Below are 69,584 nucleotides of genomic sequence, written 5' to 3' on the forward strand. Positions count from 1 at the left end.
CTGAAGGGGCCCCAGGGGGCCCCCAAGCAGCCCCTCTCCATTTGGGTCTGGGGGCTTTCCTTGGGGCGGGAACCTGGGAGGTACCTGCCAGTTTGGAGTCCGCGGCCCGAGAAGCACTCTCCGGCCAACATGCCAAACGTCCAGGGAGAGCTCCCACAGCGAAGGAGCCAGGACGCAAAGACCCAGCTGGCCTGAAGGGGCCCCAGGGGGCCCCCAAGCAGCCCCTCTCCATTTGGGTCTGGGGGCTTTCGTTGGGCCGGGAACCTGGGAAGTACCTGCCAGGTTGCAGGTCGCAGCCCGAGAAGCACTCTCCGGCCAACATGCCCAACGTCCAGCGACTGCTCCCAAAGCGAAGGAGCCAGGACCCAAAGACCTAGCTGGCCTGAAGGGGCCCCAGGGGGCCCCCAAGCAGCCCCTCTCCATTTGGGTCTGGGGGCTTTCGTTGGGCCGGGAACCTGGGAGGTACCTGCCAGGTTGCAGGCCGCGGCCCGAGAAGCAATCTCCGGCCAACATGCCCAACGTCCAGCGACTGCTCCCAAAGCGAAGGAGCCAGGACCCAAAGACCTAGCTGGCCTGAAGGGGCCCCAGGGGGCCCCCAAGCAGCCCCTCTCCATTTGGGTCTGGGGGTTTTCTTTGGGACGGGAACCTGGGAGGTACCTGCCAGGTTGAAGGCCGCGGCCCGAGAAGCACTCTCCGGCCAACGTCCCAAACGTCCAGCGACTGCTCCCAAAGCGAAGGAGCCAGGACCCAAAGACCTAGCTGGCCTGAAGGGGCCCCAGGGGGCCCCCAAGCAGCCCCTCTCCATTTGGGTCTGGGGGCCTTCGTTGGGCCGGGAACCTGGGAGGTACCTGCCAGGTTGCAGGTCGCGGCCCGTGAAGCACTCTCTGGCCAACATGCCCAACGTCCATCGACTGCTCCCAAAGCGAAGGAGCCAGGACCCAAAGACCTAGCTGGCCTGAAGGGGCCCCAGGGGGCCCCCAAGCAGCCCCTCTCCATTTGGGTCTGGGGGCTTTCGTTGGGCCGGGAACCTGGGAGGTACCTGCCAGGTGGCAGGCCGCGGCCCGAGAAGCACTCTCCGGCCAACATGCCCAACGTCCAGCGACTGCTCCCAAAGAGAAGGAGCCAGGACCCAAAGACCTAGCTGGCCTGAAGGGGCCCCAGGGGGCCCCCAAGCAGCCCCTCTCCATTTGGGTCTGGGGGCTTTCGTTGGGCCGGGAACCTGGGAGGTACCTGCCAGGTTGCAGGTCGCGGCCCGAGAAGCATTCTCCGGCCAATGTGCCAAACGTACAGCAACTGCTCCCAAAGCGAAGGAGCCAGGACCCAAAGACCTTGCTGGCCTGAAGGGGCCCCAGGGGGCCCCCAAGCAGCCCCTCTCCATTTGGGTCTGGGGGCTTTCGTTGGGCCGGGAACCTGGGAGGTACCTGCCAGCTTGCAGGTCGCGGCCCGAGAAGCACTCTCCGGCCAACATGCCCAACGTCCAGCGACTGCTCCCAAAGCGAAGGAGCCAGGACCCAAAGACCTAGCTGGCCTGAAGGGGCCCCAGGGGGCTCCCAAGCAGCCCCTCTCCATTTGGGTCTGGGGGCTTTCGTTGGGCCGGGAACCTGGGAGGTACCTGCCAGGTGGCAGGTTGCGGCCCGAGAAGCACTCTCCGGCCAACATGCCCAACGTCCAGCGACTGCTCCCAAAGCGAAGGAGCCAGGACCCAAAGACCTAGCTGGCCTGAAGGGGCCCCAGGGGGCCCCCAAGCAGCCCCTCTCCATTTGGGTCTGGGGGTTTTCTTTGGGACAGGAACCTGGGAGGTACCTGCCAGGTTGAAGGCCGCGGCCCGAGAAGCACTCTCCGGCCAACGTCCCAAACGTCCAGCGACTGCTCCCAAAGCGAAGGAGCCAGGACCCAAAGACCTAGCTGGCCTGAAGGGGCCCCAGGGGGCCCCCAAGCAGCCCCTCTCCATTTGGGTCTGGGGGCCTTCGTTGGGCCGGGAACCTGGGAGGTACCTGCCAGGTTGCAGGTCGCGGCCCGTGAAGCACTCTCTGGCCAACATGCCCAACGTCCATCGACTGCTCCCAAAGCGAAGGAGCCAGGACCCAAAGACCTAGCTGGCCTGAAGGGGCCCCAGGGGGCCCCCAAGCAGCCCCTCTCCATTTGGGTGTGGGGGCTTTCGTTGGGCCGGGAACCTGGGAGGTACCTGCCAGGTGGCAGGCCGCGGCCCGAGAAGCACTCTCCGGCCAACATGCCCAACGTCCAGCGACTGCTCCCAAAGAGAAGGAGCCAGGACCCAAAGACCTAGCTGGCCTGAAGGGGCCCCAGGGGGCCCCCAAGCAGCCCCTCTCCATTTGGGTCTGGGGGCTTTCGTTGGGCCGGGAACCTGGGAGGTACCTGCCAGGTTGCAGGCCGCGGCCCGAGAAGCATTCTCCGGCCAATGTGCCAAACGTACAGCAACTGCTCCCAAAGCGAAGGAGCCAGGACCCAAAGACCTTGCTGGCCTGAAGGGGCCCCAGGGGGCCCCCAAGCAGCCCCTCTCCATTTGGGTCTGGGGGCTTTCGTTGGGCCGGGAACCTGGGAGGTACCTGCCAGCTTGCAGGTCGCGGCCCGAGAAGCACTCTCCGGCCAACATGCCCAACGTCCAGCGACTGCTCCCAAAGCGAAGGAGCCAGGACCCAAAGACCTAGCTGGCCTGAAGGGGCCCCAGGGGGCTCCCAAGCAGCCCCTCTCCATTTGGGTCTGGGGGCTTTCGTTGGGCCGGGAACCTGGGAGGTACCTGCCAGGTGGCAGGTTGCGGCCCGAGAAGCACTCTCCGGCCAACATGCCCAACGTCCAGCGACTGCTCCCAAAGCGAAGGAGCCAGGACCCAAAGACCTAGCTGGCCTGAAGGGGCCCCAGGGGGCCCCCAAGCAGCCCCTCTCCATTTGGGTCTGGGGGCTTTCCTTGGGGCGGGAACCTGGGAGGTACCTGCCAGTTTGGAGTCCGCGGCCCGAGAAGCACTCTCCGGCCAACATGCCAAACGTCCAGGGAGAGCTCCCACAGCGAAGGAGCCAGGACGCAAAGACCCAGCTGGCCTGAAGGGGCCCCAGGGGGCCCCCAAGCAGCCCCTCTCCATTTGGGTCTGGGGGCTTTCGTTGGGCCGGGAACCTGGGAAGTACCTGCCAGGTTGCAGGTCGCAGCCCGAGAAGCACTCTCCGGCCAACATGCCCAACGTCCAGCGACTGCTCCCAAAGCGAAGGAGCCAGGACCCAAAGACCTAGCTGGCCTGAAGGGGCCCCAGGGGGCCCCCAAGCAGCCCCTCTCCATTTGGGTCTGGGGGCTTTCGTTGGGCCGGGAACCTGGGAGGTACCTGCCAGGTTGCAGGCCGCGGCCCGAGAAGCAATCTCCGGCCAACATGCCCAACGTCCAGCGACTGCTCCCAAAGCGAAGGAGCCAGGACCCAAAGACCTAGCTGGCCTGAAGGGGCCCCAGGGGGCCCCCAAGCAGCCCCTCTCCATTTGGGTCAGGGGGCTTTCGTTGGGCCGGGAACCTGGGAGGTACCTGCCAGTTTGCAGTCCGCGGCCTGAGAAGCACTCTCCGGCCAACATGCCAAACGTCCAGCGACTGCTCCCAAAGCGAAGGAGCCAGGACCCAAAGACCTAGCTGGCCTGAAGGGGCCCCAGGGGGCCCCCAAGCAGCCCCTCTCCATTTGGGTCTGGGGGCTTTGGTTGGGCCGGGAACCTGGGAGGTACCTGCCAGGTGGCAGGCCGCGGCCCGAGAAGCACTCTCCGGCCAACATGCCCAACGTACAGCGACTGCTCCCAAAGCGAAGGAGCCAGGACCCAAAGACCTAGCTGGCCTGAAGGGGCCCCAGGGGGCCACCAAGCAGCCCCTCTCCATTTGGGTCTGGGGGCTTTCGTTGGGCCGGGAACCTGGGAGGTACCTGCCAGGTTGCAGGTCGCGGCCCGAGAAGCACTCTCCGGCCAACGTGCCAAAGGTCCAGCAACTGCTCCCAAAGCGAAGGAGCCAGGACCCAAAGACCTAGCTGGCCTGAAGGGGCCCCAGGGGGCCCCCAAGCAGCCCCTCTCCATTTGGTTCTGGGGGCTTTCGTTGGGCCGGGAACCTGGGAGGTACCTGCCAGGTTGCAGGTCACGGCCCGAGAAGCACTCTCTGGCCAACATGCCCAACGTCCAGCGACTGCTCCCAAAGCGAAGGAGCCAGGACCCAAAGACCTAGCTGGCCTGAAGGGGCCCCAGGGGGCCCCCAAGCAGCCCCTCTCCATTTGGGTCTGGGGGCTTTCGTTGGGCCGGAAACCTGGGAGGTACCTGCCAGGTGGCAGGCCGCGGCCCGAGAAGCACTCTCCGGCCAACATGCCCAACGTCCAGCGACTGCTCCCAAAGCGAAGGAGCCAGGACCCAAAGACCTAGCTGGCCTGAAGGGGCCCCAGGGGGCCCCCAAGCAGCCCCTCTCTATTTGGGTCTGGGGGCTTTCGTTGGGCCGGGAACCTGGGAGGTACCTGCCAGGTGGCAGGCCGCGGCCCATGAAGCACTCTCCGGCCAACATGCCAAACGTCCAGTGACTGCTCCCAAAGCAAAGGAGCCAGGACCCAAAGACCTAGCTGGCCTGAAGGGGCCCCAGGGGGCCCCCAAGCAGCCCCTCTCCATTTGGGTCTGGGGGCTTTCGTTGGGCCGGCAACCTGGGAGGTACCTGCCAGGTGGCAGGCCGCGGACCGAGAAGCACTCTCCGGCCAACATTCCCAACGTCCAGCGACTGCTCCCAAAGCGAAGGAGCCAGGACCCAAAGACCTAGCTGGCCTGAAGGGGCCCCAGGGTGCCCCCAAGCAGCCCCTCTCTATTTGGGTCTGGGGGCTTTCGTTGGGCCGGGAACCTGGGAGGTACCTGCCAGGTGGCAGGTCGCGGCCTGAGAAGCACTCTCCGGCCAACATGCCCAACGTCCAGCGACTGCTCCCAAAGCGAAGGAGCCAGGACCCAAAGACCTAGCTGGCCTGAAGGGGCCCGAGGGAGCCCCCAAGCAGCCCCTCTCCATTTGGGTCTGGGGGCTTTCGTTGGGCCGGGAACCTGGGAGGTACCTGCCAGGTTGCAAGTCGCGGCCCGAGAAGCACTCTCCGGCCAACATGCCCAACGTCCAGCGACTGCTCCCAAAGCGAAGGAGCCAGGACCCAAAGACCTAGCTTGCATGAAGGGGCCCGAGGGAGCCCCCAAGCAGCCCCTCTCCATTTGGGTCTGGGGGCTTTCGTTGGGCCGGGAACCTGGGAGGTACCTGCCAGGTTGCAGCTCGCGGCCCGAGAAGCACTCTCTGGCCAACATGCGCAACGTCCAGCGACTGCTCCCAAAGCGAAGGAGCCAGGACCCAAAGACCTAGCTGGCCTGAAGGGGCCCCAGGGGGCCCCCAAGCAGCCCCTCTCCATTTGGGTCTGGGGGCTTTCGTTGGGCCGGAAACCTGGGAGGTACCTGACATGTTGCAGGTCGCGGCCCGAGAAGCACTCTCCGGCCAACATGCCCAACGTCCAGCGACTGCTCCCAAAGCGAAGGAGCCAGGACCCAAAGACCTAGCTGGCCTGAAGGGGCCCCAGGGGGCCCCCAAGCAGCCCCTCTCCATTTGGGTCTGGGGTCTTTCGTTGGGCCGGGAACCTGGGAGGTACCTGCCAGGATGCAGGTCGCGGCCCGAGAAGCACTCTCTGGCCAACATGCCCAACGTCCAGCGACTGCTCCCAAAGCGAAGGAGCCAGGACCCAAAGACCTAGCTGGCCTGAAGGGGCCCCAGGGGGCCCCCAAGCAGCCCCTCTCCATTTGGGTCTGGGGGCTTTCGTTGGGCCGGCAACCTGGGAGGTACCTGCCAGGTGGCAGGCCGCGGACCGAGAAGCACTCTCCGGCCAACATTCCCAACGTCCAGCGACTGCTCCCAAAGCGAAGGAGCCAGGACCCAAAGACCTAGCTGGCCTGAAGGGGCCCCAGGGGGCCCCCAAGCAGCCCCTCTCTATTTGGGTCTGGGGGCTTTCGTTGGGCCGGGAACCTGGGAGGTACCTGCCAGGTGGCAGGTCGCGGCCCGAGAAGCACTCTCCGGCCAACATGCCCAACGTCCAGCGACTGCTCCCAAAGCGAAGGAGCCAGGACCCAAAGACCTAGCTGGCCTGAAGGGGCCCGAGGGAGCCCCCAAGCAGCCCCTCTCCATTTGGGTCTGGGGGCTTTCGTTGGGCCGGGAACCTGGGAGGTACCTGCCAGGTTGCAAGTCGCGGCCTGAGAAGCACTCTCCGGCCAACATGCCCAACGTCCAGCGACTGCTCCCAAAGCGAAGGAGCCAGGACCCAAAGACCTAGCTTGCATGAAAGGGCCCGAGGGAGCCCCCAAGCAGCCCCTCTCCATTTGGGTCTGGGGGCTTTCGTTGGGCCGGGAACCTGGGAGGTACCTGCCAGGTTGCAGGTCGCGGCCCGAGAAGCACTCTCTGGCCAACATGCCCAACGTCCAGCGACTGCTCCCAAAGCGAAAGAGCCAGGACCCAAAGACCTAGCTGGCCTGAAGGGGCCCCAGGGGGCCCCCAAGCAGCCCCTCTCCATTTGGGTCTGGGGGCTTTCGTTGGGCCGGAAACCTGGGAGGTACCTGCCATGTTGCAGGTCGCGGCCCGAGAAGCACTCTCCGGCCAACATGCCCAACGTCCAGCGACTGCTCCCAAAGCGAAGGAGCCAGGACCCAAAGACCTAGCTGGCCTGAAGGGGCCCCAGGGGGCCCCCAAGCAGCCCCTCTCCATTTGGGTCTGGGGGCTTTCGTTGGGCCGGGAACCTGGGAGGTACCTGCCAGGTGGCAGGTCGCGGCCCGAGAAGCACTCTCCGGCCAACATGCCCAACGTCCAGCGACTGCTCCCAAAGCGAAGGAGCCAGGACCCAAAGACCTAGCTGGCCTGAAGGGGCCCGAGGGAGCCCCCAAGCAGCCCCTCTCCATTTGGGTCTGGGGGCTTTCGTTGGGCCGGGAACCAGGGAGGTACCTGCCAGGTGGCAAGTCGCGGCCCGAGAAGCACTCTCCGGCCAACATGCCCAACGTCCAGCGACTGCTCCCAAAGAGAAGGAGCCAGGACCCAAAGACCTAGCTGGCCTGAAGGGGCCCCAGGGGGCCCCCAAGCAGCCCCTCTCCATTTGGGTCTGGGGGCTTTCGTTGGGCCGGGAACCTGGGAGGTACCTGCCAGGTTGCAAGTCGCGGCCCGAGAAGCACTCTCCGGCCAACATGCCCAACGTCCAGCGACTGCTCCCAAAGCGAAGGAGCCAGGACCCAAAGACCTAGCAGGCCTGAAGGGGCCCCAGGGGGCCCCCAAGCAGCCCCTCTCCATTTGGGTCTGGGGGCTTTCGTTGGGCCGGGAACCTGGGAGGAACCTGCCAGGTGGCAGGCCGCGGCCCGAGAAGCACTCTCCGGCCAACATGCCCAACGTCCAGCGACTGCTCCCAAAGCGAAGGAGTCAGGACCCAAAGACCTAGCTGGCCTGAAGGGGCCCCAGGGGGCCCCCAAGCAGCCCCTCTCCATTTGGGTCTGGGGGCTTTTGTTGGGCCGGGAACCTGGGAGGTACCTGCCAGGTGGCAGGCCGCGGCCCGAGAAGCACTCTCCGGCCAACATGCCCAACGTCCATCGACTGCTCCAAAGCGAAGGAGCCAGGACCCAAAGACCTAGCTGGCCTGAAGGGGCCCCAGGGGGCCCCCAAGCAGCCCCTCTCCATTTGGGTCTGGGGGCTTTGGTTGGGCCGGGAACCTGGGAGGTACCTGTCAGGTGGCAGGCCGCGGCCCGAGAAGCACTCTCCGGCACACATGCCCAACGTCCAGTGACTGCTCCCAAAGCGAAGGAGCCAGGACCCAAAGACCTAGCTGGCCTGAAGGAGCCCCAGGGGGCCCCCAAGCAGCCCCTCTCCATTTGGGTCTGGGGGCTTTCGTTGGGCCGGGAACCTGGGAGGTACCTGCCAGGTGGCAGGCCGCGGCCCGAGAAGCACTCTCCAGCCAACATGCCCAACGTCCAGTGACTGCTCCCAAAGAGAAGGAGCCAGGACCGAAAGACCTAGCTGGCCTGAAGGGGCCCTAGGGTGCCCCCAATCAGCCCCTCTCCATTTGGGTCTGGGGGCTTTCGTTGGGCCGGGAACCTGGGAGGTACCTGCCAGGTTGCAGGTCGCGGCCCGAGAAGAACTCTCTGGCCAACATGCCCAACGTCCAGCGACTGCTCCCAAAGCGAAGGAGCCAGGACCCAAAGACCTAGGTGGCCTGAAGGGGCCCCAGGGGGCTCCCAAGCAGCCCCTCTCCATTTGGGTCTGGGGGCTTTCGTTGGGCCGGGAACCTGGGAGGTACCTGCCAGGTGGCAGTCCGCTGCCCGAGAAGCACTCTCCGGCCAACATGCCCAACGTCCAGCGACTGCTCCCAAAGCGAAGGAGCCAGGACCCAAAGACCTAGCTGGCCTGAAGGGGCCCCAGGGGGCCCCCAAGCAGCCCCTCTCCATTTGGGTCTGGGGGCTTTCGTTGGGCCGGGAACCTGGGAGGTACCTGCCAGGTTGCAGGCCGCGGCCCGAGAAGCACTCTCCGGCCAACATGCCCAACGTCCAGCGACTGCTCCCAAAGCCAAGGAGCCAGGACCCAAAGACCTAGCTGGCCTGAAGGGGCCCCAGGGGGCCCCCAAGCAGCCCCTCTCCATTTGGGTCTGGGGGCTTTCGTTGGGCCGGGAACCTGGGAGGTACCTGCCAGGTGGCAGGCCGCGGCCCGAGAAGCACTCTCCAGCCAACATATCCAACGTCCAGCGACTGCTCCCAAAGCGAAGGAGCCAGGACCCAAAGACCTAGCTGGCCTGAAGGGGCCCCAGGGGGCCCCCAAGCAGCCCCTCTCTATTTGGGTCTGGGGGCTTTCGTTGGGCCGGGAACCTGGGAGGTACCTGCCAGGTGGCAGGCCGCGGCCCGAGAAGCACTCTCCGGCCAACATGCCCAACGTCCAGCGACTGCTCCCAAAGCGAAGGAGCCAGGACCCAAAGACCTAGCTGGCCTGAAGGGGCCCCAGGGGGCCCCCAAGCAGCCCCTCTCCATTTGGGTCTGGGGGCTTTCGTTGGGCCGGGAACCTGGGAGGTACCTGCCAGGTTGCAGGTCGCGGCCCGAGAAGCACTCTCCGGCCAACATGCCCAACACCCAGCGACTGCTCCCAAAGCGAAGGAGCCAGGACCCAAAGACCTAGCTGGCCTGAAGGGGCCCCAGGGGGCCCCCAAGCAGCCCCTCTCCATTTGGGTCTGGGGGCTTTCGTTGGGCCGGGAACCTGGGAGGTACCTGCCAGGTGGCAAGCCGCGGCCCGAAAAGCACTCTCCGGCCAACATGCCCAACGTCCAGCGACTGCTCCCAAAGCGAAGGAGCCAGGACCCAAAGACCTAGCTGGCCTGAAGGGGCCCTAGGGTGCCCCCAATCAGCCCCTCTCCATTTGGGTCTGGGGGCTTTCGTTGGGCCGGGAACCTGGGAGGTACCTACCAGGTGGCAGGCCGCGGCAGGAGAAGCACTCTCCGGCCAACATGCCCAACGTCCAGCGACTGCTCCCAAAGCGAAGGAGCCAGGACCCAAAGACCTAGCTGGCCTGAAGGGGCCCCAGGGGGCCCCCAAGCAGCCCCTCTCCATTTGGGTCTGGGGGCTTTCGTTGGGTCGGGAACCTGGGAGGTACCTGCCAGGTGGCCTGCCGCTGCCCGAGAAGCACTCTCCGGCCAACATGCCCAACGTCCAGCGACTGCTCCCAAAGTGAATGAGCCAGGACCCAAAGACCTAGCTGGCCTGAAGGGGCCCCAGGGGGCCCCCAAGCAGCCCCTCTCCATTTGGGTCTGGGGGCTTTCGTTGGGCCGGGAACCTGGGAGGTACCTGCCAGGTGGCAGGCCGCGGCCCGAGAAGCACTCTCCGGCCAACATGCCCAACGTCCAGCGACTGCTCCCAAAGCGAAGGAGCCAGGACCCAAAGACCTAGCTGGCCTGAAGGGGCCCCAGGGGGCCCCCAAGCAGCCCCTCTCCATTTGGGTCTGGGGGCTTTCGTTGGTCCGGGAACCTGGGAGGTACCTGCCAGGTTGCACGTCGCGGCCCGAGAAGCACTCTCCAGTCAACATGCCCAACGTCCAGCGACTGCTCCCAAAGCGAAGGAGCCAGGACCCAAAGACCTAGCTGGCCTGAAGGGGCCCCAGGGGGCCCCCAAGCAGCCCCTCTCCATTTGGGTCTGGGGGCTTTTGTTGGGCCGGGAACCTGGGAGGAACCTGCCAGGTGGCAGGCCGCTGCCCGAGAAGCACTCTCCGGCCAACATGCCCAACGTCCAGCGACTGCTCCCAAAGTGAATGAGCCAGGACCCAAAGACCTAGCTGGCCTGAAGGGGCCCCAGGGGGCCCCCAAGCAGCCCCTCTCCATTTGGGTCTGGGGGCTTTGGTTGGGCCGGGAACCTGGGAGGTACCTGCCAGGTGGCAGGCCGCGGCCCGAGAAGCACTCTCCGGCCAACATGCCCAACGTCCAGCGACTGCTCCCAAAGCGAAGGAGCCAGGACCCAAAGACCTAGCTGGCCTGAAGGGGCCCCAGGGGGCCCCCAAGCAGCCCCTCTCCATTTGGGTCTGGGGGCTTTCGTTGGGCCGGGAACCTGGGAGGTACCTGCCAGCTTGCAGGCCGCGGCCTGAGAAGCACTCTCCGGCCAACATGCCCAACGTCCAGCGACTGCTCCCAAAGCGAAGGACCCAGGATCCAAAGACCTAGCTGGCCTGAAGGGGCCCCAGGGGGCCCCCAAGCAGCCCCTCTCCATTTGGGTCTGGGGGCTTTCGTTGGGCCGGGAACCTGGGAGGTACCTGCCAGGTGGCAGGCCGTGGCCCTAGAAGCACTCTCCGGCCAACATGCCCAACGTCCAGCGACTGCTCCCAAAGCGAAGGAGCCATGACCCAAAGACCTAGCTGGCCTGAAGGGGCCCCAGGGGGCCCCCAAGCAGCCCCTCTCCATTTGGGTCTGGGGGCTTTCGTTGGGCCGGGAACCTGGGAGGTACTTGCCAGGTTGCAGGTCGCGGCCCGAGAAGCACTCTCTGGCCAACATGCCCAACGTCCATCGACTGCTCCCAAAGCGAAGAAGCCAGGACCCAAAGACCTAGCCGGCCTGAAGGGGCCCCAGGGGGCCCCCAAGCAGCCCCTCTCCATTTGGCTCTGGGGGCTTTCGTTGGGCCGGGAACCTGGGAGGTACCTGCCAGGTTGCAGGCCGCGGCCCGAGAAGCACTCTCCGGCCAACATGCCCAACGTCCAGCGACTGCTCCCAAAGCGAAGGAGCCAGGACCCAAAGACATAGCCGGCCTGAAGGGGCCCCAGGGGGCCCCCAAGCAGCCCCTCTCCATTTGGGTCTGGGGGTTTTCGTTGGGCCGGGAACCTGGGAGGTACCTGCCAGGTGGCAGGCCACGGCCCGAGAAGCACTCTCCGGCCAACATTCCCAACGTCCAGCGACTGCTCCCAAAGCGAAGGAGCCAGGACCCAAAGACCTAGCTGGCCTGAAGGGGCCCCAGGGGGCCCCCAAGCAGCCCCTCTCCATTTGGGTCTGGGGGCTTTCGTTGGGCTGGGAACCTGGGAGGTACCTGCCAGGTTGCAGGCCGCGGCCCGAGAAGCACTCTCCGGCCAACATGCCCAACGTCCAGCGACTGCTCCCAAAGCGAAGGAGCCAGGACCCAAAGACCTAGCTGGCCTGAAGGGGCCCCAGGGGGCCCCCAAGCAGCCCCTCTCCATTTGGGTCTGGGGGCTTTCGTTGGGCCGGGAACCTGGGAGGTACCTGCCAGGTTGCAGGCCGCGGCCCGAGAAGCACTCTCCGGCCAACATGCCCAACGTCCAGCGACTGCTCCCAAAGCGAAGGAGCCAGGACCCAAAGACATAGCCGGCCTGAAGGGGCCCCAGGGGGCCCCCAAGCAGCCCCTCTCCATTTGGGTCTGGGGGCTTTCGTTGGGCCGGGAACCTGGGAGGTACCTGCCAGGTGGCAGGCCACGGCCCGAGAAGCACTCTCCGGCCAACATTCCAAACGTCCAGCGACTGCTCCCAAAGCGAAGGAGCCAGGACCCAAAGACCTAGCTGGCCTGAAGGGGCCCCAGGGGGCCCCCAAGCAGCCCCTCTCCATTCGGGTCTGGGGGCTTTCGTTGGGCCGGGAACCTGGGAGGTACCTGCCAGGTGGCAGGCCGCGGCCCGAGAAGCACTCTCCGGCCAACATGCCCAACGTCCAGCGACTGCTCCCAAAGCGAAGGAGCCAGGACCCAAAGACCTAGCTGGCCTGAAGGGGCCCCAGGGGGCCCCCAAGCAGCCCCTCTCCATTTGGGTCTGGGGGCTTTCGTTGGGCCGGGAACCTGGGAGGTACCTGCCAGGTTGCACGTCGCGGCCCGAGAAGCACTCTCCGGCCAACATGCCCAACGTCCAGCGACTGCTCCCAAAGCGAAGGAGCCAGGACCCAAAGACCTAGCTGGCCTGAAGGGGCCCCAGGGGGCCCCCAAGCAGCCCCTCTCCATTTGGCTCTGGGGGCTTTGGTTGGGCCGGGAACCTGGGAGGTACCTGCCAGGTGGCAGGCCGCGGCCTGAGAAGCACTCTCCGGCCAACATGCCCAACGTCCAGCGACTGCTCCCAAAGCGAAGGAGCCAGGACCCAAAGACCTAGCTGGCCTGAAGGGGCCCCAGGGGGCCCCCAAGCAGCCCCTCTCCATTTGGGTCTGGGGGCTTTCGTTGGGCCGGGAACCTGGGAGCTACCTGCCAGGTTGCAGGCCGCGGCCCGAGAAGCACTCTCCTGCCAACATGCCCAACGTCCAGCGACTGCTCCCAAAGCGAAGGAGCCAGGACCCAAATACCTAGCTGGCCTGAAGGGGCCCCAGGGGGCCCCCAAGCAGCCCCTCTCCATTTGGGTCTGGGGGCTTTGGTTGGGCCGGGAACCTGGGAGGTACCTGCCAGGTGGCAGGCCGCGGCTCGAGAAGCACTCTCCGGCCAACATGCCGAACATCCAGCGACTGCTCCCAAAGCGAAGGAGCCAGGACCCAAAGACCTAGCTGGCCTGAAGGGGCCCCAGGGGGCCCCCAAGCAGCCCCTCTCCATTTGGGTCTGGGGGCTTTGGTTGGGCCGGGAACCTGGGAGGTACCTGCCAGGTGGCAGGCCGCGGCTCGAGAAGCACTCTCCGGCCAACATGCCGAACGTCCAGCGACTGCTCCCAAAGCGAAGGAGCCAGGACCCAAAGACCTAGCTGGCCTGAAGTGGCCCCAGGGGGCCCCCAAGCAGCCCCTCTCCATTTGGGTCTGGGGGCTTTCGTTGGGCTGGGAACCTGGGAGGTACCTGCCAGGTTGCAGGCCGCGGCCCGAGAAGCACTCTCCGGCCAACATGCCCAACGTCCAGCGACTGCTCCCAAAGCGAAGGAGCCAGGACCCAAAGACCTAGCTGGCCTGAAGGGGCCCCAGGGGGCCCCCAAGCAGCCCCTCTCCATTTGGGTCTGGGGGCTTTCGTTGGGCCGGGAACCTGGGAGGTACCTGCCAGGTTGAAGTCCGCGGCCCGAGAAGCACTCTCCGGCCAACATGCCCAACGTCCAGCGACTGCTCCCAAAGCGAAGGAGCCAGGACCCAAAGACCTAGCTGGCCTGAAGGGGCCCCAGGGGGCCCCCAAGCAGCCCCTCTCCATTTGGGTCTGGGGGCTTTCGTTGGGCCGGGAACCTGGGAGGTACCTGCCAGGTTGCAGGTCACTCAGGTTGCCGGTTGGGCAAGGCAACCCATCAGGCCAGGAAGCCAGTGTGCATGGTGGCCACCTGACCCGCCGCCTGACGTGACCTGTCGCCTCCTCTGACACGCCGTGAACAGCAACTGTGGAGCACTTCTGCGGCTGTGAACAGCACCTATGGAAATATCTCAAAGGTTTCCTGGCAAACCAAACCCCTCAGAGCCACAATGCTAGGGGCTGCTTGTGGGCCGCCTGGGGAGGTTTCAGGCCAGCTATGTTTTTCAGTCCTGGCCGCCTTGCCCTACCTGACCAGCCGCCTGACCTGACCTGACCAGCCACCATGCCCAACCGGCCACTTGACCTGACCTGACCGGCTGCCTGACCTTACTGGCCGCCTGCACGATCTGACTGGCCGCCTGCCCGACCGACGGCCCAACATGACCAGCCGCCTGCCCCACCTGACCAGACGCCTGACCAACCTGACCGGCCGCCTTCCCGACCTGCAGCCTGACCTGACCAGTCGCCTTGCCCGACTGGTCACCTGACCTGACTGGTCGACACTCCCTTCTGGTCGCATGACCTGACCTGACCGGCCGCCTTGCCTGAACTGACTGGCAACCTGACCTGACAGGCCGCCTTGCCCAACCGGCCACCTGACCTGACCGGCTGAGTGACTTGACCTGACCTGACCGGATTCCTGACCTGACGGGCTGCCATGCCCAACCTGACCAGCCGTCTGCCTGACTGGCCACCTGACCTGACCTGACTGGCCGTCTGACCTGACCAGACCGTCTGCCATCCTGATTGGCCCCCTTGCCCGACCGTCCGCCTGCTTGACCAGCCGTCTGACATGACCGACCGCCTTGCCCGACCTGACTGGAAGCCTGCCCAACCGGCCGCCCGACATGATGTGCCGCCTGCCCGACCTGACCGGCCACCTTGCCCAACCAGCGTCCTGACTTGACCGATCGCATTGCCCGACTGGCCGCCTGACCTGATCTGACCAGCCGCCTTACCTGACCTGACTGGCCACCTGTCCTGACCGGACGCCTTGCCCGACCTGACCATCATGCGGCCACTCAGGTCAGGTCAGGCGGCCGGAAAGGTCAGGCGGTCGTTCGGGCAGGCGGCCGGTCGAGCTGGCGGCCGGTCATGTCGGGCAAGGCCACCACTCAGTTCAGGCAGCTGGTCGGACAGGCAGCCTGTCAAGTTGGGCAAGTCAGCCGGTCAGGTTAGGCGGCCGGTTGGGAAGGCGGCCGATAAGGTCGGGCAGGCTGCCGGTCAGGTCAGGCGATTGGTCAGGTAGTGCGGCCAGTCAGGCAGTCAGTCAGGTCGGGTGCCTGGTCGGGCAGGCAACCGGTCAAGTCTGACAAGATGGCCGGTCAGGTAAGTTGGCCGGTGATGTGAGGTGGCCGGTCAGGGCTGGCGGCCGGTCAGGCAGGTTGCTGGTCAAGTCTGGCAAGGCGACCATTCAGGCAGGCGGACGGTCAGGTCAGGTCAAGCAGCCAGTCAGGTAAGGTCAGGTCAGGCGGCCAGTCAGGTAAGGTCAGGCGGCCAGTCAGGTCAGGCAGGTGGCCAGTCAAGCAAGGTGGGCAGTCAGGTCATGTGGCCGGTGAGGTTGGGCAAGGTGGACGGTCAGGTCAGGCAGCCTGTCAGGTAGGTGGCCTGTCAGGCAGGCGGCCTGTTGGACAAGGTGGCCGGACGGGTAGGTGGCCAGTCTGGTTGGGCAAGGCAGCCATTTGGGCAAGGTGGCCGGTCAGGTCGGGCGTCCAATCGGGTAGGAGGCCGGTCACGTCAGTGGGATGATTGGGCAAGAGGCCGGTCACATCGAGCAAGGGGGCCAGTCAGGTTGGGCCGTTGGTCAGACAGGATGCCGGTCCCGTCAGACAAAGCAGCCGGTCAGATCAGCTGGCCGGTCAGGCAGGCAACCAGTCAACTCTGGGAAGGCGGTCGGTCAGGTCACGCGGATGGTCAGGTAAGGTCACATCAGGCGGCCGGTCAGATAAGCTGGCCGGTCAGGCAAGGCGGCCGGTCAAGTCAGGCGGCCGGTCTGGTCACGTCAGGTGGCCGGTCAGGTCAGGCGACTGGTCGGGCATGCGACCGGTCAGGTCAGGCAAGGCAGACGGTCAGGTCAGGTGGCCATTCTGGCCAGGTCAGGTTAGGCATCCGGTCAGGTCAGGCTGCCGGTCAGGCAGGCGGCCGGTCGGGGAATGCGGACAGTTGGATATGCAGCCGGTTGTGTCGGGCAAGGCGGCCAGTCAGGAAAGGCAGCTGGTCAGGTCAGGCAGCCAATCAGGAAGGAGGCTCGTCACGTCGTGGGGCCGATCGGGCAGGAGGCCGGTCACGTCGAGCTAGGTGGCTGGTCAGGTTGGGCCGTCTGTTGGACAGGTGGCCAGTCAGGTCAGAGAAGACGGCTGGTCAGGCCAGCTGGTCGGTCCGGCAAGGCAGCCGGTCAGGTAGTGCAGCCGGTCAGGCAGGCGACCAGACAAGTCTGGGAAGGCGGCCAGTCACGTCGGGCGGCCAGTCAGGTAGTCGGCCATTCAAGTCTGGCAAGGCAGCCTATCAGGTCAGGCGGCCGGTCACGTCAGTTCAGGTCAGGCATCTGGACAGGTCAGGCGGCAGGTCAGGTCAGGTCATGTCAGGTGGCCAGTCAGGGAGTGGGCCAGTCAGGTCAGGTCAGGTCAGGTGGTCGGTCGGTCAGGTGGCCAGTCAGGTAAAGGAAGACGACCGGTCAGATCAGGCAGGCGGCTAGTCGGGGAGGCAGCCTGTCAGGCAAGGTGGCCGGTCAGGTCAAGCAGCTGGTCAGGTCAGGTCAGGCGGCTGTTCGGGAAAGGCAGCCGGTCAGAGAGGCCAGTCAGGTCAGGCGGCCGTTCAGGTCAGGAAGGCGGCCGGTCAGGTGGGGCGGCTGGTCCAGCAAGGTGGCCGGAAAGGTCAAGCGGCCGGTCAAGTCAAGTCAGGTCAGGCGGCCGGTCAGGTCAAGCGGATGGGCAGGTCAGGCGTCCGGTCAGGTTAGGTCAGGTCAGGTCAGGCAGCTGGTCCGTTCGGGCAAGGTGGCCGGTCCGGACAGGTCAGGTGAGGCAGCCGGTCAGGTCAGGCAGCCAGTCAGGTCAGGTCAGGTCAGGCGGCCGGTCAGGTCAGGTGGCCAGTCAGGTCGGGAGAGTTGTACGGTCACGTGTGGCGGCTGGTCGGGCAGGCATCTGGTCAATTCGGGTAAGGTGGCTGGTCAGATCAGGTCAGGTCAGGCAGGTCAGGTCAGGTTAGGCGTCCGGTCAGGTAGGCAGCCGATCAGGTTGGGCAAGGCGGCTGGTCAGGCGGCCGGTCAGGTCAGGCAAGGTGGCCGGTCGGGCAAGGCGGCCAGTCAGGTCAGGTGTCTGGTCATGTCAGGTCATGTGGCCGGTCAGGCAAGGCGGACTGCTAGGTCACGTGGAAAGTCAGGTCAGGTCAGGCGGCCAGTCGGGCAAGGCAGCCGCTCAGGTGAGTCAGCTGGTTGGGCAGGCGGCATGTCAGGTCGGGCAAGGCGACCGGTGAGGTCAGGATGCCGGTCGGGCAGGTGGCCGTTCAGGTCGGGCAGGCGTCTGGTCAATTCGGGTAAGGTGGCCAGTCAGATCAGGTCAGGTCAGGCGGCTGGTCAGGTCAGGTGGAAGGTCAGGTCGGGCGAGGTGGCCGGTCAGGTCAGGCGGCTGGTCGGGCAAGGCAGCCGGTCAATTCTGGCAGGCGGCAGGCCAGATCACGCGGCCAGTCAGGTCAGGCAAGGAGTCCTGTCAGGTCAGGCAGCAGGTCGGGCAGGCAGCCAGTCAGGTTGGGCAAGATGGCCGGACAGGTCGGGCCGTTGGTCAGGCAGGCGGCCTGTCAGGTCAGGAGGCCGGTCAGGTCAGGTCAGGCATCGAGTCAGGCATGGCGGCCGGTCACGTCAGGTGGCTGGTCTGGCAAGGCGGGCAAGGAGGCCTGTCAGGTCAGGCGGCTGGTCAGGTCAGGTCAGGTAGCCAGTCGGGTAGGAGGCCAGTAAGAAGAGCAAGGCAGCCAGTCAGGTCAGGTGGCCGGTCAGGACAGGCAGCCGGTCACTCAGGCGGACGATCAGGTCGGGAAGGCAGCGGGTTGGTCAGGCGGACGGTAATGTTGGGCAAGGAGGCTGGTCAGGTCAGGCAGGCGTCCGGTAAGGTGGGGCAGGCGGCCAGTCAGTTCGGGCGGGCGGTCAGGTCAGGTGGCCGGTCAGGTGAGGTCAGGCGGCCCGGTCGGGCAGGCGGGTGGTCAGGTCGGGCGAGGCGGGTGGTTAGGTAAGGTGGCTGGTCAGTTCAGGCCAGGCAGCCAGTCAGGGAGGCAGCCGGTCACGTCGTGCAAGGCAGCCAATCAGTTCAGGTGGACGGTCGGGTCACACGGCCAGTCAGTTCGGGCAGGTGGCCGGTCAGATCGCGTAGCCGGTCAGGTCAGGCAAGACGGCCGGTCAGGTCAGGCCGCCAGTTGGGTCAGGTCAGGTCAGGCGGCCGGTCAGGTCGGGCGAGGTGGCTGGTCAGGTAGGGTGGCCGGTCGGGTACGCGGCCGGTCAGGTCGGGCAAGGAGCCCGGTCAGGTCAGGAGGCTGGTCGGGCAGTGGACAGTCTGGTGGGTCGGGCGGCCGGGCAGGTCGGGCAGGCGGCCGGTCAGGTTGGGAGAGGCGGATGGTCAGTTGGCCTGTCAGGTCGGTCAAGGAGGCTGGTCGGGCATGCGACCGGTCAGGTCAGGCAAGGCAGACGGTCAGGTCAGGTGGCCATTCTGGCCAGGTCAGGTTAGGCATCCGGTCAGGTCAGGCTGCCGGTCAGGCAGGCGGCCGGTCGGGGAATGCGGACAGTTGGATATGCAGCCGGTTGTGTCGGGCAAGGCGGCCAGTCAGGAAAGGCAGCTGGTCAGGTCAGGCAGCCAATCAGGAAGGAGGCTCGTCACGTCGTGGGGCCGATCGGGCAGGAGGCCGGTCACGTCGAGCTAGGTGGCTGGTCAGGTTGGGCCGTCTGTTGGACAGGTGGCCAGTCAGGTCAGAGAAGACAGCTGGTCAGGCCAGCTGGTCGGTCCGGCAAGGCAGCCGGTCAGGTAGTGCAGCCGGTCAGGCAGGCGACCAGACAAGTCTGGGAAGGCGGCCAGTCACGTCGGGCGGCCAGTCAGGTAGTCGGCCATTCAAGTCTGGCAAGGCAGCCTATCAGGTCAGGCGGCCGGTCACGTCAGTTCAGGTCAGGCATCTGGACAGGTCAGGCGGCAGGTCAGGTCAGGTCATGTCAGGTGGCCAGTCAGGGAGTGGGCCAGTCAGGTCAGGTCAGGTCAGGTGGTCGGTCGGTCAGGTGGCCAGTCAGGTAAAGGAAGACGACCGGTCAGATCAGGCAGGCGGCTAGTCGGGGAGGCAGCCTGTCAGGCAAGGTGGCCGGTCAGGTCAAGCAGCTGGTCAGGTCAGGTCAGGCGGCTGTTCGGGAAAGGCAGCCGGTCAGAGAGGCCAGTCAGGTCAGGCGGCCGTTCAGGTCAGGAAGGCGGCCGGTCAGGTGGGGCGGCTGGTCCAGCAAGGTGGCCGGAAAGGTCAAGCGGCCGGTCAAGTCAAGTCAGGTCAGGCGGCCGGTCAGGTCAAGCGGATGGGCAGGTCAGGCGTCCGGTCAGGTTAGGTCAGGTCAGGTCAGGCAGCTGGTCCGTTCGGGCAAGGTGGCCGGTCCGGACAGGTCAGGTGAGGCAGCCGGTCAGGTCAGGCAGCCAGTCAGGTCAGGTCAGGTCAGGCGGCCGGTCAGGTCAGGTGGCCAGTCAGGTCGGGAGAGTTGTACGGTCACGTGTGGCGGCTGGTCGGGCAGGCATCTGGTCAATTCGGGTAAGGTGGCTGGTCAGATCAGGTCAGGTCAGGCAGGTCAGGTCAGGTTAGGCGTCCGGTCAGGTAGGCAGCCGATCAGGTTGGGCAAGGCGGCTGGTCAGGCGGCCGGTCAGGTCAGGCAAGGTGGCCGGTCGGGCAAGGCGGCCAGTCAGGTCAGGTGTCTGGTCATGTCAGGTCATGTGGCCGGTCAGGCAAGGCGGACTGCTAGGTCACGTGGAAAGTCAGGTCAGGTCAGGCGGCCAGTCGGGCAAGGCAGCCGCTCAGGTGAGTCAGCTGGTTGGGCAGGCGGCATGTCAGGTCGGGCAAGGCGACCGGTGAGGTCAGGATGCCGGTCGGGCAGGTGGCCGTTCAGGTCGGGCAGGCGTCTGGTCAATTCGGGTAAGGTGGCCAGTCAGATCAGGTCAGGTCAGGCGGCTGGTCAGGTCAGGTGGAAGGTCAGGTCGGGCGAGGTGGCCGGTCAGGTCAGGCGGCTGGTCGGGCAAGGCAGCCGGTCAATTCTGGCAGGCGGCAGGCCAGATCACGCGGCCAGTCAGGTCAGGCAAGGAGTCCTGTCAGGTCAGGCAGCAGGTCGGGCAGGCAGCCAGTCAGGTTGGGCAAGATGGCCGGACAGGTCGGGCCGTTGGTCAGGCAGGCGGCCTGTCAGGTCAGGAGGCCGGTCAGGTCAGGTCAGGCATCGAGTCAGGCATGGCGGCCGGTCACGTCAGGTGGCTGGTCTGGCAAGGCGGGCAAGGAGGCCTGTCAGGTCAGGCGGCTGGTCAGGTCAGGTCAGGTAGCCAGTCGGGTAGGAGGCCAGTAAGAAGAGCAAGGCAGCCAGTCAGGTCAGGTGGCCGGTCAGGACAGGCAGCCGGTCACTCAGGCGGACGATCAGGTCGGGAAGGCAGCGGGTTGGTCAGGCGGACGGTAATGTTGGGCAAGGAGGCTGGTCAGGTCAGGCAGGCGTCCGGTAAGGTGGGGCAGGCGGCCAGTCAGTTCGGGCGGGCGGTCAGGTCAGGTGGCCGGTCAGGTGAGGTCAGGCGGCCCGGTCGGGCAGGCGGGTGGTCAGGTCGGGCGAGGCGGGTGGTTAGGTAAGGTGGCTGGTCAGTTCAGGCCAGGCAGCCAGTCAGGGAGGCAGCCGGTCACGTCGTGCAAGGCAGCCAATCAGTTCAGGTGGACGGTCGGGTCACACGGCCAGTCAGTTCGGGCAGGTGGCCGGTCAGATCGCGTAGCCGGTCAGGTCAGGCAAGACGGCCAGTCAGGTCAGGCCGCCAGTTGGGTCAGGTCAGGTCAGGCGGCCGGTCAGGTCGGGCGAGGTGGCTGGTCAGGTAGGGTGGCCGGTCGGGTACGCGGCCGGTCAGGTCGGGCAAGGAGCCCGGTCAGGTCAGGAGGCTGGTCGGGCAGTGGACAGTCTGGTGGGTCGGGCGGCCGGGCAGGTCGGGCAGGCGGCCGGTCAGGTTGGGAGAGGCGGATGGTCAGTTGGCCTGTCAGGTCGGTCAAGGAGGCTGGTCGGGCATGCGACCGGTCAGGTCAGGCAAGGCAGACGGTCAGGTCAGGTGGCCATTCTGGCCAGGTCAGGTTAGGCATCCGGTCAGGTCAGGCTGCCGGTCAGGCAGGCGGCCGGTCGGGGAATGCGGACAGTTGGATATGCAGCCGGTTGTGTCGGGCAAGGCGGCCAGTCAGGAAAGGCAGCTGGTCAGGTCAGGCAGCCAATCAGGAAGGAGGCTCGTCACGTCGTGGGGCCGATCGGGCAGGAGGCCGGTCACGTCGAGCTAGGTGGCTGGTCAGGTTGGGCCGTCTGTTGGACAGGTGGCCAGTCAGGTCAGAGAAGACGGCTGGTCAGGCCAGCTGGTCGGTCCGGCAAGGCAGCCGGTCAGGTAGTGCAGCCGGTCAGGCAGGCGACCAGACAAGTCTGGGAAGGTGGCCAGTCACGTCGGGCGGCCAGTCAGGTAGTCGGCCATTCAAGTCTGGCAAGGCAGCCTATCAGGTCAGGCGGCCGGTCACGTCAGTTCAGGTCAGGCATCTGGACAGGTCAGGCGGCAGGTCAGGTCAGGTCATGTCAGGTGGCCAGTCAGGGAGTGGGCCAGTCAGGTCAGGTCAGGTCAGGTGGTCGGTCGGTCAGGTGGCCAGTCAGGTAAAGGAAGACGACCGGTCAGATCAGGCAGGCGGCTAGTCGGGGAGGCAGCCTGTCAGGCAAGGTGGCCGGTCAGGTCAAGCAGCTGGTCAGGTCAGGTCAGGCGGCTGTTCGGGAAAGGCAGCCGGTCAGAGAGGCCAGTCAGGTCAGGCGGCCGTTCAGGTCAGGAAGGCGGCCGGTCAGGTGGGGCGGCTGGTCCAGCAAGGTGGCCGGAAAGGTCAAGCGGCCGGTCAAGTCAAGTCAGGTCAGGCGGCCGGTCAGGTCAAGCGGATGGGCAGGTCAGGCGTCCGGTCAGGTTAGGTCAGGTCAGGTCAGGCAGCTGGTCCGTTCGGGCAAGGTGGCCGGTCCGGACAGGTCAGGTGAGGCAGCCGGTCAGGTCAGGCAGCCAGTCAGGTCAGGTCAGGTCAGGCGGCCGGTCAGGTCAGGTGGCCAGTCAGGTCGGGAGAGTTGTACGGTCACGTGTGGCGGCTGGTCGGGCAGGCATCTGGTCAATTCGGGTAAGGTGGCTGGTCAGATCAGGTCAGGTCAGGCGTCCGGTCAGGTCAGGTTAGGCGTCCGGTCAGGTAGGCAGCCGATCAGGTTGGGCAAGGCGGCCAGTCAGGTCAGGTGTCTGGTCATGTCAGGTCATGTGGCCGGTCAGGCAAGGCGGACTGCTAGGTCACGTGGAAAGTCAGGTCAGGTCAGGCGGCCAGTCGGGCAAGGCAGCCGCTCAGGTGAGTCAGCTGGTTGGGCAGGCGGCATGTCAGGTCGGGCAAGGCGACCGGTGAGGTCAGGATGCCGGTCGGGCAGGTGGCCGGTCAGGTCGGGCAAGGCGTCAGGTCGGGCAGGCGTCTGGTCAATTCGGGTAAGGTGGCCAGTCAGATCAGGTCAGGTCAGGCGGCTGGTCAGGTCAGGTGGAAGGTCAGGTCGGGCGAGGTGGCCGGTCAGGTCAGGCGGCTGGTCGGGCAAGGCAGCCGGTCAATTCTGGCAGGCGGCAGGCCAGATCACGCGGCCAGTCAGGTCAGGCAAGGAGTCCTGTCAGGTCAGGCAGCAGGTCGGGCAGGCAGCCAGTCAGGTTGGGCAAGATGGCCGGACAGGTCGGGCCGTTGGTCAGGCAGGCGGCCTGTCGGGTCAGGAGGCCGGTCAGGTCAGGTCAGGCATCGAGTCAGGCATGGCGGCCGGTCACGTCAGGTGGCTGGTCAGGTCAGGTCAGGTAGCCAGTCGGGTAGGAGGCCAGTAAGAAGAGCAAGGCAGCCAGTCAGGTCAGGTGGCCGGTCAGGACAGGCAGCCGGTCACTCAGGCGGACGATCAGGTCGGGAAGGCAGCGGGTTGGTCAGGCGGACGGTAATGTTGGGCAAGGAGGCTGGTCAGGTCAGGCAGGCGTCCGGTAAGGTGGGGCAGGCGGCCAGTCAGTTCGGGCGGGCGGTCAGGTCAGGTGGCCGGTCAGGTGAGGTCAGTCGGCCCGGTCGGGCAGGCGGGTGGTCAGGTCGGGCGAGGCAGGTGGTTAGGTCAGGTGGCTGGTCAGTTCAGGCCAGGCAGCCAGTCAGGGAGGCAGCCGGTCACGTCGTGCAAGGCAGCCAATCAGTTCAGGTGGACGGTCGGGTCACACGGCCAGTCAGTTCGGGCAGGTGGCCGGTCAGATCGCGTAGCCGGTCAGGTCAGGCAAGACGGCCGGTCAGGTCAGGCCGCCAGTTGGGTCAGGTCAGGTCAGGTCGGGCGAGGTGGCTGGTCAGGTAGGGTGGCCGGTCGGGTACGCGGCCGGTCAGGTCGGGCAAGGAGCCCGGTCAGGTCAGGAGGCTGGTCGGGCAGTGGACAGTCTGGTGGGTCGGGCGGCCGGGCAGGTCGGGCAGGCGGCCGGTCAGCTTGGGAGAGGCGGATGGTCAGTTGGCCTGTCAGGTCGGTCAAGGAGGCTGGTCGGGCATGGCGGCTGGTCAGGTCAGGAGGCCTGTCAGCTAAGATCAAGTGGCCAGTTGGGCAAGGTGGCCGGTCAGCTCAGGCGGCCAGTCAGGTCAGGTCAGGCGGCCCGTAGGACAGGGGGACCAGTCAGATCGCACAGCTGGTCAGGTCGGGTAAGGCAGCCGGTCAGTTCAGGCGGCCGGTCGGGCAGGCGGCCTATCGAGTTGGACAAGGCGGCCGGTCGGTTCAGGCGGCCATGCAGGTCAGGTCAGGCGGCCAGTCGGTCAAGGCAGCTGGTCAGGTCAGGCAAGGCGGCTGGTCAGGTCAGCGAAGGTGCCCAGTCAGGTTACGCGGCTGGTCAGGCAAGGCCGCCGTTCAGGTCAGGTAGGCGGCTCTTAGGGCTTTTGTTTGCCAGGAAACCTTCGAGCTCTCTCTGTAGTTGCTGTTCACGGCCTCAGAAGTGCTCCCTTGAAAACATGCCGAACGTCCAGCAATAACTCCCAAACCAAAGGAGCCAGGACTGAAAGACATAGCTGGCCTGAAACCTCCCCAGGCAGCCCACAAGCAGCCCCTAGCATTGTGGCTCTGAGGGCTTTAGTTTGCCAGAAAACCTTTGAGCTGTCTCCATAGGTGCTGTTCACGGTGGGTCAGGGGAGGTGACAGGTCACGTCAGGTGGCGGGTCAGGTGGCCACCATGCACACTGGCTTCCTGGCCTGACCGGCCGCCTTGCCCAACCGGCCACCTGAGTGACCTGCTGCCTTAGAGACTGGCTGCCTCACTGACCGGCCACCTGCCTCACTGGCCGTCACTGACCGGCCGCCTCGGCGACCGATCGCCTTGCCTGACCTGCCGTCTGCCTGACCAGACACCTTGTTTGACCGGCCTCCCTGCCTCACTGGCCACCTTGCCTGACCATACACCTGCCTGACCAACTACCTTGGTTACCGGCCTCCCTGCCTGACCAGCTGCCTACCTGACCTGATACCTTGCCTGACCAGCCACCATGTAGACCGGTCTCCTTGCCTTACTGGCCGCCATGTTGACCGGTCTCCTTGCCTGACCGGCCGCCTTGCTGACTGGGCCTTACCTGACCGGCCGTATGTGGGGAGATCACATGGGGAGAAAGTCAGAAGGGCTGAAGCCCAACTGGGACTCAGCCTGGCCAGTTCTGTACCAGAGAATCAAAGTCCTTCTCTAGGGAGATGAACAGGAACAGGAGGGTCAAGGGGAATCTCCAACCCTGACTGGACGCAGGGGGAACAGGAGTGACAAGGGATGAGGACAAGGCTGAGGTCCTGAATTCCTTCTTTCCCTCAGCCTTTACTAGTCAAATTATTTGCAGGAGACTGCGGGCGCTGCACTTACAGTGCCTTCCTCCTCCTCCTCTGCATGGGGGTGCAGCGGCACAGGACAGAGCGGCGCCCTGGGTAAAAAGGGAATCTGTGAGTCCCCTGCCTCGCTCCTTGCTGCCCGGCCACCCTTGCGTCGCCCACCGCCCGCAGCCCCAGGACATCCCACAACGCCTGGGGACAGGCCCCCATTTCCATCGCCTCCCTTGGCGTTGCTGCCTGTGGCTGGCAGCTGGCTGCCTCCCCCTTCTCCGGCTGTGTGTCTGCCGGGTGCGCCTGGAGCGGGGTCTCTGCCGGCGGCTGCTCCAGCTGTGGCTGCAGCGGTACCCAGCCATGGCTCCTGCTGCCACGGCTGCTCCTGGCCTTCTGGCAGCCCCACAGCCGCAACACCCCAAGTTATAGTGGAGGGTGAGTGTGACGTGTGATGACATCACAGTGCCGAGAGGTGACGGTGCAAGGGGCAGCCAACCACGTGCCACCACCTGGGCAAAGTCAGTGCCTGGCGTCGCCTGGGAGACCAAGAGGAGCTGGCCCTGGCCCCCCAAATGCCCCCAGCCCTTTGCCCGGGGGGTGAGGGTCAGCTGGGGGCCTGCTGAGGCTTTGATTCTGGCTTTTCGAGGATTCAGGATGAGTCCCCAAGCCTGCCAGCTTCCCAGAGGCCATGTAAAAGCCACGGTAAGAAGATGGGAAAGGGAGTGAACCTCTGGGTCAAAGCCCCCGCCAAGCACAGCACTTGGTCTGAGCAGCCCCTCTTCTCTCCCAGCACCCAGCGACCCAGAACTGGGACAGAGCTGGAGGAGGCCGAGCTGGGAGCAGGACGCCAAAGCTGGGCCACGCGTCGCTCCAAGGGCAGATGGCTGGCGTGACCAGTGGAGGGTTGGGGTGGAATGGTCATGGCTGGGTCCTTTGACCGTTCCCCTCATTGCTCAGCCGTATTTGCCCCAAACCCCAACCCAAACCTTGACCCCAGGAGCCATGGCAAAGGCTCAGCCCAGACTTGCTCCCCTTGAAGGATGAGGACACGGACGTGGAGGCGACTTCTTGGATCTCTCTCCTCAGCCAAGCTGGCTTCCTTCCTGGCCGACTCCTCTTCCCACAGCCTGGGACAGCCTGTTCTTGTGCCGCCAAGTTTTCCTTCAAGGGATCGGTGGGCCCCACAGTTGGGTTCTGAAGGAAACTGGGGGAGATTTTGGCCAGAAACACTCCAAGTTGACTTAAAAGAGATCGAGAATGGGACAAAATGGTTCTCCAGGGAGGTGGGGATACAGGGATGGGGTCAAGGCCACCACCAGCACCACCAGTAGCACCACCAGGAGCTCTGGCTCAGTAGTAGGTGGCCGTGTCACCATCCCTGAGGCTGTTCATCTGCAGCATCCCCGTGCTCTGGGAGTTGTCCTTGGAGATGGTGAACCGGCCCTTGACCGATGACCCGTAGTCGGTGCTGCTACCATCGTTACTAATGTGTGTGACCCACTCCAGCCCATTACCGGCGGCCTGGTGAGCCCAGAATATGTGGGTGCTGCTGAAGTCAAAGCCAGAGGCCTTGTAGAGGAGGCGCAGGGACCCCCCGGGTGTCTTGAAGCCCCTCTGTACTCGACCACTGTCCCAGCTGGAAAAATTAGAGGGTTTTGGAGGAATATAAAGGAATTTTGGGGGAAATGAAGGAATTTGTGGAAAATATGAGGGAATTTGGGGGTAAATTAAGGAAATTTAAAAGATAATTAAGGAATTTGTGGAAAAATTATGAGAATTCTGGGAAAAATTAATAGAATTTGGGGGTAAATTAGGGGTGAGGCTGTTTGAGAGAATGGGGGCTGCAGAAAATGGGTGCTGTAAGAAGCAGCCAGAAGCTCTCTGCAGACCCCAGAGAGTAAACATTGGCTGATTCAAGGCCAGAGCTGCTGCTGACTAAGGCCGAGCCAATTGGCGATGGTCACAGAGCCTCTGGGAATCACATACAGGAGAAAGAGAAACACAAGCAGCTGCATTTACCGCCAGAGAAGGGAGCAAAATCCTGACTAAAATTAAGTCTGCTAAGAAGGGAGGGGTGGGGGAAGGTGCTTTGAGATCTGGTCACGCTTCTGACTCGACTCTGGTGTCACTGTCTGTGTAGTGCAGTGTCATCAATCAGAGAGTTTTCTTTCCTTCACTCTGTGTTGAGTCTGTTCTGCCGTGTTGTTGATTACAGGATGATCTCTCCCTGTGCTTATCTTGACTCCTGAGCCTCTCTATATCTATTTTCTCCCCTGTCCAAAAAAAGGGGAGTGATAGATCGACTTTGGTGGGCGTCTGGCCTCCAGCCAGGCCTAAACCACCACACATACTAATCTCACAGAACTGGGGCCTCACTGCATCCTTGCACCCCCTCAGGATGCTGGGAGCTGTGGTACCCTTGTACCACACGCTGCATCACACACCCCATGTGACACTGGCCCAGGAAGAGCCCTGAGGCAGTGCAGGGGGCAGAATCCCACTTCTGTGGGGCTGGCTCTTCTGCTTGCTAAAATACATCAAGGCTTTACTCAGCATCACATCCACCTGCACAGTGCCTTAGTCTACCTTAAATCACAGACTCCAATTTTCTGCTCTAACCCCTTCATGAGGAGAGAGGCTTTATCAGTAATGGGCCTCAGTGGGGCCAATTAACACTCTACAGCAGTTCAGCTTTTTCTTCTGACCTTAACTCTTGGAGAGACTGCTTCAGTCTCCTCACAGGATCTGCAGTTCATGGAATCAGCACCAAATACACCATGGGGCTCATTAAAATTGAAAAAGCCCTAACAATCTATGTGTCTTTTCTTCAGGGTTTCAAGACTTGTACAGCTAATTGGAGAAGTTTCAGGGCTCGATTTAAAGTGGAAGATTTCAATGAGCACTTACTTGAAAAGAAAAAAGATATTTCAACACTTTCAGGCTTTTTAGTTTTTCAAATTACAGAAGTGACAGGAGCTTTCTCCAATTGATAGTGCACCAGAGGACCTCCTAAGGAGGTGTGGAAAAGTCATAACACCTGTCTCCCTGAGTTCTCACAGTGCTTAGATGACCTCCCTCTACACCTCCCCAACCCCACCATGTCTCCAAGGGATGCTTGGGACTTGCACTCTTTTCCTCCATCAGGCTTCTGCACTGGGTCTGCAGCTGAATGTTGCAGCCCCTTTGCTGCAATTCCCACCCCGTTTACCCTGAGGACTGGCTGGGAATAGAAACAGAATTTTTCCTCATTTTGAAAAAAGTAATAAAGAAATAAAACACATTCCCCAACTAGGAGTAAAAAACTGTATGGGGGTGGAGTAAATCCCAAAAGCAAAGGACAGGGCACATGGCCAGAGAGTCTGCTTAGAAGGGGCCCTGAGACACAGTCGGTTTCCTCAGGGCAGGTGGAAATACCCGAAAGGCAAGTTTCAGTGCACAGTGTGACAGTGTCCTGACACCCCAAGGACTCAGGAGGATGTGTATTTCCCCTCCTACTTTTAATACATATTCCCAGAGCTCCTAACTTAGTCTGAGTTGAGAGGCAAGAATAAACTGATGATAGTGGCTGCACACTAACAAGCTTCCAGGGGAAAGGCACTGAGTGTGGAGAGCCATGGCAGGAATGAAGATTCCTGGAGGTTTAGTAGAAGCTGCTAAGGGCTGTGGGTGATGAAACTCCTTCAGAACATTGACACGTGCCTTATGAATGCTGATTAGAGCAGGAAATCAGAGGGAGCAATTTCAGGACGACAAAGTGAGAAGATACAGACGTGCTGTGTCATGGAGCCACTTGGATGTGTCCTGGCACACCACAGGGCCCAGTGGTAGTCCAATGCCCAGTGAAATGGGGAGGTTTTTGGTCATCACTTCTCCCCCTCCTCTTTTCCTTTAAAGAGCAGGCAGCTGCCTGGATCTCAGCTCTCAGCTGGGGTAAAACCATGACCCTCAGGTCTTTCCTTGGCAAGGGAATGGTCCTAACGATGCCTCTGTCATTCCGTGTGCTAACAGTGTCCATATTTAAAACAGATAAAGGTCCAGCAGTAGCTCCCAAACAAGAGGATTGAGGCCAGAAATATGTTCCTGTCCTGAGATCATCCCACGCAGCCCAGTAGCAGCCCCAGTAACCTTGGGACTGATGTCTGTCCCTACCAAGAGATCGTTCCTAACAGTGCCTGACATCATCACCTGGGAAGGAATAACTGCTGGAATCAGTACAGGCTGGGGGATGACCTTTTGGAGAGGAGCTCTGCAGAGAAGGACCTGGGGGTCCTGGTGGGTGACAGGTTGGCCATGAGCCAGCAGTGTGTCTTGGGGTCTGAGAGAGCCAATGGGATCCTGCGGGGCATCAAGAGAAGCGTGGCCAGCAGGTCAAGGGAGGTGATCCTCCCCCTCTACTCTGCCCTGGTCAGGCCCCACCTGGAGTATTGTGTCCAGTTCTAGGCTCCCCAGGACAAAAAAGCCAGGGATCTCCTGGAGAGAGTCCAGAGAAGGGCTACAAAGATGATTAAGGGTCTGGAGCATCTGCCCTATGGGGAAAGGCTGAGTGAGCTGGGACTTTTCAGCCTTGAGAAAAGAAGGTTAAGAGGGGATCCTATTAATGTTTATAAGTATCTGAAGTGTAGGACACAGGGGAAAATTTTCAGCCTCTTATCAATGGTCTGTGGGGGCAGAACAAGAGGCAATGGTTTCAAGTTGGAGCACAGGAAGTTCCGCAACAACATGCGGAAAGATTTTTTTCCCAGTGAGGGTGACAGAGCCCTGGGACAGGCTGCCCAGGAGGGCTGTGAAGTGTCCCTCTCTGGAGATATTCAAGACCCCTCTGGACACTGACCTGTGCGACCTGTCCTAGGGAAGCTATTTTGACAGGGGGTTGGACCTGATGATCTCGTGAGGTCCCTTCCAACCCCTACAATTCTGTGACTCTGTGACTAGTAGATAGATTGTGAGGCAAGGGGATTGACTGATACATTGAAAGATGAGGTAAGGGGATTGACTGATAGATAGATTGTGTGGTAAGCCGGTAGACGGGGATTCACTGACAGATAGATGTGAGGTAAGGGGACTGATAGAGAGATTGTGACATAAGGAGATTGTGAGGTAAGGAGATTGATAGATAGATTGTGAGGTAAGAACATGGACTGATAGATAGATGTGAGTTAATGAGATTGATAGATTATGAGGTAAGGGGATTGTGAAGTAAGGGGATTGTGAGGTATGATGAATGAGAGGGGGATTATGAAGTCACAGGATTGATTGACAGACAGATTGTGAGGTAAGGGGATTGAATGAGATAGATTGTGTGGTAAGGAGAGTAACTAATAGATTTTGAGGTAAGGGGATTGTGAGGTAAAGGGGATTTTGAGTTAAGGAGTTTGTGACGTAAAGAGATTGATTCATAGACAGACTGTCAGGTAAAAAGATTGACTGAGAAATAGATTGTGAGGTCAGGAGATTGACTGAGAGATAGTTTGTGAGGTAAGGAATTAGACAGATTGTGAGTTAAGTGGATTGTGAGGTAAGGAGTTTGTGAGTGTCGCAGTTTTGTGTATCTGGGTGCTGGGAGAGAACTGGGGCTGCAGAAAATGTCTCATGTAAGGAACAGCTGGAGCTCTCTGCAGGTCCTGAAGAGCAAACATCGGCCAGTTCAAGGCCATAGGTGCTGCTGACCAGGGCCGAGCGAATCTGCGATGGTCACAGAGCCTCTGGGAATCACATAGAGGAGAAAAAAACCACAAGCAGCTGCAACGCCCATCCTGAAGTGAGGCCAGAGGGAGGTCCCAGGGAACTGCAGGCCTGTCAGCCTGACCTCAGTGCTGGGGAAGGTGATAGAACAAATCATCTTGAGTCCCATCATGGAACACATGCAGGACACTCAGGTGATCAGGCCCGGTCAGCATGGGTTTAGGAGAGGCAGATCGTGATGGACCAACCCGATCTCCTTCTATGGCAAGGTGACCTGCTGCTCAGTGGATGAGTGGAAGGCTGTGGATGTGGTTTATCGAGATTTCAGTGAAGCCTTCATCACTGTCTCCCAAAGCATTTCCCCTGCTGGAGAAACTACCCGCTCATGGATTAGATGGGTACACTCTGTGCTGGGTTAGAAACTGGCTGGGCAGCCAGGCCCAAAGGGTTGTAGTGAACAGAGTTAAATCCAGCTGGTGGCAGGTCACAAGGTGTGTTCTCCAGGACTCAGTGCTGGGACCTGTCCTCTTTAACATCTTTATTCATGATCTGGACGAGGGGATTGAGTGCACCCTCAGTGAGTTTGCAGATGACACCAAATTGTGTGGGAGTATTAATTGTCTGGATGACATGTAGGCTCTGAAGAGTGATCTGGACAGGCTGGATCGATGAGCTGAGGCCAATTGTATGAGGTTCTAGGGTTCTTGTGGCCAAGTGCCAGGTCCTGCATTTTGATCAGAATAACCCCAGGCAACGCTACAGGCCTGGGTCAGAGTGGTTGTAGAGCTCCCTGGAGGAGAATGACCTGGGGGTGTCCGTGGATACCTTGGCTGGACATGAGCCAGCACTGTGCCCAGGTGGCCAAGAAGGCCAACAGCATCCTGGCCTGGATCAGGAACAGTGTGACCAGCAGGAGTAGGAAGTGATTGTTCCATTATCCTCAGCTCTGGTGAGGCTGCACCTCGAGTGCTGTGTCCGGTTTAGGGCCCCTCACTACAAGAAGGACACTGAGATGCTGGAGCGTGTCCAGAGAAGTGCAACAAAGCTGATGAAAGATTTGAAGCACGGGTCCTCTGAGGAGCAGCTGAGGCAACTGGGGCATTTTAGCCTTGAGAAAAGGAGGCTGAGGGGGACACCTTGCCGCTCTCTCCAACTACCTGCGAGGAGGAATGTAGAGAGGTGAGAGCCGGTGCCTTCTCCCAGGTAACATGTGATAAGATGAGAGGGAATGGTTTCAAATTGCACCTGGGGAGATTTAGGTTGGATATCAGGAAGAATTTCATTACTGAAACATTAGTCAAGTATTGGAACAGGCTGCCCAGGAAAGTGGTGGAGTCACCATCCCTGGAGGGATTTAAAAGGTTCCTATAGATGTTGTGCTTGAGGACATGGCCTAGAGGTGGACTAGGCAGGAGTAGGTTTGGTTGCACTCGATCGTAAAGGCCTCTTCCAACCTAAGTGATTCTATGATTCTGTGGTACAGTTCCAGGAAATTCCTGTTCTGTCATGGTGGGAAAGCACTGTCATGTCAGAAACATAGTTGAGTGGTTCTGCTGTTGGAAATGTGCTTGTGAAAATTTTATAAATGTCAGGGGGAAAAAAAAGCAAGAAAAGGTTGTGCCCTTTTCCAGGCAGAGATGATGGGAAGAGAGTACAGCCCATCATTACGCAGTGTCTGGGTCACACAAGACCAGGAGATACTGCATTAGCAATGGGATGAAGCTGCTCCGTGTTATTAAAGCTTAGACAAACTAGGAGGGGAAAAAAATCCCTAATCCCAACAGTTAAAAGCCCTACTAAATACAGACTGGTCCTAACGTGAGTTACATGGCCAGTGATACGCAGAGTGAGCAGTTTGTTGCTGCTTCGAGACATCCAGTCATCACTTTCCAAAAGGCATCATTGAGCTCCTGGTTCCTCATGCTGCAGATGGGAAATTTTAATTCTGGAGGAAACACTGAGTAAAAATTGTCACTACCAGGTGCAAATGATGGAGAGAAGCTTCAGGTAGGTGAACACAGCAGTGATGAGGAACAGTCAGGTGAAGGAGACACGTGGAAAAGGCTTTGTGCTGTCCCTGCTGCAAGGAGACCCTCAGCACAGCCCTGAAGATCTGCACATAGGACACCACAATGAACACAAAACACCCAAAACCTAGACATGCTCTGATTACAATTTCACTGAGGTAGCACTGTGAGCGAGAGAGCTTGAGGATCTGAGAGATTTCTCAGAAGAACTGGTCACAGGCATTGCCCTTGCAGAGGGGCAGTGACAATGTATTGGCTGTGGGGAGCAGAGCACTGTGAATCACAACACTGTGACAGTATTTTTAAGAAGGGAAATAAAAACCAGCAGCTGCTTTTTGCCACCAGACAAAGGAGTGAGAAAGTGTAAGGGATGTTGCAGAGAACAAGGTTGGTGATGTAGGGGGAGAAGGTCCTCCAAGCCTCATTGCAGAGATTCCCCTGCAGCCCGTGGAGAAGCCCATGGTGAATGAGGCTGTTCCCCCACAGCCCATGCTGGATGATGTGAAACAGTGATTCTACCTGCAGCCTGTAGAAGTCCCCAAGGTTGAGCATGTGAGGACACTGAAGGAGGCTGTGACCTCATAGGAAGCCTGTGCTGGAGCAGGTGGAGGACCCACGCTGGAGCAATCTGTGATGACCTGAAGCCATGTGGGAAGGACTCACGTTGGAGGGGTTCATGGAGGACTGTCTCCTGTGGGTAGGACCCAATGCTGGAGCATGGGGAGACAGTGAGGAGTCCTCCCCCTGACCAGGAAGGAGCAGCTGAGACGATGAACAGATCCCAACCCCCAATCCCTGTCCCCCAGTGCCACTCAGTCGGAGAGAAGAGAGAGTTAAAGAGTGGACCCTGGGATAAGAAGGGAGGGTCATAGGTTGGTGTTTAAAATTTTATTTATCTATTTTTTTTTTCTCATTTCTCTGCTCTCTTTGGATTGAGTACTGAATTAGATTGATTTTATTGTTGGTGTCAAGTCTGTATTGCCAGTGAGAGTAACAGCTGCATGACCTCCCCCTGTGCTTTCTCCCTGCATGATTTCTCCCTGTCCTGATCATTCTGCTCCCAGGCAAAATGATCTGAGAGATGAGGTCATAGAATGATCCCCATGAGGCCTGAGGCACCAGGAGCAACCCTAGAAGAACTGGTCTTCTCCTGCTGAGCTGGGATGGACTCCTGCGATGGAGGGAGCTCATGGCAACCCGGCAGCACTGCGGAGAGACAGCTCTGCCCAGGAGCAGCTCCTCTGCCAAGCACACAGGGCTGGGGACACTGCCTGTAGGCACCGAGGGGAGACCTGTGAGGCTGAGAGAGCTGATGGATGCTGAGAGCTCACTGGAGGAGAAATCTGCACAGCCTCTGCCTGGTATGTCTGTGGGTGCAGGGCAATGCAGGTTCTGTTCCTGGAGTGATTTCCTAAGGCTGGGACATGGGGCAGTGTGTGGGGTGTGTCAGGAGGACAGGTTCTGTATAGGACCAGAAAGTGCTGCCTGGAAGGGATGCCCTTCTGCCCCATCAGAGGGACAGGGCAGGACAGCTGTCTTCTCCTGGGCATGGCTGCAGAGGTGTGAAGCAGCATGTGCACCCAGGGGTGCCCAGGGCTGTCCTTGTAAGCAGGGTCCCTGCGCTCTGGGGGCTGTGTGCTGGGGCAGGGACTCTGCTGCTGCCAGGGTCAGCACTCAGCCTGCCTGCTGGGCTTTCCTCAGTGATAGAGAAGGACCTGTGGGTTGAAGGAGTGACCCAGGGAAGAGGAGTGTAAGTTGTTCTGCAGTAATAAAGTGCTGCCTGGGTCAGCTTTGCTCCCAGCTCCAACTGATCCTTGAGAAATTGCAAAGGGACTTTGAGGAACAACATCAAGGAAGCGTTTTCCTGTAGGTAGAGTCTTTGCTTTGACTTTTCCTCTCCTGTGGGCTGTGCTGACTGTGGTATATTAGAACTAATTTCTCCCCTCAAGAATGTCCACATCAGAGGATCTCCTGAGGCCTGCACACACAGAGGTTCCCAGGGCAGTGCCCTGATGCCAGCAGGGGTCTGCAGAGCAGAGCTGAGCGCAGGGCAGGTTGGATGAGGTCTGTGAGCACAGAGCAGGAGGTGATATGGACAGAGAGAAGCAGCTGCAGGGACAGCTCCAGGCAGCAGAGACACTGGCAAGGAGGAAGAGTGAGCTGCTCCCAGCAATGCCCTGGCAGTAGGGATTTGGTACCTCCCTGACATCACCCAGCGTGCTGATACTTTCCCACAACAACCCCCTGGTTTCTGCCACCCAGCACAGACTCTGAGACAAGACTTCCACGTTTTCAGTCTGAGAAACCTGCGAGTACCTGTCTGTCTGTCCCTGTCCTTCCAGCCCTGGCTGGACTGTTTCTTGCTGTTTCCCTTCCTGTCCTTGCTGCCTTTGTCCCACCATTACCAAAGCTCTGCTCTGCCCTAGGATGAAACTGGAGTGACAGTGCTGAAAAGCTCATTCCAATCCACAGGGCATTTAGTCTGAGATCACACCATCCTTCTATTTACTGACTGCTGCCAGGCAGGACTGAGTTCTCCAGAGCCCACAGCTGACCCTCCTCCCAGCAGTGACACGCTCAAGCCAGCACAAAGCAGACCTCCCAAAAGGGACCTGACAAAAGTCTTCTTGAATCCAGAGGGCATTCCATAAGAATTAGAAGACGTTTTCCTAAAAGAAGAGTTCCATCACTTCTCACTGTGTCTTTTCCTCCTTGGACAGGTCTCCACACTTGACAGCAGCAGATGTCCAACAGCAGCTCCATCAGCCAGTTCCTCCTCCTGCCCTTTGCAGACACACAGGAGCTGCAGCTCCTGCACTTCTGGCTCTGCCTGGGCATCTACCTGGCTGCTCTCCTGGGCAATGGCCTCATCATCATCACCATAGCCTGTGACCACCATCTCTACACCCCCATGTACTTCTTCCTCCTCAGCCTCTCTGTTGCTGACCTTGGCTGCCTCTCCACCACTGTTCCCAAATCCATGTCTAATTCCTTGTGGGACACCAGGGCCATTTTCTACACAGGATGTGTGGCTCAACTCTTCTTCTTTGTGTTTTTGTTCGCAACAGAGTTCTGTCTTCTCACTGTCATGGCCTATGACCGCTACGTTGCCATCTGCCACCCCCTGCATTACGGGACCCTCCTGGGCAGCAGAGCTTGTGTCAACATGGCAGCAGCTGCCTGGGCCAGTGGGTTTCTCAGTGCTGTGCTGCACACAGCCAATACATTTTCACTGCCCCTCTGCCATGGCAATGCTGTTGACCAGTTCTTCTGTGAAATCCCCCAGATCCTCAAGATCTCCTGCTCAGATGCCTACCTCAGGGAAACTGGACTCATTGTGGTCAGTGTCTGTTTAGGTTTTGGGTGTTTTGTGTTCATTGTGGTGTCCTATGTGCAGATCTTCAGGGCTGTGCTGAGGATCCCCTCGCAGCAGGGACGGCACAAATCCTTTTCCACCTGCCTCCCTCGCCTGACTGTGGTCTCCCTGTTTGTCAGCACTGCTTTGTTTGCCTACCTGAAGCCCCCCTCCTTCTCTTCCCCATTTCTGGACCTGTTAGCGTCATTTCTTTACTCAGTGTTTCCACCAGCAGTGAACCCCCTCATCTACAGCATGAGGAACCAGGAGCTCAAGGATGCCCTGTGGAAACTGATGACTGGATGTTTCTAAGCAGCAAGAAACTGCTCATCTGTTTCTGCTGTCGCTGTCCATGGAACTCACATTAGGACTGATCTCTATTTAGTATTGTTTTTTCCTTCTATGTTGTCCAAGTTGTAATAACATGGTGCCTGTTCATCCCATTCCTAATGCAGTATCCAGCGGTCTTGTATGAATCACGTCCTGTGTAATGATGAGCTGTGCTGCCTTTGCATCATGTTTACCTTGAAACATGCACAGTTTTTGTTTTATTATGTTTCTCCTGGCATTTATAAAAAATTTACAAGAACATTTTCATCACCTGAATCTGTCGACTAATTATCAGAATTGGCAAACCTTTCCCACCATGATGGAACAGGAATTTACTGGAACTTTTCCATAGAATCATAGAATCTCTCCCAACCACAGCCTAACACTGCCCACTCCACCTCTAGACCCTGTCTTCAAGCACAATATCTAGATGTTTTTTAAATGTCTCCAGGGATGGTGAGTCCACCACTTCCCTGGGCAGCCTGTTCCAACACTTGACAAGGCTTTGAGTAAAGAAATTTTTCCTGATATCTAACCTAAATTTCTCCTTTTGCAGTTTGAAACTATTTCCTCTTATTCTATCCGTGTCTATCTGAGATAAGAAACTGACCCCCACCACCCTACACCCTCCCTGCAGGTAGCTGTAGACAGAGATAAGTTCTCTCCTCAGCCTCCCTTTGTTAAGACTTTAAAAGCCCCAGTTCCCTCAGCTGATGAGCATAGGACTTGTGCTCAAACACTTCTCCAGATTCATTGCCCTTCTCTGGACACACTCCAGCATCTCAACATCCTTCTTGTAGTGAGGGGCAAAAAACTGGACACGGTACTCAAGGTGTGTCCTCATCAGAGCTGAGTATAATGGAACAATCACTTCCCTACCCCTGCTGGTCACACTATTCCCTATGCTGGTGACACCTCCTTATAGAGGCCCGGATGCCATTGCCCTTCTTGAACAGCTGGGCACAGCGCTGGCTCATGTTCATCTGCCTGTCCACTAACATCCCCAGATCTTTGTCCTCCAGGCAGCTCCCCAGCCACTCTGCCCCAGGCCTGTAGCGTTGACTGGGGTGATTGTGACCAAAGTGCATGACTCAGCTCTTGGCCTTGTTGAACCCCATAAAACTGGGCTCTGCCCATTGATCCAGCCTGTCCAGGTCGCTCTGCAGAGCCTTCCTGCCTGCCAGCAGATCAACACTCCCACACAATTGGGTGTCATTTGCAAACTTAATGAGATTGCAATAAATCCCCTCATCCAGATCATTAATAAAGACGTTAAAGAGGATGGGCCCCAGCACAGTGATGAAGGATTACTGAACACTAGGTAGATCACGTCCACAGCCTTCCCCTCATCCACTAAGCAGGTCACCCTGCAATAGAAGGAGATCAGCTTCTTCAAGCACAACATGAATATCCTGAACCCATGCTGACTGGGACTGATGGCCAGAGTGTCCTGCATGTGCTGCATGATGGTACTCAAGATGATTAGTTACATCCCCTTTCTCATCACTGAGGTCAGGCTGACAGGCCTGTAGTTCCCTGTGTCCTCCTTCTGGCCCTTCTTGTACATGGGTGTCACATGTGCCAGTTTGCAGTCAGGCAGAACCACCCCAGTCAGCCAGGACTGCTGGTAAATAAGGGAAAGTGGCTTGGGGAGCACTTCTGCCGGCTCCCTCAGTGCCTTTGGGTGTATCCCATCTGGACCTATAGACCTGTGCACATCTAAGCAGCTGAGCAGGTCAGTAACCAATTCCCCTTGGATGATGGGTGCTTCGGTCTACTTCCCATCCCCATCTTCCCACTCAGGGGTCTGACTATCAGGAGACAATTGTCATGCTGCTAGGGACTGAAACAAAAATGGCATTAAGTACCTCAGCCTTTTCTTCATCCTCTGTCATAGTGGTTCCTTCTGACCCAATAAAGGTGGGAGATTCTATTGTTAATACTTTACAATTTTTAATAGATTCAATTTTTTCAATTCTTTAAGTACAATAACAAAAGGAGGGACAGAGAGAATCTCCCACCTTTATTGTAGGTCGCAAACAAAAGTTGCAAGGGCTGTAAAACCTTCCTGGCTGAAATCTCCCCAGGTAGCCCACTAGCAGCCCAGTAACCATGGGGGTCAGGGCATTCCTAGCCAAGAGAATGGTCCTAAGAATGGCTCACGTCATTTTTGGGTTCTACTAGGTTCCCCCTTCAATATTTCTAAACATACATCAATAGCTCCCAAATAAATCCATGAAGGATGAGTGATTTTCCTGGGCTGAAACCTCCCCAGGTAGCCCACAAGCAGCCCCAGGAACCTTGTGGGGAAGAGCATTCCCAGCCAAGGGAATGGTCCTGTAATACCAGACATCATTTTCCGGCCCTACCAGTGTCCACATTCAAGAAGTGGAAAACGTCCAGCAATAACTTCCAAACAAAAGGTTTGTGAGCTACAGTATCTTGTGAGCCTGAAAACCTCCCCTGGTAGGTAGAGCAAAAGCAGCCCTCTGGAGCTCAGAGCTTTCGTAGCTGAGGGAACAGTCCTAAGAGTGTCTGATGTCATTTCCGGGCTCTGCCAGCGTCCAACTTCGAAAATGCCAAACGTCCAGTAAGAGCCCCAAACAAAAGTTGTGAGGGAGGAATGAAATTTCTTCCGTGAAATGTCCCCAGGGAGTCTGCAGGCAGCACCAGTAACCTTGGGGCTCAGGGCTTTCCTAGCCAAGGGAGCGGTCCTAATATTGTTTAACTTCATTGTCAGGCTCTACAAGCGTCCACCTGTGAAACTGATAAATGTCCAGTAACAGCTCCCAAACAAATTGATGTGAGGTCTGGAAAAGGTTTGTGGCCTGAAACCTCCCCAGGTAGTAGACTAGCAGTGCAGGAAACTTTGAGGCTCAGGGCATTCCTAGCCAAGGCAACGGTCCTAAGAGTGCCTGACATCAGCTTTCAATCTACCAGCAACAACCTCTAAAACTGCTAAACCTCCAGCAACAGGTGTCAAAGAGAAGGAGCGAGGGCTTGAAGATATTCCTGACCTGAAACCTCCACAGCTATCCCACTAACTGTGCTTGAGGTAGTTTTCCAGTTCTACCAGAAAAAGTTTCAAAAATTCTAACTACCCAGCAAGAGCACCCAGCACAAGTTGCAAGAGATGAAGGATCTCCCTGGCCTGAAACCTCCCCAGGTTGTGCACTGGGAGCACCAGTAAAGCTGACCCCCTTCACACGCTGCTTGGCCGTAGCAGCAGCTGAGGAGAGAGATTTCATGGTTATTAAACTGGATCATGTTGAACTGCTGTTTGTTGTCAGAGAAATCTGTCCCTGCCTGTGAGCACAGATGATGCCAGGAAAAGTGTTGGGAGTCCCAGGAGGCCAGGGAGGGAACTGCTGGGCTTGGGGAAGAGCAAGGTTCTCCATGCAGGGTTGGATCTCAAGGGACTGCTTTTCCTGCCTGTCCAGATCTCCTTAGCACACCCATGTCCATCACAGAATGCTGCTGTCACTTCTTCTATTAACTGAGCCATGACAGAAAATACCTGAGACTGGAAAAATTTCCTCCATGGGAAATCGCTTTGACATCTTCATCACTAAGGACCCAACTGAAATCCAATTAGTTGTAGAAGTTTTGAGATTTTTGAATGAAAGTGACTTGAAGAGCCATGTTTGTAAGGGCTTTCTGGATGTTAATGAGCCCCATGGTGTCTTTTCTTCTGAGTCCACAGACCTCAGATACCAAGAGGACACTGAAGAAACTTCTCAAGAAGTTGAAGTCAGGAGTAATGCCCAAATTACCTTGAAGCACTAACAGGCCCCACTGGGAGCCATTACTGACAAAGCCTCCCCAGGGGCTCATTAGAGCAGACAACTGGAGGCCATGAGGACAAACACAGGCAAAGCACAGGCAGCTCTGATGCTGAGGACACCCTGGCTTGGTCTGATGAAACAGAAATGCCAAGCACTGACCCCCAGCCGCTGGGCAGGGAGATCCTGACCCTCACCTGTATCTCAGGGCTCTTCCTTGGGATGTGGGGAGTTTGACACCAAGGGAAGGACAGGGGTATGACACACGGTGGCCTCCTCTGGGGTGGGTGCAAAGGGGCAACCATGCTCCATGGCCATGAGGATAATGTGTCTTCACTGAAGCTTCTGTGGCAGGGACATCAGCCATAGCCAAGGGGGCAAAGATCTCATTTCTATCAGGCCCTTTCATCCTGGCTGGCACCCTTGGCCATCTGCACCACAGCCCACACCACACGGCCTCACCCCTGTACCTGGTTCTTTGTAGGCTGCAGGGATGCAACACGCTTTCCCACCTCATTGTCACCTAATGATGTCCCTGCCTGTACTGCTGTCTTTGTGTCCTCACCAGCTGTTCCCACAAACACAAAGCCACCAGCTCATCCACACTTCCTCCCAGTGACTGCTTGCACCACAGCACTGCCCTCAGAATGACATTTCTTTATCCTCATGTCCACCCTGGCCTTTAGAGCCATCAGTTCACATGGACTTCCTTTCTTCTGTTCTTTTCACATAGCACAACGAGGGCTTCCCCCAGTCTCCCCTTCCCCAGGCTAAAGAAGCCCAGGTCTCTTGGCAGCCTTTCCCTGACCACAAACATGTTCCTCCTCATTCCTCCAGACTGGGAAGCCCCACACTGGGACTGACTGCTCCAGAGGTGGCATCACCAGTGCTGAGGCCAGATGGACCAGAAAGGCCCTTGTCTGTGCAGCCACGCTCCTCCCAGTGCAGGCCAATGCGCTCATGGCCACATCCCTGTTCAGCACCTCTGACTGCTATGGCAGCCCCTGCAAGGCCCAAATTCTTCTCCTTGTGGCTGGTTCTCCACCCATCATGTCTGAGCTGCCTTGATGTGGGGGTGTTATGCTGGAACCTTTTCTCATGGTTTCACCCCAGCCCAGAGCCGAGCACCACGCAGCCGCTCTCTCTCTCTCTCTAAGAGGGGGTGTGTGTAGGGGGAATTGGGGGTGGGGGGAAAGGAAGGGAAATGGAAATGAAAAAGCCCTAAACCTTGTGGGCTGGGATAAGGACAGTTTACTGGGACAGAAGAGAGAGAAACAACAACAACAGAACTTTGTAGCAAAATACACGCAACTGGTGATGCACAGTGCAGTTTCTTACTGAACCCACAGCTCTGGCCGCACAGCTCACAGCCATCCCAAAAACACGTGTGTCCTGGAGCTGAGTTCTTCTGCCCCCACCACACTCCTTTATGCTGATCATGGTGCAATTTGAAAGGAATATGCTTTTTTGGGCAGTTTGGGTCACCTGTCCTGGCTGTGTCCCCTCCCAGCTCCCTGGGTCCCCCCCAGCTTCCCATTAGTAGTGGAGTATGAACAACAGAAAAGTCTGATTGCTTGGACACAACTACAGCCTCCCTGTTACCAGCACTGCTCTCATCTGAACACCCACACGTGACACCACACTGGCTGCTAGAAAGAAAGTCAAATGTATTCCTCCCAAATTTAGGCCACCTTTGTAGACAACAAGTGCAACACAATGGTGGGCTCACTCCTGTGCCCTTCCAGGCACTTGTGCACTCCCAGTTGACTCATTTCTGCAGCAGAACTAGAAAAAAGCCCTTGATGCTGTGCAAGCACTGCTCAGCAAGAAACAAACATATTTATTTAGACTTTATGGCTTACAAATCCAAACACCAGAACTATTGGGGCCACCAACATGAGAATTAATTCCAGCCGCATAGAAAATATGGGCAGGAGGAGAAGGTCTCTTCTGTTTGGAAATCTTCCTGATGTTCCTGGTCATCAAATCCCAAAATTTCTCAAGGTCTCTCTGAAGGGAATCTCCATTTCACTAAAGGTTCACATGTGCTCACAGATGGCTCTCTAACTTTCTGTACTTTTAACCAAATGACAGCAATAGGTGCTAAAGAACCTGGGCCTCTATTGCTGGACATCTAGCATGTTTGAGAGTGGATGATGGTACAGCCTGAAAATGACATTTTTAGGACTGTTTCTGTGGCTAGGAATGTCCTGAGCCCCAAGGTTAATGGGGCTGTTAGTGGGCTACCTGGGGAGGTTTCAGGCCAGAAACCTTTTTCCACCCTCGCACCTTTTGCCATGGAGCTGGTGCTGGACATTGAGCAGTGTCACAGGTGGACACTGTTGAAGCTGGAAAATTATGTTGGGCAGAGTTACATCCACTCCCATGGCTACAAAAGCCCTGACCCCCATGTTCCTGGAGCTGTTAGTGGGATACCTGGGGATATGTAAGGCCATGAACATCTTTCATCCCTCACACCTTTAGTTTGGGATGTATTGCTGGGCATTTAGCAGGTTCAAAGGTGGACACTGGTATAGCCAGAAATGACATCAAGCAATGTTAGGACCCTTCTTTTGTCTCTGAACACTCTGAGCCATAAGGTACTGGAGCTGCCAGTGATCTGCCTAGGCAGGTTTCAGGCCAGGAGAATCTTTCATCCCTGACACTTTTGTTAGGGATCTCTTGCTGTCATTTAGCAGTTTGTAGGTGTATGCTGGTAGAGCCCCAAATGCCTGTCTTCCAATACCCCGAGCAGCTGGAGAATCTATCCCAAGGGGAATTCTGACAATGAACCTGACTACTGTAGAAAGCAGAAATGAAACTGCCCATTGAGAACAGGCGCCAATACCAGGGTGGCAAGAAAGAAGAGAGTATATTAGAAAGTAATGGAAATCTCCAGGGAGCAGAGTCCTGGCTGAGCAGGGTGGTTCCACCAGACTGGAAACTGGCAAATGTGACAGAAAGAAAGACCAGAAGGAGGATTAAGGGAACTACAGGCCTGTCAGCCTGACCTCAGCGCTGGGGAAGGGGATGGAACTAATCATCTTGAGTACCATCATGCAGCACATGCAGGACACTCAGGGGTGAGGCCGTGTAAGCATGGCTTTAGGAAAGGCAGATTGTGCTTGAGGAAGCTGATCTCCCTCTATGACAAGGTGACCTGCTTAGTGGAGGAGGGGACGGCTGTGGATGTGATCTACCTGGACTTCAGTAAATCCTTCATCACTGTCTCCCACAGCATCCTGCAGGAGAAACTGGCCACTCATGGATTAGATGGGTATACTCTTTGCTGGGTTAGAAGTTGGATGAAGGCCAGAGAGTTGTGGTGAACAGAGTTAAATCCAGCTGGTGGCAGGTCACCCTGCTGGAAGGCAGGAAGGCTCTGCAGAGAGACCTGGACAGACTGGATCCATGGGCAGAGGCCAGTTTTAAGGAGTTCAACAAGGCCAGGTGCACTTTGGTCACAATCCCCCCAGGCAATGCTACAGGCCTGTGGCAGAGAGGCTGGAGAGCTGCCTGGAGGAAAAGGATCTGGGGATGTTAGTGGACAGGCAGATGAACATGAGCCAGCACTGTGCCCAGGTGGCCAAGAAGGCCAACAGCATCTTGCCTTGTATAAGGAGTAGTGTAACCAGCAGTAGTAGGAAAGTGATTGTTCTGTTGTACTCAGCTCTGGTGAGGATGCACCTTGAGTACTGTGTCCAGTTTTTTACCCCTCACTAAAAGAAGGACGTTGAGATGCTGGACCGTGTCCAGAGAAGGGCAACCAAGCTGGAGAAGGGTGTGGAGCACAAGTCCTGTGAGGAGTGGCTGAGGGAACTGGGGCTTTTTAGTCTTAAGAAAAGGAGACTGAGCAGAGACCTTATCCCTCTCTACACTACCTGCAAGGAGGGTGTAGGGTGTTGGGGTTCAGTTTCTTATCTCAATAGACAGGGATGGGATAAGAAAAAATGGTGTCAGAATGCACCATGGGAGATTTTAGTTAGATATAAGGAGGAATTTCTTTACTGAAAGGGTAGTGAAGTATTGGAAGAGGCTGCCCAAGGAAGTGGTGGACTCACCATCCCTAGAGGTATTGAAAAGGTGTGTAGATGTTGTGCTTGAGGACATGGTCTAGAGATGGACTAGACAGGGTTAGGGTCTGGTTGTGGACTCGACTATATTAAAGATCTCTTCCAACCTAAGTGGTTCTATGATTCTGTGGTAGACTTCCAGGAAATTCTGGTTCTGTCATGGTGGGAAAGCATTGCCATTTCAGACAAGTAGTCAAGTGATTCAGCCAATGAAAATATTCTAATAATTTTTTAGAAATTCCAGGAGAAAAGTAAAGAAAAAACTGTGCACCCTTCCAGGCACACATGATGCAAAGAGAGCACAGCTCGACATCACAAAGTGGCTGCATCACAAAAGACCAGGGGGTACTACATTAGGAATGGGATGAACATCCACCATGTCATTACAGCACAGAGAAAACAGAAGGAAACAAACCCTTCAAAATACAGGCTGATCCTAATGTGTGTTCCATGGCCAGCGACAGCAGAAACAGATGAGCAGTTTGTCACTGCTTAGAAACATCCAGTCCTCAGTTTCCACAGGGCATCCTTGAGCTCCTGGTTCCTCAAGCTGTAGATGAGGGGGTTCACTGCTGATGGAAACACCGAGTACAGAAATGACAATACCAGGTCCAGAAATAGGGAGGAGATGGAGGGGGGCTTCAGGTTGGCAAACACAGCAGTGCTGAGAAACAGGGAGACCACAGCCAGGTGAGGGAGGCAGGTGGAAAAGGCTTTGTGCCGTCCCTGCTGCGAGGGGATCCTCAGCACAGCCCTGAAGATCTGCACATAGGACACCACAATGAACACAAAACACCCAAAATCTAAACAAACACTGACTACAATGACCCATATTTCCCTGAGGTAGGCATCTGAGCAGGAGAGCTTGAGGATCAGGGGGATTTCACAGAAGAACTGGTCAACAGCATTGCCATGGCAGAGGGGCAGTGAAAATGTATTGGCTGTGTGCAGCACAGCAGTGAAAAACCCACTGCCCCAGGCAGCTGCTGCCATGTGGACACAAGCTCTGCTGCCCAGGAGGGTCCCGTAGTGCAGGGGGTGGCAGATGGCAACGTAGCGGTCATAGGCCATGACAGTGAGAAGACAGTACTCTGTGACAATCAAAAATACAAAGAAAAAGAGTTGAGCCACACATCCTGTGTAGGAAATGGCCCCGGTGTCCCACAAGGAATTGGCCATGGCTTTGGGAATGGTGGTGGAGATGCAGCCAAGGTCAGTAAGAGAGAGGTTGAGGAGGAAGAAGTACATGGGGGTGTGGAGGTGGTGGTCACAGGCTATGGTGATGATGATGAGGCCATTGCCCAGGAGAGCAGCCAGGTAGATGCCCAGGAAGAGCCAGAAGTGCAGGAGCTGCAGCTCCCGTGTGTCTGCAAAGGGCAGGAGGAGGAACTGGCTGATGGAGCTGCTGCTGTTGGACATCTGCTGCTGTCAAGTGTGGAGACCTGTCCAAGGTGGAAAAATGTATTGAGAAGTTAGGGAACGATTCTTTGAGGGAAACAGTTTCCAATTCACATTGACTCCCTGTATTCAGGAAGACTTTTGTCAGGTCCCTTTTGGCAGGTCTGCTTTGTGCTGGCTTGAGTGTGCCACTGCTGGGAGGAGGGCTGGCTGTGGGCTCTCAAGAACTCAGTCCTGCCTGGCAGCAGTCAGTAAATAGAAGGATGGTGTGATCTCAGACTAAATCCCCTGTGGATAGGAATGAGCTTTTCAGCACTGTCACTCCAGTTTCACCCGAGGGCAGAGCAGAGCTTTGGAGCTTTGGTTTTCTCCTGACTGAGAGCTGAGGAATCCAGTCTCGCAGGGCAGAGCTCCAAAGCCCTCCTGCAGTCTCATCCTACCCAAGGCGGATCTCAGCTCCCTGTTCCCAGCCAGGGACACACAGGGCTCAGTGCAGCTGCCCACACACAGGTGATGAGTGGCATTGCCACGGCCTCTGTGCCGAGATGTCTCCTGCATGGGGCTCCTCTCCTGGGCACAAGAGTCCCTGGGAGAGCGGTGCCATTGTGGGGGGCAGCTGCAGCCCAGCAGGAGCTGCCTGGAAAACCTCAGTCCTACAGATGGGGGGTTCTGAAGTCAGGGTTAGCTCAGTGCCAGCCCCAATATTGGATTTGCCCAGAAGCCCAGGAAACGGTGGGAGAAAGGCAACAAGAACAGGAGAGGAAACGGCGAGGAATATTCCACAGGAGGCTGGAAGGACAGGCACTCAGAGGGTTCTTCTCTCTGGGACAAGGACCCTGCACCATATTTCCATGCGTCAGACTTTACATCCACCGCTTCTTTCCACAGGGCGAATGCAGCCATGCCCAGGAGAAGACAGCTGTCCTGCCCTGTCCCTCTGATGGGGCAGAAGGACATCCTTTCCAGGCAGCACTTTCAGGTCCTATAGAGAACCTGTCCTCCTGACAGACCCCACAACTGTCCCATGTCCCAGCTTTAGGAGATCCCTCCAGGAACAGAACCTGCATTGCCCTGCACCCACAGACATACCAGGCAGAGGCTGTGCAGATTTCTCCTCCAGTGAGCTCTCAGCACCCATCAGCTCTCTCAGCCTCACAGGTCTCCCCTCGGTGCCTACAGGCAGTGTCCCCAGCCCTGTGTGCTTGGCAGAGGAGCTGCTCCTGGGCAGAGCTGTCTCTCTGCAGTGCTGCCGGGTTGTCATGAGCTCCCCCCATCGCAGGAGCCTGGCTTAGCTCAACAGGAGAAGACCAGTTCTTGTAGGCTCCCTCCTGGTGCCTCAGGCCTCATGGGGATCGTTCTATGATCTCATCTCTGACATTCTCTGGATGTCCCTGCCCAGGGCCTGGGGTCAGCACTTGGCATTTCTGCTTCATAAGACCAAGCCAGGGTGTCCTCAGCATCAGAGCTGCCTGTGCTTTGCCTGGGTTTGTCCTCATGGCCTCCAGTTCTCTGCTCTAACGAGCCCATGGGGAGGCTTTGTCAGGAATGGCTCCCAGTGGGGCCTGTTAGTGCTTCAAGGTACTTTGGGCATTACTCCTGACTTGGACTTCTTGAGAGGTTTCTTCACTCTCCTCTTGGTATCTGAGGTCTGGGGACTCAGAAGAAAAGACACCATGGGGCCCATTAATATCCAGAAAGCCCTTACAAGCATGGCTCTTCAGGTCATTTTCATTAAAGAGATCAAAACTCCTACAACTACTTGGATTTCAGTTGGGTCCTTAGTGATACAGGTTTCAACGGAATTTCCCATGCAGGACGTTTTTTTAGTCATGGGTATTGTCTGTCATGGCTCAGTTGATAGAAGAAGTGTCAGCAGCATTCTGTGATCGATATGGGTCTGCTAAGGAGATCTGGACAGGCAGGAAAAGCAGTCTCTTGAGATCCAACCCTGCATGGAGAACCTTGCTCTTCCCCAAGCCCAGCAGTTCCCTCACTGCCCTCCTGGGACTCCCAACACTTTTCCTGGCATCATCTGTGCTCACAGGCACAGACAGATTTCTCTGACAACAAACAGCAGTTCAACTTGACACAGTTTAATAACCGTGAAATCTCTCTCCTCAGCTGCCTGCTACGGCCAAGCAGCGTGTGAAGGGGGTCAGCTTCCAGAGGAGATTCTCTCCCAGAACATTGTTATTCAGATACATAGGAAGGTCAGTTATTGTTGCAGTCTGGCGTAGCTGGGTGCTGGGAGAGGATGGGGGCTGCAGAGGTGGCTCCTGCAAGAAGCAGCTGGAAGTTCTCTGCAGGCCCTGCAGAGCAAACATTGGTTGATCCAAGGGCAGAGTCACTGCTGACCAAGGCCAAGCCCATCAGTGATGGTCACAGCGCCTCTGGGAATCACATTTAGGAAAACATAAACACAAGCAGCTGCCTTTTTCCACCAGAGAAGGGAGTGAGAAGATGGAACGAGCTGTGCAGACACCAAGGCCGGGAAGAGGGGGGAGGATGTGCCCAATGTGCCCGAGTGAAAGATGCCCCTGCAGCCTGGGGAGAAACCCATGGTGGAGCGGGTGTCCCACCGCAGCCCAGGGAAAAAGCCCAGACCCCACCTGCAGCCCGTGGAGAGTCCCCACGCTGGATGGAGCAGGTGCAGACACACAGGAGATGCTGTGACCCACGTTGGAGCCAGCCCCTGCCAGCACTGGCAGCCCATGGAGAGAGACAGAGACACAGAGATGAGCAAGGGAGAGATTTGTTCCAGAGCAGTTTTGCTGGGGGGAGGCTGGTGACCCCATGGGGGACTGGGACTGAGAGACACTGTGACTGATGACTGCACCCATAGCAGTGACCCACGGTGGGGCAGCTGGGGAAGAGCTGAAGCCCTGTGGGAAAGGACTCACGTTGGAGAAGGTCGTGGAGGACTGTCTGCCCTGGGTGGGACCCCACGGTGCAGCAGGGGAAGGGTGTGAGGAATGAATGACCCCCCCCAGCCAAGAAGGAAACCAACTTGCAAGGGACTGACCAAAGCCCCCATCTCCCAGTCCCTGCCCCTCCCATGCCACAATGGGGGGGAAGAAGGGAGCAAAATCCTGACTAAACTGAAGTCTGCAAGAAGGGAGGGGGGAAGGTGCTCTAAGATCTGGTCCCGTTGTTTTAAGATCTAATGCTTCTCATTATCCAACTCTGGTGTCACTGGGTGTGCAGTGCAGTGTAATAAATGCACAAGTAAGGTGCACACTCCTGGCCTGTCCACCACTCAGGCCAAGGTGATATCACAGCATCTCCCACTGACATGTCCCCATTCCTGGCTTGTCAGGTCTTTTGGCACCACTGACATCACAAGGACATTCCTAAGATATCTGTCAGTTCCTGGCCAATCATACATCCAGCTACCAGTAGCCTCAGAAGGACCTATAAGCCTGGTCCTAGACTCAGGCTAGAGATATTTCCTCAGAACCCACACAGCCTATTGGTCTTTTCCCAGCCTATCAACCATTCAGGGAGTAATGATACTCTCTACACAAGTTCTGGGCTTTGTCTGACCTATCAGCTACCTGGGAACCACTGACATCACAACACAGACCATCTGCCTTCTCTTGTCCTGTCAACAGTTCCGGAATCAGTGACCTCACAGCAACCTCCACTGTCCACAGCCTGCTCCAGATCTGTCAGTATGACCTCACAAGCACGTATTCTCCTATTGGCTAAGGACACATTGTTGAGATATTCAGTTTCCAGTGACCTTACAAGCATCTACTAAATCCAAGAGGCTACTCTCCACATGCTTGAAGTATTCCATCTCAGACCTCTCAGGGTTTGTTCAGCAGCCTGTTTAAGTGGGGGACCCGGATGGCTTTGTGTTTCTTTTCACCTTTAAACATTTATTCTTCAATAAATTAAACTTTATTGAAGCAGGTTTGATCCATTGCATACCTAAGTGTCCTGGTTTCGGTTGGGATGGAGTTAATTTCTTTTCTTATAGTGGATAGAATGCTCTGCTTAGGAATTAGGATGAGAGCAGTGCTGATAGCACCTTGATGTTTCCAGTTGTTGCCAAGTAATCAAGGACTTTTCAGTTGTTCATATTTCCCTACTAATGGGAAAGGATGGGACACAGCCAGGACAGGTGACCCAAACTGGCCAAAGGGGGTATTCCATACCCATTCTGTCATGCTCAGCATAAAAGCAGGGGCTGGTGGGAGGAGGCAGCTCCAGGACGTGCAGTTTTAGGGACGGTCCAGTTTTCGGGATGGCTCTGGGCTGCACGGCTGTCGCAGATGGGATAGATCAGAGGGATGCACTTCACTCTTAAGGGAGAGGCAATAAGATGTTTATGGGTATAAAACAAAAGGCTGTAACGGTGTTTGGTAATAAACGTGACAGTAATTAAGATTGGATGGAAAGGTAATCGTGATTAGTTAGTGCACAGAGAACAGGGTCAGACGAATCTATCAGGAGACCCTCCCATTGAGTCACGAGGTTCAGAAAGAATCCCCTTGGTTTCTAAACTCCTGCTCAGAGAGGAGCCCAGGTGCAGCTGGATTCAGTCTCAGTCCCAGACTTGTTAAAGGGTTTATGTCTAAAGGATTATATATACAATCAATCCTTTCTATTTCTTAGCCAAGATCACAAATGTTAGTGCACTTATTCCCAGCTCACTTACCCAGGATCTGTTGCGGATCTGTCGCAGCAAGGATTCTCTTGACCTCGAGGAGTCACCTTGAGAGGCGTCCCTTTCAAGGGGAGATCCTGACGTGCAGCCCGCTGTCGTCTCAGGAGAGCTCAAAGGGCTCTTGGACTGCTCACTATTTATGGAGTGAGATGATTGGCTCATAGTCATATTTACATACCACCCGTGTATGCCGGTGGACACTGACCAGTGCCTGGGTGGGCACATGAGCATAGATAACCCTTGGCTATTGTGTTGTTACCTGTCTTCCTGAACTGTGAGACAGATGCAGGAATCACAATCAGCACCAATGGTTATCAATCAATCCATGTAAACAGGATAAACAGGAAAACATGGGGGCAATGAGGGAAGCATACTGTCACACTCCACCCCGTGACTATAGTCAATTCATCTTACCCTCACAGAGTGGTGGTACAGTCACCTCTTGCCTCTGTGCCATAAATAGATTATTGGTAGTTTATGCACTTACAGATCCATGGCAAGTAGGTAGTGAAGTATTGCTATTTGTTATGTACTACTTTGTATGTTTTGGTTTGTGTTAGTTGTTTCATCAAACCTTTATATACAATATGATTTTAAGTAGCAGACATATCAGTTAGAGTTAGTAAAACTACAACGGGGTGAAGCATACAATTAAACAGTCCTGTTGCTGTTGGTGACCATCCAAGAAGAGTTTCACACCAACGATGTTCTTCATCCTTCTTCACTCTTTCCATGACATGGTGTATCTCTTCGGTATCATGATGAATGTTAATTAGAGTTTTGTGTCCATTGTTTCGGGCACATTCTAACAGTTGACACAGGTCATTGTGTTGTAGTAATTTCTTCACCAAAGTAAGATTCATTCCAATGGGGGTAGGCAATATATTGTGACTTAACATATAATTAGATTGCAATAACTGATAAGACGTTACAGGGGCTAAATAATTAAAGTCACATCCCATAATTTTAGTAAAGTTACAAACACAAATATTTGAGTGATTACTTGTGTCTACAGTAATGTTTCTATCATTCTAAAGTTGCAAAGAGTTCTCATACAAACACATCCTTTTCCAATATATACAAGTACAGTTTCAGGGGTTTCATCAGGATGTATTTCAAAATGACATACATTTTGTTCAGTGTCAAGACAAATGTCTTGATCTTTGATGGTGTTACTCTCACATATAAATCCTTCTTGTTTCCATACAATACATGCACTGACATCAACAGTTTGCCATTTGTTTCCATTCCGTTGGGCCCATACTCTATGTTCCAATGGATAGAGTATGGCTCCATTACAATTTAATCCTAATGCAATGATTGGGTATATTGTGTATACGGAAGCATTGTGTATTGTTAAGACAAAAGCTGTGGCTTTATTGTTGATGGGGTCATAAGTAAAATTAACTAAGTACCACCAGGATTGAAATTCCCTTTCAAATATAGTTGCATTATCGCAAATTACCTTTTGAATTTCTGTGGGTAAGGTGCCCACTTCACCTTCTCTTATAATTGCTGCTACTGTAGATTGTATCCAGTTGAGCTTGGATACAACTAAGGGCTAGAGAGACATTATTTTGTGCATTCACAATAGCAACATGAACACAGCATTTCTATTTGTCATCCTGTGGAGTGCTGAAAGAGAAAACAGATTCGTTTCGGTGGGGAAAGTCCGAACGGGTTACCCCTTTCAAAAAGAAGGAAAAATCCATCGTGCACTAATCCTGTGTTTCCCACCACTGCTACCTGTAGCCTCCCAAGCACGTGGGCCACAAAGTTTAGTTAAAGTCATAGGCACAGTACCAATAGATGGTAGACCTACCATCACAGGTTGTCCTGGCTTTAGTGTTGCTGAGTGTCCTCCTTTCCCAGTAGATGCAGTATTAAACTCAGTTCTTAGAAAGAACGCTCGGCTTACAGGGCTTCCAGTAGGCCTGTAACGATTATTTAATTGATGGAGTATTTTAGAAAGTCGAGTATCCCATTGAGCCTCATGTGGCTTGAGGTTCCTTTTCAATAAGCCATTAGCTCTTTCTACCATCCCGTTTGATTGAGGGTAGTATGGGGTGTGGAATACCCATTTAATTCCTTCTTGTTTTGCCCAGTCTTGCACTTCCTTACATGAGAAATGCGAGCCATTGTCCCTTTGGATAACATCAGGAACAGGCAGATGCCAGAACCAAAGTGATAGTCCTAGCACTGTATTTCGTCCGTTGGCTTTCCGACACTTAGTTGCCATAAGTAAGCCAGAGACTACTTCTACTCCTGTAAGGATGTACTGATATCCTGCAGAGGATTTGAGTGGTCCAATATAATCAATTTGCCATGTAGACCATAAAGTTTTCCCTTCATTGGTATGTAGAGGTGGTGCTTTAGCAGGGTGATCTGCTTGCAATTTCAATCTACACTGAGGACATTCTGGAAGAATAGTTTCACAAGTTTTCCTGTTTATAGGCCAGCCTTTACCCTGTGCAGCAAAGTAAAGTGCTTCTTTACCTGTGTGGCCTAAGTTTTGATGTAACCATTCTCTTAATCGATATCACTCAGGATTTAAGCTGATTGTCCGAATTTTAGTTAGCTCATCTACTTTTTGATTCCATTTTGTGGCTGGTTGATTATTTTTAGCATGAGCTTTCACCCATCCCATCTTAAAGGGTTTTTTCCTGGCTATATCTAGTCATATTTGCCAGTCTTTGTTTCTCCATACTGGAGATCTGTTTACTTCCCAATTCAAGGTTTCCCATTGACAGAGCCACTGTGTGGCACAAGCCCAGACAGCGTAAGATTCTACATATATGATTTTTGCTCCATTTTGTGCTGCCAAAACAGCTGCTCTTGTCTCTCCTACTTGTGCACTGCCTTCACCTTCCTCTAGCACTTGTTTGCCAGTGGTAATATCCAATGCAACAGCCTTATATTGCCATTTACTGTTTACTCTTGTTGCTGAAGCATCTGTAAAACAAATATTTTCTGTCGGTGTATCCTCAGTGAGGGGAGGTGCATCCGGAATGGGGGAAAGTTTAAAAGGCTGTTGTAATGCTAAAGGGTCTGTATTTATGGGCATTTGAAATTTGGAAACCTCAGTGTGTCCTTCAGTTAACTGCATATTTTCTGCAACTCCTGTCAGATAAGCAGACCACTTTCTGATGGTGGGTTTTTGAGCAATTCCCTCTGGAGGAGCAGTTCCCTTTAAAACTGCTTCCAGCAAATTAAAAGGTCTGCTAGTTTTCACAGGTTGTCCCTGATGTGTTTTCTCAACTTGTTTAACTGCTGGGACTAAAGATAAGAGTCCTTTTTCCCATTCAGAGTATCTCTGCTCTGTTTCTTTAAATGCAGTTGAGCTGAACAATAAAGGTCTTTGTGGCGCCTCAGGGCCAGATTGGAACAGACCACAGTGAGTAGCATGTTCAGCAAAACCCCATTCGACTGTGATAGGGTCGCGTGGCTGTACTGGTCCCAGTGACTGATATGTTTTTAATTCTTCAGTTAAAGCCTTTTCTGCTTCTTCATGTTCTAATTTCCACTCCCAGGGTTTACCTTTCTGTAAGAGTGTGTATATAGAACAAGGGGAAATGGCATGAAGCTGTGCCAGGGCAGGGACAGATTGGGTATTGGAACAGGCTGCCCAGGGAGGGGGTTGAGTCACCATCCCTGGATGTGTTCAAAAAAAGGGTAGATGAGGTACTTAGGGATCTGGTTTATATTAGGATGGGAATGGTTGGACTTGATGATCTTCAAAGGTCTCTCCCAACCTTGTGATTCTGTGATTCTGTGATAGATGGGACGTTTTCCAAATCTCTGAAGCTCAAAGTATAAACCAGAGAGCTGAGCGGAGGTGGAAACCTGTTGAGAAAAGTGAAGTGCACACATCCAGCCAGCTTGCTTATAAGGTGTCCTTGCACATGGTCCTATCATCTGGAGAGGTGGAAACACCTGAGTGATGGGGAAGATGAAAGGGACAGGTTGGCAGTAATGCAGGTACAGGGGAAGGTATTTATTCTGCTATCATCTGTACCAATCCTAGAAATTCACATTCTGCCCTGGATGGAAAGCATGGCCATTCCAGTCATGTGCTAGAAAACTGTAGTCAACACGCAGTGTCAGGGTCACACAAGACTACAGCAGGAATGGGATGAACGTGGACACTGTGATTATAGCACAGCCAAACTGGAACAAAAGCAACCCCAACTACAGAAGGAACAAAATAAAGATTGGTCATACAGTGAGTTACATGGTCAGTGATATGTAAAGGGTCACCCAAGACCTGGAGATACGTCATTAGGAATGGGATGAACGTGAAACCTTATTACAGCTGAGACAAAACAGAAACTGACAAAAACCTCTGACAACTAAAACTTACTAAATAGAGACTGGTCCTAATGTGAGTTACATGGACAGTGATATGCAGAAGACGATGAAAAGTCTGTTGCTGCTTAGAAACATCCAGTCATCAGTTTCCAAAGGGCATCCTTGAGCTCCTGATTCCTCATGCTGTAGATGAGGGGGTTCAATGCTGGTGGAAACACTGAGTAAAGAAATGACGCTACCAGGTCCAGAATTTGGGAGGAGATGGAGGGGGGCTTCAGGTAGGCAAAGAAGGCAGTGCTAAGGAACAAGGAGACCACGGCCAGGTGAGGGAGGCAGGTGGAAAAGGCTTTGTGCCGTCCCTGCTGCGAGGGGATCCTCAGCACAGCCCTGAAGATCTGCACATAGGACACCACAATGAACACAAAACACCCAAAACCTAAACAGATACCAAGCACAATGAGTCCAGTTTCCAAGAGGTAGGCATCTGAGCAGGAGAGCTTGAGGATCTGGGGGATTTCACAGAAGAACTGGTCAACAGCATTGCCATGGCAGAGGGGAAGGGAAAATGTGTTGACTGTGTGCAGAACAGCACTGAGAAACCCACTGCCCCAGGCAGCTGCTGCCATGTGGACACAAGCTCTGCTGCCCAGGAGGGTCCCGTAGTGCAGGGGGTGGCAGATGGCAACGTAGCGGTCATAGGCCATGACAGTGAGAAGAAAGTACTCTGTGGACAGCAAAAATAGGAAGAAAAAGAGTTGAGCCACACATCCTGTGTAGGAAATGGCCCTGGTGTCCCACAAGGAATTGGCCATGGATTGGGGAAGGGTGGTGGAGATGTAGGCAAGGTCAGTAACAGCGAGGTTGAGGAGGAAGAAGTACATGGGGGTGTGGACGTGGTGGTCACAGGCTATGGTGATGATGATGAGGCCATTGCCCAGGACAGCAGCAAGGTAGATGCCCAGGAAGAGGCAGAAGTGCAAGAGCTGCAGCTCCCTTGTGTGTGCAAAGGCCAGGAGGAGGAACTGGCTGATGGAGCTGCTGCTGTTGGACATCTGCTGCTGTCAAGTGTGGAGACCTGTCCAAGAAGGAAAAGGCAAAATGAGAAGTTAGGGAACTCTTTTTTGACAAAAACCTCTTCCAATTATAATGGAATACACTCAGATTGACTCTCTGTATTCAGGAAGCCTTTTGTCAGGTCCCTTTTGGGAGGTCTGCTTTGTGCTGGCTTGAGTGTGCCACTACTGGGAGGAGGATTGGCTGTGGGCTCTGTAGTACTCAGTCCTGCCTGGCAGCAGTCAGCAAATAGCAGAATGGTGTGATCTCAGACTAAATCCCCTGTGGATAGGAATGAGCTTTTCAGCACTGTCATTCCAGTTTCACCCGACAGCAGAGCAGAGCTTTGGAGCTTTGGTTTTCTCCTCACTGTACCTGAGGAGTGTTTCTTCTGTCAGAACTCCCTGACATTGCTGCTGCAGTGCCAGCGAAACCTTCCCCTGATTTCAGAGTGGGGAGAGCTGCTCTGTCCATCAGCCCTGGTCTCAGCTGCCCTGTGCTGGACTCTTTGTGATCACACCCTGCTGTTCCCAACAGAAACTGGACCACACAGAGAGCTGAGGAATCCAGTCTCGCAGGGCATAGCACCAAAGCCCTTCTGCAGTCTCATCCTACCCAAGGAGGATCTCAGCTCCCCGATCCAGGCCAGGGACACACAGGGCTCAGTGCAGCTGCCCACACACAGCTAATGAGTGGCATTGCCACGGCCTCTGTTCCGAGATGTCTCCTGCATGGGGCTCATCTCTGGGGCACAAGAGTCCCTGGGAGAACAGTGCCATTGTGGGAGGCTTCCTGCAGCCCAGCAGGAGCCCCCTGGAATTCCCAGTCCTACAGATGGGGGTCCTGAAGTGAGGGTCACTCAGTGCCAGCCCCACCATTGGGTTTGCCCAGAGCCCCAGGAAACAGTGGGACAAAGGCAACAAGAACAGGAGGGGAAAGAGCAAGAAACATTCCACAGAAGGCTAGAAGGACAGGCACTTGGAGGTTTCTTCTCTCTGGGACAAGGACCCTGCACCATATTTCCATGCGTCACACTTTACATCCACCGCGTCTTTCCACAGAGCGAATGCAGCCATGCCCAGGAGAAGACAGCTGTCCTGCCCTGTCCCTCTCATGGGGCAGAAGGGCATCCCTTCCAGACAGCATTTTCAGGTCCTATAGAGAACCTGTCCTCCTGATAGACCCCACACACTGTCCCATGCCCCAGCTTTAGGAGATCCCTCCAGGAACAGAACTTGCATTGCCCTGCACCCACAGACATACCAGGGAGAGTGCTGTGGAGATTTCTCCTCCAGTGAACTCTCAGAATCCATCAGCTCTCTCAGCCTCACAGGTCTCTCCTCGGTGCCTACAGGCAGTGTCCCCAGCCCTGTGTGCTTGGCAGAGGAGCTGCTCCTGGGCAGAGCTGTCTCTCTGCAGTGCTGCCGGGTTGCCCTGAGCTCCCTCCATCCCAGGAGCCTGGTGCAGCTAAGCAGGAAAAGACCAGTTCTTGTAGGCTCCCTCCTGGTGTCTCAGGCTTTATGGGGATTGTTCTATGATCTCATCTCTGACATTCTCAGGATCTCCCTGTCCAGGGCTAGGGTCAGCACTTGGCCTTGCTGCTTCATCAGAACAAGCCATCAGAGCTGCCTGCACTTTGACCTCATGGCCTCCAGTTGTCTGCTCTAACGAGCCCATGGGGAGGCTTTGTCAGTAATGGCTCCTAGTCGGGCCTGTTAGTGCTTCAAGGTACTTTGGGCATTACTCCTGACTTGAACTTCTTGAGAGGATTCTTCACTCTCATCTTCGTATCTGAGCTCTGGGGATTCAGAAGAAAAGACACCATGGGGCTCGTTAACACTCAGAAAGCCGTTAAAGGCATGGCTCTTCAACTCAGTTTCATTAAAGAGCTCAAAACTCCTACAACTATTTGGATTTTAGTTGGGTCCTTAGTGATACAGGTTTCAAAGGAATTTCCCATGGAGGACCTTTTTCCAGTCACAGGTATTTTCTGGCATGGCTCAGTTGACGCAAGAAGTGAAGGCAGCATTCTGTGATCGACATGGATCTGCTAAGGAGATCTGGACAGGCAGGAAAAGCAGTCCCTTGAGATCCAACCCTGTCTGGAGAACCTTGCTCTTCCCCAAGCCCAGCAGTTCCCTCACTGGCCTCCTGGGACTCCCAACACTTTTCCTGGCATCATCTGTGCTCACAGGCACAGACAGATTTCTCTGACAACAAACAGCAGTTCAACTTGACACAGTTTAATAACCATGAAATCTCTCTCCTCAGCTGCTGCTACGGCCAAGCAGCGTGTGAAGGGGGTCAGGTTTCAGAGGAGATTCTCTCCCAGAACAGTTTTATTCAGATACATAGAAAAGTCAGTTGTTGTTGCAGTCTGGCATAGCTGGGTGCTCTGAGAGGATGGGGGCTGCAGAGATGGCTCCTGCAAGAAGCAGCTATAAGTTCTTTGCAGGCCCTGCAGAGCAAACATTGGTTGATTCAAGGGCAGAGTCTCTGCTGACCAAGGCCAAGCCCACCAGTGATGGTCACAGCGCCTCTGGGAATCACATTTAGGAAAACATAAACACAAGCAGCTGCCTTTTTCCACCAGAGAAGGGAGTGAGAAGATGTAACGAGCTGTGCAGACACCAAGGCCGTGAAGAGGGGGAAGGATGCGCCCAATGTGCCCGAGTGAAAGATGCCCCTGCAGCCTGGGGAGAAACCCATGGTGGAGCGGGTGTCCCACCGCAGCCCAGGGAAAAAGCCCAGACCCCACCTGCAGCCCGTGGAGAGGCCCCACGCTGGATGGAGCAGGGGGAGACATACAGGAGATGCTGTGACCCACGTTGGAGCCAGCACCTGCCAGCACTGGCAGCCCGTGGAGAGAGACAGAGACACAGAGATGAGCAAGGGAGAGATTTGTGCCAGAGCAGTTTTGCTGGGGGGAGGCTGGTGACCCCGTGGAGGACTGGGACTGAGAGACACTGTGACTGGTGACTGCACCCATAGCAGTGACCCACGGTGGGGCAGCTGGGGAAGAGCTGAAGCCCTGTGGGAAAGGACTCACGTTGGAGAAGGTCGTGGAGGACTGTCTGCCCTGGGTGGGACCCCACGGTGCAGCAGGGGAAGAGTGTGAGGAATGAATGACTCCCCTGCCTCAGCCAAGAAGGAAACCAACTTGCAAGGGACTGACCAAAGCCTCCATCACCCAGTCCCTGCCCCTCCTGTGCCACAATGCGGGGGGAAGAAGGGAGCATAATCCTGACTGAAGTCTGCAAGAAGGGAGGGGTGGGGGGAAGGTGCTTTAAGATCTGGTCCCGTTGTTTTAAGATCTGGTCACGCTTCTCATTATCCAACTCTGGTGTCACTGGGTGTGCAGTGCAGTGTAAGAAACTAGAGTTTTCTGTCCACTCTGTTGAGTCTGTTTTGCCCATGTCGTTCATTACAGGATGATCTCTCCCTGTCCTTATCTTGACTCCTAAGCCTCTTAATATCTATTTTTTCCCCTGTCCAAATAAAAAGGGGAGGGCTAGACTGACTTTGGTAGGTGTCTGGCCTCCAGCCAGGGCTAAACCACCACACCCAGACAAGCCACATGCCTTCTCTCAGCATCAAAGCTAATCCAGCACCAATGAAACCACAACGTCATACACAAGTAGGTGCACACTCCTGGCCTATCCACCACTCAGGCAAAGGTGATCTCACAGCATCTACCACTGACATGTCCCCATTCCTGGCTTGTCAGGTATTTTGGCACCACTGACATCACAAGGACATTCCTAAGATATCTGTCAGTTCCTGGCCAATCATACGTCCAGCTACCAGTAGCCTCAGAAGGACCTATAAGCCTGGTCCTAGACTCAGGCTAGAGATATTTCCTCAGAACCCACACAGCCTATTGGTCTTTTCCCTGCCTATCAACTATTCAGGGAGTAATGGTACTCTCTACACAGGTTTTGGGCTTTGTCTGACCTATCAGCTACTTGGGAACCACTGACATCACAACACAGACCATCTGCCTTCTCTCGTCCTGTCAACTGTTCTGGAATCAGTGACTTCACAACAACCTCCACTGTCCACAGCCTGCTCCAGGTCTATCAGTATGACCTCACAAGCATGTATTCCCCTATTGGCCAAGGACACATCATTGAGATATTTAGTTTCCAGTGACCTCACAAGCATCTACCAAATCCATGAGGCTACTCTCCACATGCTTGAAGTACTCCATCCTCAGACCTCTCAGGGCTCGTTCTGCAGCCTGTTTAAGTGGGGGACCCAGATGGCTTGTGTTTCTTTTCACCTTTAAACATTTACTCTTCATGAAATTAAACCTTATTAAAGCGGGTTTGATCCATTGCATACCTAAGTGTCCTGGTTTCAGCTAGGATGGATTTAATTTCTTTTCTTATAGCAGGTAGAATGCTGTGTTTAGGAATTAGGATGAGAGCAGTGCTGATAGCACCTTGATGTTTCCAGTTGTTGCCAAGTAATCAAGGACTTTTCAGTTGTTCATATTTCCTTACTAGTGAGAAAGGAGGGGACGCAGCCAGGACAGGTGACCCGAACTGGCCAAAGGGGGTATTCCATACCCATTCTGTCATGCTCAGCATAAAAGCAGGGGCTGGTGGGAGGAGGCAGCTCCAGGACGTGCAGTTTTAGGGACGGTCCAGTTTTCGGGATGGCTCTGGGCTGCACGGCTGTCGCAGATGGGATAGATCAGAGGGATGCACTTCACTCTTAAGGGAGAGGCAATAAGATGTTTATGGGTATAAAACAAAAGGCTGTAACGGTGTTTGGTAATAAACGTGACAGTAATTAAGATTTGTTGGTAAGGTAATCGTGATTAGTTAGTGCACAGAGAACAGGGTCAGACGAATCTATCAGGGAGACCCTCCCATTGAGTCACGAGGTTCAGAAAGAATCCCCTTGGTTTCTAAACTCCTGCTCAGAGAGGAGCCCAGGTGCGGCTGGATTCAGTCTCAGTCCCAGACTTGTTAAAGGGTTTATGTCTAAAGGATTATATGTACAATCAATCCTTTCTATTTCTTAGCCAAGATCACAAATGTTAGTGCACTTATTCCCAGCTCACTTACCCAGGATCTGTTGCGGATCTGTCGCAGCAAGGATTCTCTCGACCTCGAGGAGTCACCTTGAGAGGCGTCCCTTTCAAGGGGAGATCCTGACGTGCAGCCCGCTGTCGTCTCAGGAGAGCTCAAAGGGCTCTTGGACTGCTCACTATTTATGGAGTAAGATGATTGGCTCATAGTCATATTTACATACCACCCGTGTATGCCGGTGGACACTGACCAGTGTTTGGTGTGCACATGAGCATAGATAACCCTTGGCTATTGTGTTGTTACCTGTCTTCCTGAACTGTGAGACAGATGCAGGAATCACAATCAGCACCAATGGTTATCAATCAATCCATGTAAACAGGATAAACAGGAAAACATGGGGGCAATGAGGGAAGCATACTGTCACACTCCACCCCGTGACTATATTCAATTCATCTTACCCTCACAGAGTGGTGGTACAGTCACCTCTTGCCTCTGTGCCATAAATAGATTATTGGTAGTTTATGCACTTACAGATCCATGGCAAGTAGGTAGTGAAGTATTGCTATTTGTTATGTACTACTTTGTATGTTTTGGTTTGTGTTAGTTGTTTCATCAAACCTTTATATACAATATGATTTTAAGTAGCAGACATATCAGTTAGAGTTAGTAAAACTACAACGGGGTGAAGCATACAATTAAACAGTCCTGTTGCTGTTGGTGACCATCCAAGAAGAGTTTCACACCAACGATGTTCTTCATCCTTCTTCACTCTTTCCATGACATGGTGTATCTCTTCGGTATCATGATGAATGTTAATTAGAGTTTTGTGTCCATTGTTTCGGGCACATTCTAACAGTTGACACAGGTCATTGTGTTGTAGTAATTTCTTCACCAAAGTAAGATTCATTCCAATGGGGGTAGGCAATATATTGTGACTTAACATATAATTAGATTGCAATAACTGATAAGACGTTACAGGGGCTAAATAATTAAAGTCACATCCCATAATTTTAGTAAAGTTACAAACACAAATATTTGAGTGATTACTTGTGTCTACAGTAATGTTTCTATCATTCTAAAGTTGCAAAGAGTTCTCATACAAACACATCCTTTTCCAATATATACAAGTACAGTTTCAGGGGTTTCATCAGGATGTATTTCAAAATGACATACATTTTGTTCAGTGTCAAGACAAATGTCTTGAGCTTTGATGGTGTTACTCTCACATATAAATCCTTCTTGTTTCCATACAATACATGCACTGACATCAACAGTTTGCCATTTGTTTCCATTCCGTTGGGCCCATACTCTATGTTCCAATGGATAGAGTATGGCTCCATTACAATTTAATCCTAATGCAATGATTGGGTATATTGTGTATACGGAAGCATTGTGTATTGTTAAGACAAAAGCTGTGGCTTTATTGTTGATGGGGTCATAAGTAAAATTAACTAAGTACCACCAGGATTGAAATTCCCTTTCAAATATAGTTGCATTATCGCAAATTACCTTTTGAATTTCTGTGGGTAAGGTGCCCACTTCACCTTCTCTTATAATTGCTGCTACTGTAGATTGTATCCAGTTGAGCTTGGATACAACTAAGGGCTAGAGAGACATTATTTTGTGCATTCACAATAGCAACATGAACACAGCATTTCTATTTGTCATCCTGTGGAGTGCTGAAAGAGAAAACAGATTCGTTTCGGTGGGGAAAGTCCGAACGGGTTACCCCTTTCAAAAAGAAGGAAAAATCCATCGTGCACTAATCCTGTGTTTCCCACCACTGCTACCTGTAGCCTCCCAAGCACGTGGGCCACAAAGTTTAGTTAAAGTCATAGGCACAGTACCAATAGATGGTAGACCTACCATCACAGGTTGTCCTGGCTTTAGTGTTGCTGAGTGTCCTCCTTTCCCAGTAGATGCAGTATTAAACTCAGTTCTTAGAAAGAATGCTCGGCTTACAGGGCTTCCAGTAGGCCTGTAACGATTATTTAATTGATGGAGTATTTTAGAAAGTCGAGTATCCCATTGAGCCTCATGTGGCTTGAGGTTCCTTTTCAATAAGCCATTAGCTCTTTCTACCATCCCGTTTGATTGAGGGTAGTATGGGGTGTGGAATACCCATTTAATTCCTTCTTGTTTTGCCCAGTCTTGCACTTCCTTACATGAGAAATGCGAGCCATTGTCCCTTTGGATAACATCAGGAACAGGCAGATGCCAGAACCAAAGTGATAGTCCTAGCACTGTATTTCGTCCGTTGGCTTTCCGACACTTAGTTGCCATAAGTAAGCCAGAGACTACTTCTACTCCTGTAAGGATGTACTGATATCCTGCAGAGGATTTGAGTGGTCCAATATAATCAATTTGCCATGTAGACCATAAAGTTTTCCCTTCATTGGTATGTAGAGGTGGTGCTTTAGCAGGGTGATCTGCTTGCAATTTCAATCTACACTGAGGACATTCTGGAAGAATAGTTTCACAAGTTTTCCTGTTTATAGGCCAGCCTTTACCCTGTGCAGCAAAGTAAAGTGCTTCTTTACCTGTGTGGCCTAAGTTTTGATGTAACCATTCTCTTAATCGATATCACTCAGGATTTAAGCTGATTGTCCGAATTTTAGTTAGCTCATCTACTTTTTGATTCCATTTTGTGGCTGGTTGATTATTTTTAGCATGAGCTTTCACCCATCCCATCTTAAAGGGTTTTTTCCTGGCTATATCTAGTCATATTTGCCAGTCTTTGTTTCTCCATACTGGAGATCTGTTTACTTCCCAATTCAAGGTTTCCCATTGACAGAGCCACTGTGTGGCACAAGCCCAGACAGCGTAAGATTCTACATATATGATTTTTGCTCCATTTTGTGCTGCCAAAACAGCTGCTCTTGTCTCTCCTACTTGTGCACTGCCTTCACCTTCCTCTAGCACTTGTTTGCCAGTGGTAATATCCAATGCAACAGCCTTATATTGCCATTTACTGTTTACTCTTGTTGCTGAAGCATCTGTAAAACAAATATTTTCTGTTGGTGTATCCTCAGTGAGGGGAGGTGCATCCGGAATGGGGGAAAGTTTAAAAGGCTGTTGTAATGCTAAAGGGTCTGTATTTATGGGCATTTGAAATTTGGAAACCTCAGTGTGTCCTTCAGTTAACTGCATATTTTCTGCAACTCCTGTCAGATAAGCAGACCACTTTCTGATGGTGGGTTTTTGAGCAATTCCCTCTGGAGGAGCAGTTCCCTTTAAAATTGCTTCCAGCAAATTAAAAGGTCTGCTAGTTTTCACAGGTTGTCCCTGATGTGTTTTCTCAACTTGTTTAACTGCTGGGACTAAAGATAAGAGTCCTTTTTCCCATTCAGAGTATCTCTGCTCTGTTTCTTTAAATGCAGTTGAGCTGAACAATAAAGGTCTTTGTGGCGCCTCAGGGCCAGATTGGAACAGACCACAGTAAGTAGCATGTTCAGCAAAACCCCATTCGACTGTGATAGGGTCGCGTGGCTGTACTGGTCCCAGTGACTGATATGTTTTTAATTCTTCAGTTAAAGCCTTTTCTGCTTCTTCATGTTCTAATTTCCACTCCCAGGGTTTACCTTTCTGTAAGAGTGTGTATATAGAACAAGGGGAAATGGCATGAAGCTGTGCCAGGGCAGGGACAGATTGGATATTGGAAGAGGCTGCCCAGGGAGGGGGTTGAGTCACCATCCCTGGATGTGTTCAAAAAAAGGGTAGATGAGGTACTTAGGGATCTGGTTTATATTAGGATGGGAATGGTTGGACTTGATGATCTTCAAAGGTCTCTCCCAACCTTGTGATTCTGTGATTCTGTGATAGATGGGACGTTTTCCAAATCTCTGAAGCTCAAAGTATAAACCAGAGAGCTGAGCGGAGGTGGAAACCTGTTGAGAAAAGTGAAGTGCACACATCCAGCCAGCTTGCTTATAAGGTGTCCTTGCACATGGTCCTATCATCTGGAGAGGTGGAAACACCTGAGTGATGGGGAAGATGAAAGGGACAGGTTGGCAGTAATGCAGGTACAGGGGAAGGTATTTATTCTGCTATCATCTGTACCAATCCTAGAAATTCACATTCTGCCCTGGATGGAAAGCATGGCCATTCCAGTCATGTGCTAGTAAACTGTAGTCAACACGCAGTGTCAGGGTCACACAAGACTACAGCAGGAATGGGATGAACGTGGACACTGTGATTATAGCACAGCCAAACTGGAACAAAAGCAACCACAACTACAGAAGGAACAAAATAAAGACTGGTCATACAGTGAGTTACATGGTCAGTGATATGTAAAGGGTCACACAAGCCCTGGAGATACGTCATTAGGAATGGGATGAACGTGAAACCTTATTACAGCTGAGACAAAACAGAAACTGACAAAAACCTCTGACAACTAAAACTTACTAAATAGAGACTGGTCCTAATGTGAGTTACATGGACAGTGATATGCAGAAGACGATGAAAAGTCTGTTGCTGCTTAGAAACATCCAGTCATCAGTTTCCAAAGGGCATCCTTGAGCTCCTGATTCCTCATGCTGTAGATGAGGGGGTTCAATGCTGGTGGAAACACTGAGTAAAGAAATGACGCTACCAGGTCCAGAATTTGGGAGGAGATGGAGGGGGGCTTCAGGTAGGCAAAGAAGGCAGTGCTAAGGAACAAGGAGACCACGGCCAGGTGAGGGAGGCAGGTGGAAAAGGCTTTGTGCCGTCCCTGCTGCGAGGGGATCCTCAGCACAGCCCTGAAGATCTGCACATAGGACACCACAATGAACACAAAACACCCAAAACCTAAACAGATACCAAGCACAATGAGTCCAGTTTCCCTGAGGTAGGCATCTGAGCAGGAGAGCTTGAGGATCTGGGGGATTTCACAGAAGAACTGGTCAACAGCATTGCCATGGCAGAGGGGAAGGGAAAATGTGTTGACTGTGTGCAGAACAGCACTGAGAAACCCACTGCCCCAGGCAGCTGCTGCCATGTGGACACAAGCTCTGCTGCCCAGGAGGGTCCCGTAGTGCAGGGGGTGGCAGATGGCAACGTAGCGGTCATAGGCCATGACAGTGAGAAGAAAGTGCTCTGTGGAGATCAAAAATAGGAAGAAAAAGAGTTGAGCCACACATCCTGTGTAGGAAATGGCCCTGGTGTCCCACAAGGAATTGGCCATGGATTGGGGAAGGGTGGTGGAGATGTAGGCAAGGTCAGTAACAGCGAGGTTGAGGAGGAAGAAGTACATGGGGGTGTGGAGGTGGTGGTCACAGGCTATGGTGATGATGATGAGGCCATTGCCCAGGAGAGCAGCCAGGTAGATGCCCAGGAAGAGGCAGAAGTGCAGGAGCTGCAGCTCCCGTGTGTCTGCAAAGGGCAGGAGGAGGAACTGGCTGATGGAGCTGCTGCTGTTGGACATCTGCTGCTGTCAAGTGTGGAGACCTGTCCAAGGTGGAAAAATGTATTGAGAAGTTAGGGAACGATTCTTTGAGGGAAACAGTTTCCAATTCACATTGACTCCCTGTATTCAGGAAGACTTTTGTCAGGTCCCTTTTGGCAGGTCTGCTTTGTGCTGGCTTGAGTGTGCCACTGCTGGCAGGAGGGTTGGCTGTGGCTCTCAAGAACTCAGTCCTGCCTGGCAGCAGTCAGTAAATAGAAGGATGGTGTGATTTCAGTCTAAATCCTCTTTGGATAGCAATGAGCTTTTCAGCACTGTCACTCCAGTTTCACCCGAGGGCAGAGCAGAGCTTTGGAGCTTTGGTTTTCTCCTGACTGAGAGCTGAGGAATCCAGTCTCGCAGGGCAGAGCCCCAAAGCCCTCCTGCAGTCTCATCCTACCCAAGGAGGATCTCAGCTCCCCACTCCCAGCCAGGGACACACAGGGCTCAGTGCAGCTGCCCACATACAGGTGATGAGTGGCATTGCCACGGCCTCTGTGCCGAGATGTCTCCTGCATGGGGCTCCTCTCCTGGGCACAAGAGTCCCTGGGAGAGCGGTGCCATTGTGGGGGGCAGCTGCAGCCCAGCAGGAGCTGCCTGGAAAACCTCAGTCCTACAGATGGGGGTCCTGAAGTGAGGGTCAGCTCAGTGCCAGCCCCAATATTGGATTTGCCCAGAAGCCCAGGAAACGGTGGGAGAAAGGCAACAAGAACAGGAGAGGAAACGGCGAGGAATATTCCACAGGAGGCTAGAAGGACAGGCACTCGGAGGTTTCTTCTCTCTGGGACAAGGACCCTGCACCATATTTCCATTTGTCACACTTTACATCCACCGCTTCTTTCCACAGGGCGAATGCAGCCATGCCCAGGAGAAGACAGCTGTCCTGCCCTGTCCCTCTGATGGGGCAGAAGGACATCATTTCCAGGCAGCACTTTCAGGTCCTATAGAGAACCTGTCCTCCTGACAGACCCCACAACTGTCCCATGTCCCAGCTTTAGGAGATCCCTCCAGGAACAGAACCTGCATTGCCCTGCACCCACAGACATACCAGGGAGAGGCTGCAGAGATTTCTCCTCCAGTGAGCTCTCAGCATCCATCAGCTCTCAGCCTCACAGGTCTCCCCTTGGTGCCTACAGGCAGTGTCCCCAGCCCTGTGTGCTTGGCAGAGGAGCTGCTCCTGGGCAGAGCTGTCTCTCTGCAGCGCTGCCAGGTTGTCATGAGCTCCCCCCATCGCAGGAGCCTGGCTTAGCTCAGCAGGAGAAGACCAGTTCTTGTAGACTCCCTCCTGGTGCCTCAGGCCTCATGGGGATCGTTCTATGATCTCATCTCTGACATTCTCTGGATGTCCCTGCCCAGGGCCTGGGGTCAGCACTTGGCATTTCTGCTTCATCAGACCAAGCCAGGGTGTCCTCAGCATCAGAGCTGCCTGTGCTTTGCCTGGGTTTGTCCTCATGGCCTCCAGTTGTCTGCTCTAATGAGCCCCTGGGGAGGCTTTGTCAGGAATGGCTCCCAGTGGGGCCTGTTAGTGCTTCAAGGTACTTTGGGCATTACTCCTGTCTTGAACTTCTTGAGAGGTTTCTTCACTCTCCTCTTGGTATCTGAGGTCTGGGGATTCAGAAGAAAAGACACCATGGGGCCCATTAACATCCAGAAAGCCCTTACAAGCATGGCTCTAACTCATTTTCATTGAAGATCTCAAAACTCCTCCTACTACTTGGATTTTAGTTGTGTCCTTAGTGATACATGTTTCAAAGGAATTTCCCATGGAGGACCTTTCTCCAGTCACAGGTATTTTCTGTCATGGCTCAGCTGATAGGAGAAGTGTCAGCAGCATTCTGTGATGGATATGGGTCTACTAAGGAGATCTGGACAGGCAGGAAAAGCAGTCTCTTGAGATCCAACCCTGCATGGAGAACCTTGCTCTTCCCCAAGCCCAGCAGTTCCCTCCCTGCCCTCCTGGGACTCACAACACTTTTCCTGGCATCATCTGTGCTCACAGGCACAGACAGATTTCTCTGACAACAAACAGCAGTTCAACATGATCCAGTTTAATACCCATGAAATCTCTCTCCTCAGCTGCTGCTACGGCCAAGCAGCGTGTGCAGGGGGTCAGCTTCCAGAGGAGATTCTCTCCCAGAACAGTTTTATTCAGATACATAGGAAGGTCAGTTATTGTAGCAGTCTGGCGTAGCTGGGTGCTGGGAGAGGATGGGGGCTGCAGAGGTGGCTCCTGCAAGAAGCAGCTGGAAGTTCTCTGCAGGCCCTGCAGAGCAAACATTGGTTGATCCAAGGGCAGAGTCACTGCTGACCAAGGCCAAGCCCATCAGTGATGGTCACAGCGCCTCTGGGAATCACATTTAGGGAAACATAAACACAAGCAGCTGCCTTTTTCCAGCAGAGAAGGGAGTGAGAAGATGTAACGAGCTGTGCAGACACCAAGGCCGGGAAGAGGGGGGAGGATGCCCCCAATGTGCCAGAGTGAAAGATGCCCCTGCAGCCTGGGGAGAATCCCATGGTGGAGCGGGTGTCCCACCACAGCCCAGGGAAAAAGCCCAGACCCCACCTGCAGCCCGTGGAGAGGCCCCATGCTGTATGGAGCAGGGGGAGACAGACAGGAGATGCTGTGACCCACGTTGGAGCCAGCCCCTGCCAGCACTGGCAGCTCATGGAGAGAGACAGAGACACAGAGATGAGCGAGGGAGAGATTTGTGCCAGAGCAGTTTTGCTGGGGGGAGGCTGGTGACCCCGTGGAGGACTGGGACTGAGAGACACTGTGACTGGTGACTGCACCCATAGCAGTGACCCACGGTGGGGCAGCTCATGGACTCATGTTGGAGAAGGTCGTGAAGGACTCTCTGCCCTGGGTGGGACCCCACAGTGCAGCAGGGGAAGGGGCTGAGGAATGAATGACCCCCCCACCCTGGCCAAGAAGGAAACCAACTTGCAAGGGACTAACTGAAGCCCCCATCTCCCAGTCCCTGCCCCTCCCGAGCCACAATGGGGGGGAAGAAGGGAGCAAAATCCTGACTACACTGAAGTCTGCAAGAAGGGAGGGGTGGGGGGAAGGTGCTTTGAGATCTGGTCCTGTTGTTTTAAGATCTGGTCACGTTTCTCATTACCCAACTCTGGTGTCACTGGGTGTGCAGTGCAGTGTAAGAAACTGGAGAGTTTTCTGTCCTTCCCTCTGTTGGGTCTGTTTTGCCCAGGTCGTTCATTACAGGATGATCCCTCCCTGTCCTTATCTTGACTCCTAAGCCTCTTGATATCTATTTTCTCCCCGTCCAAATAAAAAGGGGAGGGATAGACCGACTTTGGTGGGTGTCTGGCCTCCAGCCAGGGCTAAACCACCACACCCACACCAGCCACATGCCTCTCTCAGCATCAAAGCTAATCCAGCACCAATGAAACCACAACGTCATGCACAAGTAAGGGGCACACTCCTGGCCTGTCCACCACTCAGGCAAAGGTGATCTCACAGCATCTACCACTGACATGTGCCCATTCCTGGCTTGTCAGGTATTTTGGTGCCACTGACATCACAAGGACATTCACAAGATATCTGTCAGTTCCTGGCCAATCATACATCCAGCTACCAGTAGCCTCAGAAGGACGTGTACTGTCCATAAGCCTGGTCCTAGACTCAGGCTAGAGACATTTCCTCAGAACCCACACAGCCTATTGGTCTTT

The 69,584-nt window shown here is 55.3% G+C and overlaps 4 protein-coding genes across 4 annotated transcripts; 1 reads left to right on the forward strand and 3 right to left on the reverse strand.

The window, feature by feature from the left end:
- Positions 1-35,208: 35,208 nt before the first annotated feature.
- LOC311200870 (olfactory receptor 14A16-like) lies at positions 35,209-36,132 on the forward strand (the record flags this gene model as incomplete). Its single annotated transcript, XM_084275174.1, has 1 exon — positions 35,209-36,132. One exon carries the CDS (start codon positions 35,209-35,211, stop codon positions 36,130-36,132), a length of 924 nt encoding a protein of 307 aa, XP_084131300.1.
- An 8,365-nt stretch (positions 36,133-44,497) lies between these two features.
- Positions 44,498-45,424, reverse strand: LOC311200872 (olfactory receptor 14A16-like; the record flags this gene model as incomplete). The annotated part of the gene is made up of 1 exon (XM_084275176.1): positions 44,498-45,424. One exon carries the CDS (start codon positions 45,422-45,424, stop codon positions 44,498-44,500), a length of 927 nt encoding a protein of 308 aa, XP_084131302.1.
- Positions 45,425-54,508: 9,084 nt separating this feature from the next.
- LOC311200873 (olfactory receptor 14A16-like) lies at positions 54,509-55,435 on the reverse strand (the record flags this gene model as incomplete). The annotated part of the gene is made up of 1 exon (XM_084275177.1): positions 54,509-55,435. The coding sequence occupies one exon, from the start codon at positions 55,433-55,435 to the stop codon at positions 54,509-54,511; it is 927 nt and encodes a 308-aa protein (XP_084131303.1).
- Positions 55,436-64,952: 9,517 nt separating this feature from the next.
- On the reverse strand, positions 64,953-65,879 carry LOC311200967 (olfactory receptor 14A16-like; the record flags this gene model as incomplete). Its single annotated transcript, XM_084275267.1, has 1 exon — positions 64,953-65,879. One exon carries the CDS (start codon positions 65,877-65,879, stop codon positions 64,953-64,955), a length of 927 nt encoding a protein of 308 aa, XP_084131393.1.
- Positions 65,880-69,584: the final 3,705 nt, after the last annotated feature.

This window comes from Gallinula chloropus (genome assembly GCF_964237585.1).
Source record: "Gallinula chloropus genome assembly, chromosome: 25".
NCBI lineage: Eukaryota > Metazoa > Chordata > Aves > Gruiformes > Rallidae > Gallinula > Gallinula chloropus.